Genomic DNA, 72,089 nt, shown 5'->3' on the forward strand with positions numbered 1-72,089 from the left:
GCCCATACTTTTGCACTGGTCAAATTTTGGTTTAATGCATATTGCACATTTTCTGTTAGTACAATAAACCTCATTTCAATCCTGAAATATTACTGTGTCCATCAGTTATTAGATATATCAAACTGAAATGGCTGTTGCAAACACCCAAATATTTACAACTAAAAATTAAGATTAATAGAGGTGCCCAAACTTTTTCATATGACTGTATACACACACCTTATGTGCATCCCAAGTCAAAATGTCTAGATTAGATGTGGAGATGATAACCTTATCTCCAAAAGGTTTGTTTCCCCCCCTCAAAGTAATTTTTGCATAACTAATGCATATATTTGTCATCAGAAAGAAACCTTTCCTGCGCCCTTACCAAAAATAGCTTTCAACAGGAAACTTATTGCACACTGTAAACAAGGAATAGAAAGACGGATGCAGCATTTCATGAAAAGAACACATCTGTTAAGCATGGGGGTGGATGATCATGCTTTTCGTGTGTGTTGTAGCCAAAGGCCCAGAGAAAATTTCACTGGCAGTAGGTAGAATATATACAATTAAATTTCTTTAACTACTTTACTTCAGAGGGCACACAAAAAAAAGAAAGAAAAAACATATGATAGCAATGAAATAACATTTCAGAAAACAATAATGGTTTATATCAAAAATATTTATTCAATTATTCACAGTAAATGTTTAAAAAACAGCAACTTTACGTCACTCAGGAATGAAAACTTTACCATTAAAACAAACTGACACCTTCTCTCAACCCATGCTCTCCACTATAAGCCGAGGTTCCAGCAAAGAGTCCCACCGCTCCGTCACCTGCAGAGACAGCACACACATACAGAAAGAGATTAATAAAACATACATGTTTATTATATTTTAATATACAATATACAATGAACATTACACTACATTCAAAGACCTTCAGCTAAACCTTCAGCCACTAAAAAGGGGCGCGTCCCAAAGCTGGTGTAATGGGTGTTAAAGCAGAAAGCAGATTGACAAAAGCGTGTTTGGAGCTTTGGGAACACAATGTTTGGGATTGTGAGCGTTAAGGGTAAGTGCTGAACACAGTGAAACACTACAACAACAGGGTGGTTTACAGGCTGTACGAGGCATCGCCCCCTCAATGCTCAGCTGTTCAATCTGGAGCTCAGTGTGATTCCCCAACTACTACTACTCTCTCAACAGCAGTAATAATAATAATAATAAAATCAACAATAATACATCACTATGATGACATAACATGATTCTGAATATTTTTATAATAATAATATTTTATTTATATAGCGCCTTTCCTGAAAACTCAAAGCGCTTAACAACACAGCCAAAGACAAAAAGCATAGTGAATAAAAACAAGCATGCAAGCACTTACACGTAACAGTGCAAGTATTTATACATAAAAAAAAAGAGACCATTAAAAAAAAAAACAGACAATAAAATAAAAAATAAAATAAAGTATGCAGGTAAAAATGTATTAACAGCAATAAGCTTTCCTAAAAAGATGAGTTTTAAGTAAAGATTTAAAAGAGTTTACTGGGGAGCTGATTCCACAATCATGGGGCAGCAGAGGAGAAAGTTTGATTGCCCAGAGTTCGCAGGCTGTATTTTGGTACAGTGAGTAAACCAGAGCTCGATGATCGCAGGCAGCGGGACGGGCAGTATGGGATTAAAAGTTCAGCAAGGTAAACCGGAGCAGTGTTCTGTTATTTTTATAGTAAAATTCAATTACTGAACTGAAAATAACAGAACTATATATATATATATATATATATATATATATATATATATATATAAACTCTGCATAGAGTCTATGTGTGTGTATATATATATAATAGTAATAGTGGCGCTCGGAGCTGAAGGTAGCATTATAGGAGGTAAACAAAGGTTTTTAATAAGCTTCTTGTGCACTTTTAAAGTTATTAATGCCTCGTTTTAAATGTCATCTCTCTTGATTCTAGCAAGAAGGTGTGGAGCTACTTTGAGCCTGGATAATGGTGAAAAAAAGTGATTTATCACAGTGATTTGCCAGCCAGTCTGAAGGGTGCTATTCATCAAAGGTAAGTACTTTTTATTATACAGCAAAACTACAGCAAAAGTCCATTTTACACCAGAGTTCTCCATTAAATTAAAGAATGTTAACCAGACAAAACATGAAATATATTCATAAAGGCTAAAGTAAAATATACCTCCCCATTTCCACACTGTGCATTCTCTCTGATTTGGGGTTTTACAACCTAATCTCTCAATGCTGTGAATTTACTTGCTGCAAAAAACGTCTAACAATTATTGTGTCGTCTATTATCATATTCTGTCTTTGGGAAACAAAGCAGGTTACTCTAGACTAGAGCTTAGTCCAAACACAAATGCGTGTTTTTAACACTGCTAAGCCTTAGCATGGTGTCAGTCGCAATTTTGCCAAACCCCAATGTCTTGTTTGAAATGTCCACTTCAAATAGTGAGACTATTTTGTGTGCGTGTAAGGTGTTGAAAATTGGGACACGTCCTGCATCCACATTCAGTGATTTTCCTGCTTACAGCACTACTGATCAACTAACCAGCTTATTAATAAGTCCTGTCAGAGTAACAGACGTTTAAATGGGGTAGAGCAAAGGTGTGTGAAATAAAGTTTGTGTGTGTTACCTGAGAGCCGAGTGTGACGGCATATTCCACGCTCTCTGAACCGTCTGGATTCTGATAAACCAAATCAAACTTCCCTGGCTCTGCACGTGCTGTAAAAACAGAGTAACACTGCTTTACAATGCAAAATAAATGAAAATTAAATTGTCTTTATTACATCTACTCCTTTCTCAAGGCCTGGTTACAATAATTGATGCCAATGCTTTATATTTCTTAATACAACTCTGAATAAGTCAGATATTTGCGTTCACTACAGCTGATGGGTTGTAAACATTGCTCACTTTAGCCAAATAAAAAAATAATTATTAATATGAAGCTGCTGCTCTAAAACAAAAGAACAAAAAGTAAAATATATTGTATATTATAATCTTTTACTGAATAAACTAAATACTACTTCTGAACAGTAGCTGGCCTCATTATGAGACTGTATTTTGGGAAGATGACAAAACGGATCAGGCTGAACATTTTTGTGATTACACATGTCCTGTTGTGTAATCAGGGCTTGTGAAATAAATGATAGAGCAGTGATTCACAGTTAGTAAACAGGTTTTGCAGGACTCACCTTGAGTCTGAGTGAGAATCTCTAGTTCAATCATGCCAGTAGTGTGATTAAAACCAACTATCTTCCCCTCCTGCAACAAGCAGATAAACATAATCAAGCATCTATAACAGCTGATGCCACTCTAACAGGGGCTGCTATTGTACAGTAAATAAATATAATGAGTTAGGGGTTATCAGTTAAAGTACACTGTCTTCCTCTTGAAAATAAATTAAGAAATATTTATTTGACGCTAAATATCCAAATATAAATGTACAGAGTATGATAACCAACATTTTTATACCATAATACATGATAAATACATATATTTAAGCACACACTTACCTTATAATCAGAAACTTCTGGGGTGTAGTTTTCCGTTAGCTCTAAAAGCTGTTAGAGGGAGGAGTGAAGATTTAGTAGAAGAACACATTCACAGATAAGAGACACGTTATCCTTCTGGACAACTAAACAGCTGATGTGTCACACTGTCAGTTTTAGGGCGAAATTGAGACTAAACCCGCTTTAACTTCTTTCCAGCAAAATACAGTGTTTATTTACTGTTACAGTCTAAACGCAGCTCGGAGGTAAACTGCTGTTTATGCATATGCATTTATTGATCATTTTCCAACTAAGCTGAAAACACAAATTAGCTTTCTAAACAAAGCAGTATGGGTCACCTAGTAATACTACAGTAAGGGTGAGCACAGCAGATATGGTTCACAAAACATCAAGACGTTCTAGAGTATTTCACTCTGCTTTTTAAAAAAAAAAAAAAGAAAAAAAAAAGAATGATGTGACCACTGGGGGTGGGCCATATGGCCCTGAAATAATATCACAATATTTCATGGTACGATATGACAAAACACTAAAATTATTTCAAGAATACACTACTGCAACAAAATGAAAATTAAATTTTGTTATTGCATACAAAATGATGACACACCCCTAACTGAGATAAAAAAAAATACAAGAATTTTATCAGATTTGTAACAGAAGTCAGTGATCCAGAATGTGATAGTAAGAACGCACACAGTGAACACTGAGAGAACAGTGTGTAGTTTTCTTTTGCTAAAAACAGTATATTTAAAAAAAAAAGATTATTAGGGGTGGGTGATATGGCACAATATTTCAGGGTATAATAATGTTCATGTTATTAAAAAAAATGTGGCGATATTATTGCACACGATATGATATGGCACACCTCTAGTGACCACAACAGTCAGAGACTCACTGGTTAAAGGCAAAAAGTTTGTATAATTCGATATAATAACACTGCAAAACCATAACAATTCCAATCATCAGCACTGATGTTCCCTCTCTATCTTACCTTAAAAGCAATCTTCTGCCCCGCTGCAGGAGGAGCCGCAAGGAGGGGCAGGGTACTGTAGTCCCGACTGGGCTTCGGCTCCGGAGGATTCTGAAACACAGAAATACAGACACAGGAGTTATGAAAAGTCATTTTAATAAACTTACACTAGACACTGCCATTATCTATCTATTTATATATGCTTTCAAAGATGCTGCTATACATTAGGATTATAGATGAATAGTCTAAATGCTGTTTACAATGTCACAAATCCATCAGAATACATTTTGAGAGTTTGAGAGTTCACAAGTAAACTTACCTTAACCACTATTATACCAATTAATAAACTGAGTTGTTGTTTCATTTAGTATAAAATAACCTTTAATAGTGAATCTGTGCTTAAGAACTGGAATGACGAAAATGCTCATTTTAAGAATCTAAACTAGTTCTAAACTACTTGTAGATTTGTAATAGTGATAATGTACACAATAACATGTACTCAGATGATCATATCCAGGTTTGGTCTCTAAAAGATCAGTTATTACAGTCATTTAACATAACTGATAGCCAATATAACCCAGATTCAGTCATATTAAACAGCCTAGGGGATGCTAACGAACACTGGACTAAATATTTAAGCATAATAACAGATTCCATGTGAACACGGCTTAAGCACAATATTTATTACTAGTGTTGGCCTAGCACTAACTAGCTCAAAAATAACTACAGTCTGGGGTCTGTGATCAATCATGCCCAAACTAGTTTATCATCTCAACTTAAGCAGTTCCTACCTCCAGAATCAGGCTCCTGTTGCTCTGGGAATCATCCTGCGTCTGCTGCTCCCCACTGTCATAGTTGTAGTGAAAGTTCTGTTTCCATGGCGTTCCTCTGGCCCTACCAAAGCCACCCCTGACCCCTGCACGACCTCTGACCCTACCACCCCCTCGAGGGGTCATTCCCAGGACCTGTGGGTTGGGGGTCTTGATCACGAGCTCCGTTTCACTGCTGCTGTCAGAATCTGAACTTTCTGGCTTCTTTTCATTCTTTTTGGCCACTGGAGTGGATAGAGCAGGTGGGGGTCCGTTCTGAACTGCAGAAGGAGGAGGAGGAGGTGGTATCTTCCTCGCTGGGGGTGATGGGGATGATGATGAGGGTGAGGAATCTGAGGAAGACTGTGTGGAGGGCTTTTTGACTGATGGTTTAGAGTTGGCATTAGAGGTGGGCTTTAGTGGAATGGGAGATGGTTTGACAGCAAGGTTGGGTTTGTTTGGCTGGGGAGGTGCAGCAGAATCATCCTCAGAAGAGGAACATTCTGAAGAGGAGGTTTCTTTAGCCTTAGCTGTGACAGCCTGCTTGAGTAGGGTTTGGGGTTTAGATTTAGGTGTGTGTTTTTTAGAAGATTCCACACTGCTGTCTGAAGAGTCGGAGTCTTTCTGTTTTCTACTGTTTTTTGATGTTCTGGGAGTCACTGTGGAACCTGGAGTCTTTCTGCTGTTCGCTCCTGACTGGTCCTTGGAGGACAGAGGTTCTTTAACTGGTTTTAAAGCAGCTTCAGCTTCAGTCTGTGGCTCTACCCTCTTGTTCTTCTTTCTTTTCTTCTTTTTGTTCTTCTTTTTAGTTTCCTCATGATGACTGAAACCATTTACAGGAGTTACCTCCTTTTTGCTCTTCTTTGATACAGCAACAGCACAGTCCTCCACTAGTTGCTCCTCATCCTCTTCTTTTCTACTCCTCTTCTTTCCCGAGATCACTTGCTCCACTGGCTCAGATGCACTTGAATATGAGAGGCTAGAAACCTTCACCCTGACAAACAAATAAAGAAAGACATAAAGAAGCAGATAATAAGCAGTGATTACCATGGTATTTCAAGTGCCTGCAATGGTGCTGCTGAGCAGTTTCTACAGTATGGTTCCCCAGGTGGCTGCTAGCTAGATCACTGTTATAATACTACAAGGTCTCAGGGGTTTTCCCAAATGTTGCTGTGGTACTTATACCATCACGTGGATGATACACTGACTGTACGGCACCCTGACACTGGGATACAATGTGCTTTAAATGATCCAAAATTTTCCTGTACAAAAAAACTCATCTAGTTTGCCTACTGCTGAGAAGATCTTACATCAGTCATGATGAAGTGTTTTTAAAACCTGCTCAGAGACTTGGATCTTCAACTGGATCTTCTCTTGATGAACAGACCAGCAGACAAGTGGTGCAGGTACACAAACATACCTCATACACCCTCACCCTCTGCCCGCTGGGTTGTGCCTCATAACGCTATTCCTCTAAGGTCCAGGAGAAAATCACATATTGTTGCAACCTTAAATGCATTCTGATATTCATAGACCAAGGCAAGAAAGACTGTAAAGAACATTAGCCATGCAAGCAATGGACTCTTTCCCAGTTCCTACGGTCTATAAATGTAGTTTACAATGTTGCTGTCCAATGAAAAGCAAATTTCGCCAAAACAACAACTTTATAAGGGAGAGATAAAACCTTAACTTTCAATAGAAAAAATGTATTTCAGCTAATTTTGGAGAATTTCTATTGGTCCATTCGTTAAGAAGTGTTAATACATTGGAAGGAACAGTTTGGGTGTTCAAATCACCAAAAATGGAGGTACTTGTTTTTCATTAGACAGGAAAGATATATAAATCCATTCAAATTTTTAGTTATTATCTTTGTACAAATTTATCTTTGTTTTATCTGATTTGCGACCAGACCCTTCACTGCTAGTTGGGCCTTGTAGGATAATGTACAGTACCACTGAAAAGTTCACTTCTCATTTATTTTTTTTCTTTCTTTTTACAATTTCTTACATTACAAGGAACACATGGGGAATTTGTTATAAATAAAGTGTTAAACCATACCAAATAATCTGTTTTATAATTTAGATACAGATTAGAGGACAGATCTGCACACTCTTGGTATTTGAATCTCAGTGTCTTCATGAGGGAAAGTCAACTGGAATAGTTTTCTCAGCATCTTGAAGGAGTTTCTGGAGATGCTAAACAATAGTTTCTGCTTTTCCTTTATGCTGTGAAGCTCCAGCTCATCCCAAATCACCATCTCAGTTGATTAGGTTTAGGTCAGGGGATTGTGGAGGTCTGTGGAAGTTTACTACGTAAACTTTTGTCTATATATCCCTTAATTGTGTTCATGTGTTTAATATTAAACTACAATGTAAAAAAAAAATCAAATAAGTAAATAACGAATAACACAATGAGGTGTGTTCGAACTTTTGACTGGTATTGAATATGACAAACGTTGCTTTTTGATTTGACGGCTGAATGTATAATGTGTGTATTTAAATGTGTATATGTGACAACTGAAAATAAATGTACTTTTTCGTTTCCATATATTGATTGAGAGTTTTTACTTATGTTATAAGAAAAGGTTTAAAGTTTAATTATGAAATAAAGACCCTTTAAAACAAGAACTAAAAGAACAAACAAAATGAACGGAAGTGTAAGATTGTCTGTAATTTGTGTTTGAAACTAGTACTGCGTTTTATGTTATATGCAGTTATGAAGGGTTTTTGGATTCATGGTTAATGTGTTTTATGCTCTGACACGTTTAAATGAATATTTATTAAGTGAAAGTGTAGTCTGAGTGAGGCTGAGCGGTAGTAGTTGTAGTAATGGATTATTTATCCAGGTGTTTACAGTGTGTTCAGTACTGGAGCACGTGCTGCTGCTGCTGTACCTGATGCTGTCGTTGTCGCGGATCAGGTAGATGCTCTCTGTGGGCGGGAGGTAGCTCTCCTCTATGAACAGGTCCAGCTCGGCCCTGCGGCTGTAGCCGAACCGCTCCCGGATCTCACTGCACAGATCCGCGATCACCCTGCAGCGGTTCAGGTCCAGCAGGATCCAGCTCATGCGGCACTGCGGCCCGGAGGGAGGCGGGTAGTCAAACCGGAGCCGCAGCCTCACCGCGCTGCTGCCCGCCATGCCTGCCGGAGGAGAGGAGCGGAGCCCGGGCAGCTAAATCACCACACCGCCCCCCTACCGGCCCGGAGGAGAACCGCGGCTGCAGAGAGAGCACCAGCACACAGGTAACACTTATATACAGTCTGTGGTCCAGTTGACCAGATTCACACAGATAATATAGAATGGAATCATTAAACTGAAAAAAGGGAAAATAAAGCTACATTTCCTTTTATGAGTGACTTTTACAATCAATGATTAATAAAAACGAGACCCACCGAGATAGTTTAACATTTTGGCGACCTCTAGCAGTAAATCTGATACTTTCTGTGAAAAGGGTAATTACCTTTAGATTTACTAAAGTTGAAAGTATTTATATCTAAATAACATTTAATTGAATTTATTATAGATGTATAACATATAAAACATTTACCATTTTAGTCACGATGTTCAACACATTTTAGAATTAGCTCTAAATTCAGGTCATTTTTTGAACTTAGTCTATCAGTCTATTTTATTAATATTCTATCATTTTAACAACACTCTATTTTCTCAGTCCCTTTCATTAATATATAATAGTTTTTTTATTTACTTTTATGATTTAAAACATAAAAAGAATGCAGCATTACATAAAGAGATATTACTAAAATTAAAGTACTTATACAGCCACTAGCTCTGAGTTTTGAGTTTTGAGTTTTAAAAAGAAATATTTTTTAGTTTTCTATGGTTCGTTTGGTATTTTTTACATTTATTAACCAAAACAGGACATTCCCAGAACGTTATAAGACGGTTTTCTTGTCACCGTAACAGTGGGTGAACGTTTAGTTTGTGCTTCAAAAGAAAAGTCCTATTTTATATAAAATAAACTCTGTAAAACATTTAGACGGAAATTAAAGCTAGTATATGGTGAATATAATAAACATTTATACTGTGATTTTTATTTTTTCAAATATATTCACCAAATAAAAACTGTTCCCAGCAGTTCTTCCTTTAATTTTTTTTGTATTATTGTTTCTGTCAGCTGACCGGTCATATGATGTAGTTTCAGCCGCGGTGTGGAGCTCAGTGTTCGGTGTGTGTTCAGGTCCACAGTCGGAGGCTGGCAGGATGGCACCGGGCAGGACGGGCTCATGGGCGGCGGTGCTGCTGTTCGCTGTTAGTGTGTGTAGAGGTGGGTAAATGTGAAAGTCTTAGTGTTTTAAAAGCGCTGTTCGCGCTGATTTGGAGACCTGCGGTAATGTTTTAGACGCAGTGCGTGTTTAAATCCGCACCCGTCAGTCTCATGTATGTTTGAACTACTTTATAAACATGTTTTATGTATTAAAACAGAGTTATATAGCTGTTAATTTCAGATATAAAGTGGAATTCATTAGTGAAAGTGAAAGGAAAAAACGAGAACTGATTTTGGGTTGTTTTCGAACTTTCCGTTCCACCTTAAAAATGGCTCGGACGACTGAGTGTAATTGCTGCGCCATTTAAGGTAGAACGGGTCTTTGGTAAAAATGTGTGAGTTTAAGCCCTTTAGTGCTCTATTTAAACCCGTTTTCATTCATGAGTGTAGAATAACTGTAAATTGCTGTAAACAGAGACGGTTGAAAATAAAAAAATGAGTCCATTATTTTAGAGTACTGCGGCAAATAAATATATATAAAAAAGTTAAAAAGTTATCTAAACGTCCCCAGATACAGGTTTTATCAGTTGTTCAACTGTTATTAACGCTCTCTTTTTGCATTGTTTTGGGCTACAGCCCCAAAGTGACTAAAACTCTTTAGAAGCTTAATGTTAAATGTTATTTAAATATGTGTAACATTTATAAACGGTACCAGGATACTTTAATATCCACAGGCTCAAAGTGAATTAAATGGTAAAATGTATTTTCCTTTCTAATTTTCTTGTGTTTTGGACAGGCTGGTCACTCCCGGTTCAGGAAAAGGAGGTCTGGGGTTATGTGGACGTTCGTGAAGGAGCACACATGTTCTGGTGGCTTTACTATGCTAACAGCCCCAGCTTTAAGGACCTGCCTCTGGTCATGTGGCTTCAGGTGAGAACATCATAAAAGTGACTCACCAGCTGATCTCCATGTGAACTCCCTTCAATAAACTCTTCTATTTAAATCAGGTTTGGGAAATGGAATTTACCATTGAGAGGGCCCTCAATGGGTCTTGCTTCCCCTATAACATAGCGATTGTGTGTAACACTGATCTGTCCTGCACTACATATGCACTCAGTGTGGTTTGTGTTTGTTTTTGGTATTTTAGGGAGGACCTGGTGGATCCAGTTGTGGATTCGGAAACTTTGGAGAGATCGGACCTCTGGACACAGACCTTAAGCCAAGGAAAACCTCCTGGGTAAATACATTACAATACTATTAATAATGTCATAATAAAGGAATACAGTAATATTTCTGTATAACTGTACTAATCATTCTGCAACAGCTGCTACTGATGATGATGATATTTATAAGATAATTCAACTTTTTTAAACCATATTCGTAAAAAAACAAAAAGATAAAAAAAGGACTTATATGCCAGTTAGTCCTCCTGCTAAAGATCACTATCGCTACCATCTCAGTTAAACTCAGTTAAATTCAATTTTGTTAGCCAATATTTATTTGAAAGGCAATCAAGTTTCATGCCAAACCAAGTTTCATGCCAAAAGGTGCTGCGATAAACAACAAAAATCTATTTCTCAGCAGCCACTTTGTGCCAATTAATAAGTGACATATTGTAGACATCTCAGTAATTGACTAATTTAAAACATGTTTATAATTATCAAGAATTACCAGTTATTTAACTCAGTTACAATAACTCAACAATGGTAAGTAGTTTATAAAATGATGATTGGATGATGATTGTTAATTCTGGCTATATTTGCTATTGTTAGTGTTATTATTGGTAGTAGTGGCAGTAGTAGTTGTAGTTCTGATGTTTATAAGTCTGTGTTTTGTAGGTGAATGCTGCCAGTGTCCTGTTTGTGGATAATCCTGTGGGTACAGGGTACAGTTACACAGACTCTGAGAAAGCCCTGGCGACGGATGTGTCCATGGTGGCAGCAGACATGATGGTTCTCCTGCAGAGCTTCTTCAGCCAGCGCACTGAATTTCAGGTACCTCATTCACACACAAACTGCTCCCCCTGTGGGTCCTGCTATCAGAGTGTAAAAATAAAGCAGCTGTGTTTTCCTCCCACAGACAGTTCCTTTCTACATTTTCTCTGAATCTTACGGAGGAAAAATGGCCTCGGCTATTTCACTGGAGCTCACGAAGGTAAACAAATACATTTATGATTTCTGATCTCACTCATGTGACAGGGCAGATCAATATAAGGGGAATTCAAACAAGGAACTTTGTTTTTTTTCTAATTGCCAAGCATTTTAGACAGTAGTGTAGACAGTGATGTTAAATATAAAATCATTTGTTGTTGAATGTTAATATGATTACTTTAATAAAATGTGTGAAAAGTGCTCAGATTACACACTGACATTCAGTCATGCACTCAGCTGATGTTTATTAATAGGAGCAGTGTGTTTCTAGTCATTGTCCACTTCCTCAAAGGCTTCTGCAAATAGGCATACAGCTCAGTGTGTGTGGAATGGTGTTTGAGTGTGTGTAATGGCCATTTATCGTCTGAAATGTTTCTGTATTCTAGCTTATTTGTTGGACAGGGACAATATACATAAACACAAATGCATCAAATTGCAGTTATTAGACCTTTTATAAGGCAAATAAGTTAATTACTGTGTAACACAACAGCATATATCCTGTATTTCCTATTTTGTTTCCTCAGGCTGTTCAGAAAGGTTCCATTAAGTGTAATTTTGCTGGAGTGGCGCTGGGAGACTCCTGGATTTCTCCTTTAGGTTTGTATTATAATCAAACATATATAACAAAAGTGTAAAATGTGAGGCGATTTTTTTTGTTGGGTATATTTCTTAATCATGTCTAGTGGATGTCTGTGTATTTTTTGTTTGCTAATTAAATCTGAACATCTCATCCCCCACTGTAGACTCTGTCCTGACCTGGGGGCCGTATCTGTACAGCACTGTGAGTACTTCTCAGCCGTAATGAGTGTATATTATATGTTTGGTATATTGGTGGGTGCTTATTAAGTTTTACATTGAAACAACAAAGCTAATGTATGCTATTTGTTAAAATGCATCCCATTGAAATGAATGCATTCACTTACTTAAATTTCACTCATTATTGGCACACATGTGCAAATGCACACACTGTCCTTCTAATTCCTGTAGAAAAGTACTGTCAATAAAATAGAAACCTCTAGAGCAGACAAAAACATGAATCTACTGGCAGCATGCCTAATACAAGGAGTGGGCTAGAGGGATATAAATCCCCCAGCATGGAGCAGACTGGATCTGTGTTCTATTGAAATTAAGTCAGGGAGTTAAAAGTAATCAGATCAACATAGAAACAGAGTAAACAATGAATGAGAATGAATGGTTTCTGACACTGCATGAATTATTATGATTTAAAACATGGACTGAAATACAGAAAATGCTCAGTTTATGTACAGGAGATATATATATATATACAGGAGCATAACCCTGTCTGTATGTGTGATTTAGATTCAAACCGTGTTGGTTTGATTAGGACTATAGCAGCAGTTAAAACTAAAGAAGTACTGAACTAGTGTGGAACTCTTAATTTATGTCATTTTTTTTCAACTTTATTTTTACATCTTGCTGTAAATTGTTACCAGTATGTTATAACTTATTTGTGTTTGATCTCCAGTCTCTGCTGGATGATTATGGTCTAAAGGAGGTGACCCAAGCAGCGAAAGATGTTCAGCAGGCAGTGCAGCAGGGTCAGTATCAGAAAGCCACTCAGCTGTGGTCAGTTACAGAAAACGTGGTGGAACAGGTCAGTACTTTTGTACTTTGTACTTTAATATACACAAGATTATAAAATATCTATAAAATATACATAGCATAATAACTGGTAACACTTTACAATTAACGGTACTTATGATAGATTGTTTCAAATAATTATGAATTCACTAGTTAAGACTAGTTTAGACATTATTAATCATAAAAATAAAAATAACAAATGGCTCAAGTCATTATTTTTATTATTAATAACAGGGTTCACAATATTTATTATTGTTTAATCAAGTCTCAACTAATGTCCATTAATAATTAGTTTCAATATTACTTAACCATTTATCAATGTTTTATGATGGCCCACAACTGAACAGGCCTGATTTTATGAAAACTTATGTTAATGTTTTTAAAGAGACAGCAGACTCACTTATTCTGTTGCAGAACACAAACGGAGTGAATTTCTACAACATCCTCACGCAACAAGATGATGATGACCTGGTGAAGTTCAGTGCTGATGACCAAGACTATCTGAGTAAGACACTAAAGAATGATTCACACACGAGCTGGTGTATTTTATCCTGTATTGATGTTGAGAAAATGACAAAACAAATGTCTCTGTCTCTCCCAGTTGCTCTGAAACGCCGCCATATTAAGCCTCTTCATGGCCAGTCACTCTCAGAGCTGATGAATGGACCAATCAGGAAAAAGCTAGGTGTCATCCCGAAGAACGTCACATGGGGAGGTGAACCAGTTTATCAAGCATTTCACTGTAAACATCCTGGCCACTTTATAAAAAAAACTTGGAGCTTTTTATCGATTAATTCGAATTTACAGTTAAGGTCGATGTGTTTTTATGAAAATCGATTTACTCTGAGTTTTAATTTTTACCGCTGACGCTCCCCTGAGCTCAGCCCCCCCCCCCCCCCCTTTGAAAATAAAGAAAACTAAAGAAAGCTAAAAAAAAAAAAAAAAGTTATTAAAATTACAGCTTCAAAAACATGTATTGTGCAAATTAGGCGATAATATCATTTAGAGACTTCTAGCGTCTTTTAGGAGATTTTAGTAGGGGGAAAAATTAAAAATTTTAAAAGTTTTAAATCGAAAATTGGATTTCTTAAAAATAATGGAAGATTTTTTTTTGGGCCATATCGCCCAGCTCTACAGAAACCCCTTTCTGGCTGTTACAAGGTAGGGGTTTCTAGTAAAGTGGCCAGTGAGTTTAGACTGTCTGTTATCTATACAGGTATTCTTTGTACAGTCCATTTCTATTGAGAACTGTGTGTGTGTGCATGTTTCAGGTCAGGCTGAAGACGTGTTTTCCAGCATGTCTGGAGACTTTATGAAGCCTGTGGTGGACATTGTGGATGAGCTTTTGTCTGCTGGGGTCAATGTGACTGTCTATAATGGCCAGCTGGACCTGATTGTGGACACGATGGGTAAGAGACACCTGGTCAAAAATAGTTTTTGACGATGTAGGACAATTTAGAAGCGATACTGTTTTGTTTGGAATGTAATATTATTATTGTATGTGCTGGTTCACAGGTCAGGAGCTGTGGGTGAAGAAGCTGAAATGGGAAGGACTCCAGAAGTTCAATCAGATGAAGTGGACGGCTCTGGAAGACCCAGAGTCTGCAGGACAGACGGGAGCTTTTTACAAGACCTACAAAAACTTTGCCTTCTACTGGATCCTGAAGGCTGGACACATGGTAAACTGCTGCTCTTAAACTAAACTGACCAATCAAGTTATATTATTATTATTATTATTATTATTATTATTATTATTATTAAAGACAGAATTCAACACATTTTTCTTTTACCCCACATTTTGTGAATCAGACCAGATGTATAACGTTTAAAAGGGTTAACTAACAGGCCAAGTTACATAGAAACATTCTTTGATATCACCTTCTTACAATTCTTGCATCAATATTGTTATCCATTTGAAGAGTTTCTGCTTGAAATTCGTTGAATGTCTTAAAAGCCTGCCAGAGCTGCTGTTCTGATGTAAACTGCCTCCACCCTCATAGATCTTTTGCTTGATGATAATCAAAAGATTCTCTATAGGGTTAAGGTCTGGGGAAGATGGTGGCCACACCATACGTTTCTCTCCTTTTATACCCATAGCAGCCAATGATACAGAGGTATTCTCTGCAGCATGAGATGGTACATTGTCCTGCATGAGTGTGATTTTGCTCCAGAAGACATGGTTCTTCTTTTTATACCATGGAAGAAAGTGATCAGTCAGAAACTGTATAAACTTTGCTGAGGTCATTTTCACACCTTCAGGGACCCTAAAGGGGACTACCAGCTCTCTCACCATGATTTCAGCTTAAAACACGACCAAAACATTCCAGCCCAAAACAACGTCGCAGCCCTGTTGGGACATGGTGGCCATCCACCAACCATCCACTACTCCATCCATCTGTACCATCCACGGTTATACACTCATCAGTAAACAAGACTGTTTGGAAATGAGTCTTCATGTATGTTTGGGTCCACTGCAACTGTATCTGCTTGTGAGTTCTGGTTAGGTTATCTTTATGACACTTAAATCCAATTTGCATAATAAATTGGAACTCTGTGTAATTCTTAAACATTAAAAAACTGTAAAAGCTTAAAATGCTCCATCAACCAATTTTTATTGAAAAATGGCAGAATCAGACAACATCCATGCTGACCTTACCAATGCTCTCTTGAGGTTGAATGCAATCAAATTCTCCTCATAGCAATGTTTTATAATATAGTTTTAAGTTTTCCTCAGTATTTCTCTGAAAAGCTCTGGAGCAGGTGTCGGGTAAAGGGTACAGCAGCAAATATCAATATTTAATATGATTCTGATATCATTACTGTTACTGTTCATAATATGCCTCAATATGCTTCAGATCACCACAACCTGATGTTTTATAAGACCACTATTTAGTTGTCTGTTGTCTTTGTGTTTACTGTAGATCCCCTCTGATCAGGGTGAGATGGCTCTGAGGATGCTGAAGATGGTCACTTTGCAAGAGTGATGAAGACACCCTGTCAGATTTAAGACAATCAATGCAGATTCACCAAAATCAATGCTTTTTAGCTTATACTTTGACCTCACACACCTCACTCCACTCGGTCTGATGATGATGATGATTCTGTGGCTAATCAAACTGAATCACTTGATTTTCTTTTTTTAACTGAAATGTGCTCAATAAATTGTCTTTTTTTCTATACTATTTTGTCCGATTAATTAATTTCCAGGAACGGGATGAAGATGCTTTACATCATGTGGTGGAGGGTCTTTAAAACCCAGCAACAGTTTAAATAAAGTGGTTCTTCTATGGCATCAATTAGAGAACCACCTATGGAACCTTTAATTTTAAATGCATAAATATATTTTTTTATAATTTATTCTAAACATTGCGTATTTTTATGTTTTTTGCATTTTTCTGTGCATTTTATATAATAAACAAAGTATGGAGACATAATTCAGCGTCACACAGGGGTAAATGTTAGCTGGACCAATCAGCTGGAGCTTGCATCGTGTTAATGACAGGGTGAGATCCAAATCTAACCTGGAGCTTATAAGACAGACTTATAGGACAGATATTACAGCACTGACATCCTAGTGGGATGTGATTACCTGTATTTATTCATTTCAGTTTGGTTCAAAACACAATTACACAAACACTATTTTTTATTTCAGCACAGTTGTATTTCAGTGCATACTGTATATCAGGGGTATTCAGTCTTGTACACAAAAGGGCAGAAGTGGCTCCAGATTTTTTATTCCCTCTGTGCAGGAGGCCACCTGATCTATTGTTTGGAGAGACAAACTGATAATAAAAGTGTATTCATGAAAACAAAATCTTGTTTAAAATAAAAACCTACAGTCACTTCAACTTCATGCAGATAAATATTAGCACCTTTAGATCAATACATCATTGCATTTAACACTCCGAGTCACTCTTCACTGTCAAAACAAAACCTTCATCATTTCAAAACACCCACTGCTCTTTCTGATGTGAACAAATTTTAAATCAGTCAAAAAAAAAAATAATATAAATGATCTCTGAGCCCAGATTTATTTAATCATCTACAACATGTTGGGTATCTTACATGCATCTTACACCTCTCCAAAATCATCATCGGCCCATCTCTCAGAACTCCAAATGTTTTTTAGTTTGGTAAATGAATGTGGTTTAGAACACAGTGTGTTTTACTTTAGTCCAAAAACACAAATATGAACTTCACTACAAAGCTGATTGATGGAGAAACTGTAACCACTGTAATTCACAGTGTGTGGTATTCATGTGCTCCAGTCTGAAGGTGGAACACTAATACAATGTGAGATGGTATTACAATGATAATTTACAGTTTCAGTTTCCCCACTGAGGGTGGGTTTCCAATACAATACTTTTTAGAAACCCAAAAACGCTTTACAATTTACACATTTAATGTACAACCATTCATACTCAGCACTCATCCACACACCAATAGCGTACAGCATACTCTCAACCGGAAACAACCGTCCACCTGGTGGACTGCATCAGGCACTACAGAATTTACCCAGCACAGAGTGCCAATCCTTATCTGAGCACAGTCATACTTACATTTTCTCTCACACACACACACACACACACACACACACACACACACACACAGACACACACACACAGACACACACACACAGACACACACACACACACACACACACACACACACACACACACACACACACACACACACACACACACACACACGATCAATTTTGGGTCAGTTTAGAGTATCCAATTTACCAGATCAATTTAGAGTATTTAATTTACCTGAGCCCCCGGAGGAAACCCACACAGACATGGAACATGGAGAACATGGAAACTCCACTCAGATAGGGACTTGAACCCAAGACCCCAGTGCTGGGAGGCGAACATGCTAACCATTAACCACTTCATTCATTCTTCTTTCAATAGCGAATCTAATCTAATGCTGTCTTGTCCAGAACTAGGCTTATTCCCTGTCTGGAAAACTGGTCCTAAATGTTTTAAAATAAAATTATCATTCTGTAGAAAACAGGTTGCTGAATTTTGAAGTAAATGAATGAAGATTTTGAGGTTGCTGCAAGAGTTGGTGGTGTGGTCAATGCCCAGTGTTTGTTAGCAACATTAGCCTAGCACCAGCCATTATAAACTAAATCAGTGCACATCAGATACAAACATGTCTTGACTAATTGACTGAATCTGGATTAAGAAATCAGTAATGTTACACTTAATTTTCACAAATCAATTGTTTAAGGCAAGCTAAAAGTAAACAATTTTCATGTCTCCTTTAAGATTATCATTTTATAAGAGATCTGTTTTATTGCAGTACCCTACCCTTGCCCCTATTAGTATATAATCAGAAAACATAATTGTTTATCTCCATTGGTGGACGAGATGGTGGTCTTGCATCTGCTAAGGTTTCTGCAGCACCTCAAAAAAAAAAAAAAAAAGACGAGACTAGCTTCACTTACAACAAGTCAGGATATTTGATGATCACTGCTGCACCTAATCCCCAACTCTCTGATAGATTTATCATTCCCAAGGACATACAGGGGGTGGACAATGAAACTGAAACACCTGTCATTTTAGTGTGGGAGGTTTCATGGTTAAATTGATGCAGCCTGGTGGCCAATCTTCATTAATTGCACATTGCACCAGTAAGAGCAGAGTGTGAAGGTTCAATTAGCAGAGTAAGAGCACAGTTCTGCTCAAAATATTGCAATGCACACAACATTGTGGGTGACATACCAGAGTTCAAAAGAGGACAAATTGTTGGTGCACGTCTTGCTGGCGCATCTGTGACCAAGACAGCAAGTCTTTGTGATGTATCAAGAGCCACAGTATCCAGAGTAATGTCAGCATAACCACCAAGAAGGACCAACCACATCCAACAGGATTAACTGTGGACGCAAGAGGAAGCTGTCTGAAATGGATATTCGGGTGCTAACCACGGCTGCCCAAATCACGGCAGAATTCAATGTGCACCTCAACTCTCCTGATTTCACCAGAACTGTCTGTCGAGACAATAAATGATTGTGGTCTAAAACCAGGTGTTTCAGTTTATTGTGCAACCCCTGTTGCTCAGTGATGTGGCAGGGAAGAGGGGTATAAACCCACCTCTGGTGTACGGCATGGGGCCAAAATGTTTATGTTTTCTGCTTTAAAAAAAGCAGAAAATATATTAGCAATACTTCTTAACAGGGACTAAACATGCTGTGTGTCTCTATTGCATATCTGTGTCATAACTGGACGCAAAATAAACTACCAGTAGCTTACTGCATTCATTAGAAGTTGCTGACAAACCTTTTTTTTGAGCATTTAGTGAACTAACAGAACATGATGAAATCTGAATAGGATCTGCCTGCTGATGCAAAGTGGAAACAAAAGAAAAGAAAAAGCGTTTTCTTCATAACTAGAATAGAATAAAAAAGGTGTGTGTTTATATGTTATCAGTGTTGTGTGTGTAGCTGAGTGTTATCCTCCCCCAGTAGCTCTGGTCCAGAGTGAAGCCCTCTCTGCTGACCGGCTCCACCAGCAGCTCCAGCAGCCCTGGAGCGTCTGGCACCTCCAACTCTGCCACACGGAACAGTGTGGAATACGAGCGGCCTATCAGAGTCAGCGACCCCGGAGGAACTCTGGGGTCCGGCCCCCGCAGCCTCCGCCAGTGCACCCGCCAGTGACGAACCAGCTGCGGTGGATAGGTCCAGCGCAATGTGGCATTAAGATGGACCTTCAAAGAACTTCCGTCCCCATCTCCAGCTCCTCTCTGCCAAACCACATCATACACACACACACTCCGCACAGGGAGAGTGGGCGTGAACAAACTCTCCGCATCCAAAACCTACACACACACACACACACACACACACACACACACACACACACACACACACACACACACACAGTAATCAATCAGTGCATTGCTAGATTTGTTCAGTAATTCTGGACTGATTAAACAAATTACCAACGTGTAACACTAATCAGTTAAAGCAGGGGTGTACAAACTACGGCCCGCGGGCCGAGGTATTTTAGAAATAGAATGAAAGTTGGCCCGCTGTTAAGCAGGTTTTTATAATGTAAGATTCAAAGTTTGAACGCTAGGTGTCAGAAACGAGCCAAAGAGTCGGAGAGAGTGCGCATTACTAGCGCAGAAAAACGGGGCAAATGAGTCTAAAAGCGGAGAGAGTGCGCATTTCTAGCCCAGAAAAACGGGGCAAATGAGTCTAAAAGCGGAGAGAGTGCGCATTTCTAGCCCAGAAAAACGGGGCAAATGAGTCTAAAAGCGGAGAGAGTGCGCATTTCTAGCCCAGAAAAACGGGGCAAATGAGTCTAAAAGCGGAGAGAGTGCGCATTTCTAGCCCAGAAAAACGGGGCAAATGAGTCTAAAAGCGGAGAGAGTGCGCATTACTAGCGCAGAAAAACTGGCCAAATGAGTCTAAAAGTTGCCGTAATTAAGGAGTTTAATATTAAGAGACATCATGAAATGAAACATCAATTTGAAAAATCTTAGTTTATACAACACTGTCAAAGATAAAGATAGTTAGTCAAGTAAAATGGTGTGTAGATTAAATAATCAGGAAAAAGTATTATTTAAAGAGGTATATTTCATTATTTGTTTTATTACAGAGTCTGTGGCCCGTGACTTCAAATATATTTCTCCTTCTGGCCCTCAACAAAAAAAAGTTTGGACACCCCTGAGTTAAGGTCTATGTTAGGAATATATAGTACAACTCATACATACCACACAACAAAAGTTTGGTTCCTCCTTTATGATTTTTTTTTTTACTTTGAAAATTTAATATAGAATACATTAAAGCTATACAGGAACACATGCAGAACTATCCTGTAAACAAAAACAATCCAGAATATGTTTTATACTTGAGATTCTTCTAAGTACCACATTTAGCTTTGAGGACAGATCTGAACTCTCTTAGTATTTTCCTAGTGTCTTTATGATTTAGTGTCACCTGTATTAGTTTTCTCAGCATCTTGAGGTTCCTGGAGGTGCTGAACAATAGTTGCTGCTTTTCCCTTACACTGTGCTCCAGCTCATTCCAAACCACAATCTCAGTTGGCTTTCAACTTATGACTGGTACTTTACTAATGTTATAATAATATAAATGGGTGTGGATGGGTGGGTATATATGGGCATGCAGGGGTACAGATGGTTTAGATTAGTATAGGTGGTATAAATGTATATAGATTGTATAGATGAGTATGGATGGTTAAATTGGTATCGATGAGATAAGTAAATACAAATAGATACATGTTGGTATAGATGGTATACACTAGTAAGGATAGGTATAGAAGGATACTTATTCTATAAATTGCTATGTATATGATACATATGATGTATTGATAAGTAGACATGAGTATACAGTTGCCAGAAAAAGTATGTGAACCCTGTGGGATTACTAATTTCTGCATAAACTGATCATTAAATAGAAAAACACAGTCTGCTTAAACTAATGCCATACAAAAATAATATGTTTGCATGGTTTTATTGAACCATGTGATGAGATTGGATGTGTTGGTTAAAGCTGCCCTGCCCTATAAAAAAACACACACACCAGTTTTGAGTTTGCTGTTCTTAAGAAGCATTGCTTGATGTGAATCTGCACAAAAGAGCTCTCAGAAGACCTACGTTCAAGAATTGTTGATCTGCATAAAGCTGGACAGGGTCACAAAAGTATCTCTAAAAGCCTTATGGTATACAAATGGGAAAAGTTCAGCCCTGTTGCTACTCTCTCTTGGCGTGGTCGTCCTGTAAAGATGACTGCAAGAGCACAGCTCAGGTGAGGAGGAATCCTAGAGTGTCAGCTGAAGACTTACAGAAATCTCTGGCATATGCTAATATTTTTGTTGATAAATCTACAATAAGGAAAACATTAAACAAGAATGGAATTTATGGGAGGAAACCACATGTTTTGCTGCAAGATTGCAAAAGAGTGTTCAATAAAATGTGTTAAATAAAATCATGCAAACATATCACTTTATGTGTGGTATTAGTTTAAGCAGACTGTGTCTATTGTTGTGACTTAGCTGAAGATCAGAACACATTTGATGATCAATTTATGCAGAAATCTAAGTAATCCCAAAGCATTTGTACACTATTTATTGCAACTATATATAGTTATGCGCTTGGTATAAGATGTGTAGATGGTTATTGTTTAATATAAATGTATATTTGGCTCTGTGGTACCATTATCTCCCCAATCCTGCAGTTAAAATCCAGATCTGCTTCTTCCCCTCCGTCTCGAGCCACATTAACACACACCTCCCTCAGTGCACAACCACTCAGCTCCAGCTGGAAACATCTGTACAAATACACACACACACTATTGAAATGACTTGTCATATTAATAACTGTTAGTTTTTCATTGTTGTTGAATAGACTGACATCACTGGAATCAGTATGAAATCAGTCTCTGAATATAAAACCACTCACCTGGTGGTCCAGCCATCCGCTCTCCACTGACCACAACTCTGAATAAACTGCTTTACCAATTGGTGATCTTCCCTCAACACAACAGGAAACACACTTCTGGCTGAAACACACACAACACCAATGCACTTATTACTGGAGCTTGGCATTTTAAACTTCTACAGTAAACCAATGTACGTTTTTCTGCATATTACATACAATTTTAATTTATTTACTACATTTAACAGAAAATATAAAAAATATTCATAATATTTATACAAGTTTTATTTTTTATTTAATAAAAGTAACTATGTATTCAAATGTGTATAGATCTGTCTCTGTTAGAACCAAAAGCTATTCTACTTTATAACTAATTATAAACACTTTTCTTAAACTGCATCTACATGACTTTAAATTGCAACACCAGTACAGGCTCAGACTCTACTGCAGGGAGAAATAAACTCACAGGGTATTTCCTCTCTTCCTGTATATGTGCACAGATCAGCATCTGTGGTCTTCAGCTCCAGAGACACACTCACTCCCACTGACGGCTTATAGATGAAAGAGATAAACGTCCTCATGGCCAAAGGAACATGAAGAGAAAATATCCTACAGGAGGAACAGAAAAGCAGAATTATACTATAGTTTAAAGAAACAGTTTACTCCTTTTGAACAATGTGTTTTTGGGTGCAGTTGGGTGATCACCTTGCACACACTTTAGACACATTTTGTGGTAATTTTCCTTCCAGAAGCAGACAGCTCCCCCCTGCCCAGGCGTCCTCGGAGCAGCCGCGAGCTCTCCACCAGCCCCCATCCTCCAAACCCTTCTTAAAGTACAGCGGCTGGAGTTCTTGAGCAGTCAGATTAAACCACCGTTTCTCTTGTGCCACCTCAAAACACAAACACAGACACATATAGCTAAATGGGTAAGGCTAAACTCTTGGTAATGTGGAAAGTGTGTGTGTAGTAAGATGTACCTGCCCTCTCCAGTGGAAACTCTTCCCAACGCCCTGACAGAAGGAGGAGACGAAAGGTAGGGAACAGACCGGGCGGTGAACGTACAGATGATCAGACAGCAGCAGCCAGAACCTGAACAAACAGACAGTTCAAGGTTTCTCTGATGCCACAAAAACCATCTCCACCTATTCAGCTTATCAAAGTTTAGCCTCCTCCATTCATACTACAGTTCTCCTGCCAATTAGAACATATTAGAACATATATTCTCACAGTCAATCAAAGAGACATAGTCATATCAGGACATAACTAATTTACATATACATGTTTTTAATTTTAAGGTATAAAGAGAGTTTGAAAAATGATTGTATAATAGGATATATTGTATAAAATGAATTGGACACACCTTCTCATTTAATTCTCATCATCTCATCATTTTTTTAATTTTTTAATTTAATTTTTTTTCTACATTGTAGGTTAATAATAAAGATATGAAAAAATTTTCCTCCACTATTCCCTGACCTAAACCCATCCGAGCTGGGTGATTTGAGGTGATTTGGGATGAGCTGGAGCTTCACAGTTTGAAGGAAAAGCAGCAACTATTTTTTAGCAGCTCCAGGAACTTCTTTAAGATGCTAAATAATCTCATGAAAACACTGAGATTAAAATACCAAGAGTGTGCAGAATCTAAAATCTAAAACATATTCTGCTTTGTTTAAGACATTTAGAGAGTGATGCGAAAGAAGCCATTTCTGCAAGCACGCCACAAACAGAGTCGCCTGAGGTGTGCTTTTGCATAATGAGAATATATATTTTGCATAATAATAAATGGCTTCTTTCGCGTCACTCTCCTATACAGCTTGTGCAAAGTGCGCTGTATTGTTGACCGATGCACAGTGACACCATCTGCAGCAAGATGATGCTGCAGCTCTTTGGAGGTGGTCTGTGGATTGAATTGACTGTTCTCACCATTCTTCTTCTCTGCCTTTCTGATATTTTTCTTGGCCTGCCACTTCTGGGCTTAACAAGAACTGTCCCTGTGGTCTTCCATTTCCTTACTATGTTCCTCACAGTGGAAACTGACAGGTTAAATCTCTGAGACAACTTTTTCTATCCTTCCCCTGAACAACTATGTTGAACAATCTTTGTTTTTAGATCATTTGAGAGTTGTTTTGATGAGCCCATGATGCCACTCTTCAGAGGAGATTCAAATAGGAGAACAACTTGCAATTGGCCACCTTAAATACCTTTTCTCATGATTGGATACACCTGGCTATGAAGTTCAAAGCTCAATGAGGTTACCAAACCAATTTTGTGCTTCAGTAAGTCAGTAAAAAGTAGTTAGGAGTATTCAAATCAATAAAATGATAAGGGTACCCATACTTTTGCACCGGTCAAATTTTGGTTTAATGCATATTGCACATTTTCTGTTAGTAATATTTCAGGATTGAAATGAGGTTTATTGTACTGTGTCCATCAGTTATTAGATATATCAAACTGAAATGGCTGTTGCAAACACCCAAATATTTAAAACTAAAAATGATTAAGATTAATAGGGGTGCCCAAACTTTTTCATATGACTGTAAATTTAAATATTTACACTGATATTTAAAGAATATTAAGATTTCTTTTTACAATATCGCCCAGCTCTAATAGACACTAGAGTAGTTTGAAGTTTCAAAAAGATTTCAATTAAAAAAAAACAAAAAACTGAAAAGTAGTTAGAATTCATTTTAGATTACAAATACATATAATCCCAAGTCTTCCTTGTGTTTCTGATGTGTGGTTGGGAGTTCTAAGACAAAGTGATATTTGGGTGAAATAAACCTTTAAAACGTGTAAGTAGTTAGCTGAATTGGTAATATTTGGGTGAAATAAGCCTTTAAATCTGTAAGTAGTTGGCTAAAGTGGTGGCATTATATTAAGGAGTAGTAAGTCATCAATTTCGCTAGGTGGCAGTGTCGCAAAAACATAGGGTCCTAGAACTGCGGTCCTGAAACTGCAGTCTCCGGATCTGCAGATATATACTATTGAGTCGTTCTGATGCACTTACTTATCCTGGTTTTCTTGAAAGTTTGCCTTATCGTGGCATTCAAAAACCCAACCAGGAGCAAAGATGGCTGTGGAAAATCCGTGTTTACGCACCAGCTGAAGAGCCTAATAGAGCAGGACACAAAACATAGCATCCTCTTACTCATTCTGATTCACCTCCTTCACACACTCAGGAACTATGTGGTTCTGCACTTACAGTCCCCACTAGAAATGTTTCCACTGGTCTCCTGACCTTATTTTAAAAACGGTTCATGGTGGTCACATGACCAGAAGCATTTATGTTAAGCAGAAAAACCTGTGTCAAAGCATATTAGCTATAATACAAATATATCTGTTACATTTTCTACACCTTATTGTCTTTAAATAACCCATGATTAACTATTATTATTAAAAGGGATGCAACAAATATTTGGCAACTGAAAATATTCAGTTGAAAATGAGACAAAAAGCACTTGGTGTTCGGGCCAAAAAAATGTATACTGAAATTTGATTCATATTGCAGCATTTAAAAGCAATTATTGTATTGGCCCCAAGGTAATCATAATCAGTCCCAATATAAGGATAAGAAAATAATCTAGATCTAGAATAAATTGAACCACATGTAACATAAGACACAGGTACTACATGTTTGTAAAAAACATATAGAACATAAGAGGTTTAATTCAGACTGAGCAGTAACCCAGAGTCACTCACCTTGTTGGTTTCAAACTTCCCTCCAACCACATCTCCTCTCGCAAACACATCGATCCCAATGTAAATATCCGCCAGACGACCCTGAGCTGCGGAGTGGGAGACCATTCCCTCCAGACTGCTCTCTGTCCAGTTATAGTTGGTAAAGAGCCCGTCACACGCCTCAAAAAACACTCTGACAGAGCGAGAAATAAACAAACACTGTAATAAAGTGTATTCAGCTAATTTTCTAAATAACAGAGAGTCACACAGTGTCAGAAACCACATAATCAGGTCTGTTAGAGATTACTGAACACCTCCACATAGTTTGCCATTTTTATTTTGTATTAATTACTAATATAAACTAAATACTAAACTAATTCAATAATAACATTTACATAGCAATGTAAATGGTGCACAAATAAATGTGCACACTCTGGCTTAAAAACTCTGATAACACTAAACAACAATAAAGGCAGCAGAAGTAATTTGTGAGAACCTGCAGCTCAAACACCTCACTGGGGGCTCATTATAATTTTTATTCTCTAAATAGGTCCTCAGTAAAAGGTTAGGTTTTAAAGGGTTAAACAGTTTAGTGCTGTTGTAGTAACAACTGAGAAAACAACTCTACCATTACTGTGACTTTTCCCACAGATGAGTTAAATCTATTACCAGATCTCCTGGCACTGGCAGGGTGTGGCAGTGAGTAATTCAAAAATACTTGACTGTGTGTGGAAAACAAAACACAATCAAAATTAATTGACTGTATTAGATAAATCGGGAGGAATGCACCAAATATTGGCATTATTTTCATAGTTTCCATAAATGTTTCTGTAGTATCCAGTGTTTATGGGGTATCCTGTAGCAAAACTATTAAGGGCTGCACATATATTTACAACATTTACAACAAGGACAATCCACAGACCACCTCCAAAGAGCTGCAGCATCGGGGGTGCATCGGTCAACAATACAGTGCACTTTGTACAGGGAGAAGCTGTATGGTAGAGTGATGCGAAAGAATCCATTTCTGCAAGCACGCCACAAACAGAGTCGCCGGAGGTGTGCAAAAGCACAAAAAGCACACCTCAGGCGACTCTGTTTGTGGCGTGCTTGCAGAAATGGATTCTTTCGCATCACTCAGCTTCTCCTTGTGCAAAGTGCGCTGTACTGTTGACCGATGCACAGTGACACCATCTGCAGCAAGATGATGCTGCAGCTCTTTGGAGGTGGAGGACTGTTCTCACCATTCTTCTTCTCTGCCTTTCTGATATCTTTCTTGGTCTGCCACTTCTGGGCTTAACAAGAACTGTCCCTGTGCTCTTCCATTTCCTTACTATGTTCCTCACAGTGGAAACTGACAGGTTAAATCTCTGAGACAACGTTTTGTATCCTTCCCCTGAACAACTATGTTGAACAATCTTTGTTTTTAGATCATTTGAGAGTTGTTTTGATGAGCCCATGATGTCACTCTTTAGAGGAGATTCAAATAGGAGAACAACTTGCAATTGGCCACCTTAAATACCTTTTCTCATGATTGGATACACCTGGCTATGAAGTTCAAAGCTCAATGAGGTTACCAAACCAATTTTGTGCTTCATTAAATCAGTAAAAATAGTTAGGAGTATTCAAATCAATAAAATGATAAGGGTGCCCATACTTTTGCACCGTTCAAATTTTGGTTTAATGCATATTGCACATTTTCTGTTAGTACAATAAACCTCATTTCAATCCTGAAATATTACTGTGTCCATCAGTTATTAGATATATCAAACTGAAATGTCTGTTGCAAACACCCAAATATTTAAAACTAAAAATGATTAAGATTAATAGGGGTGCCCAAACTTTTTCATATGACTGTATATGTTTAATATTTTAATATTGTACATATTTGCTTTATTTTTTATTCACTAAAAATACATATTAACTCTTAATTATGTCAGTATGCTTAGTTACAAAATAGTGTTGGGATGTATAATGAAAGCCAATAAACGCCACCAAATGTTCTGAAGCTGCCTCAGGTGTGTATATAAACTCACTTGTTACTGTCGTTCAGTTCGTTCTGCCATTTGAGCGTCCCATTCTCTAGAACACTGTCATACCAGATCACCAGACTCCCTGGAACACGCTCATGCATCTGATCAGTCAGGTACCGCAGGAACGGGCCCATATTCTTCACTGCAGTGGCCTAAACACATCAGAACAAACACAGACTGATATCAGAAAAGGTTGTCTTTTAAGCCCTATCCATACGGGATTAATTTTTTTTTAGGGGGGCATCTGTGAAAAATATTTCACACTTCTACTCAGTGATAAAACTCTTGCAGGACTGCAATCGACCAGCGAGTGTTTTGGCGTTCTCAGTAACATGACAATGTTCAGTAGCTCCTCCATTTCCACTCCCTGTTGTGTATACATGAATCTCTGTGGAAACGCACTCAACGTGTAATTACAGTGCGTGGCAGTGGATAACATGAGGTGAAGATACTTAGAGATGTGCTAAAATTACTTGATGACCATGGAGTTCCAAAATTTCACCTTAGGGATCAATAAAGTGTCTATCTATCTGGAGATAAGCGAAAAACACTAAGTTATTCTGCCTGTAATTTTCATCTGAGGACGTCTGAGAAAAAAAGCATACATGGTCGTTTTGGATAAAAATAAATTCACAAAGGACCCCCCACAAAAGAGAACTAATCCCATCCAGAAAGGGCTTTAAGCAAATAATCTCTGAACAAAAGGTTTTTGGCCATTATCAAATGGAAATCTGATTCCCCAGTTTAGTAATTATATAGACCCCCAGTATCTAGAGCCATTCCAATCCTAGAAAGATGAAAGCTAGCACTGTCTTCCTCTACAAAACATGAAGATTTCTGTTCATTGACGAACGGCTGTGACATCCCAATGACAAGAACAATTCTTATACAGTTGCACCACCAAAGAAATGGCCTTCAGTTTTACCCTTACTATGACCTGCAGTCATGTGCACTTACACCCAGCACGTTCTCGATGTTAACAAGCCAGCCGTCAAAGCCGTAGCAGTGAGCAATCTGCACCAGCTTATCTGCAGCAGACCGATACGCTTCCTCCTCCGCCAGGAACACCTCGCACATCTTCCTTCCATCCGTCCACTCAGTGATGAATGTCCCTGAGAGATTTAAAAACACTTAAACATTACAGAGCAATATAGAGCTCCCCCGACAGTTTCGGGAGTGTATTACAAAAATGAAAATGAGCGTGTGGATCATATGGACATTATTCAGCATTATAGAGCTCCCACTATACTTCCTGTAGTGTATTACAGTGCATACTATTCAGGTTTTGGATTTAAAAATAAGGGATATTTTCCGCCGTCGGCTTAAAGCTATCCCACCAGCCCAACCGAGGTTCAGTATCCTATACATTTTAAGACAGGTTTACAAAAAATCTAAAAAAACACCTGTGAACCTTTTACAAACTACAATTAGATAATCAAAATCTGGTAGGTCTATCTTTGTTGACACTGAAATGTTGTGGACATTCCTACATATGTCATTCTTTTAAAACAGCCAAATTAATAAAACCTTTTCTAGATATTTAGAAAAAAAAATGTATTTGGCAGGAATGCTCTTACATGATATATTTTTTTATTTATTTAATGGATTTAAAATTGAACAAACAGTGCACAAATTCTGCAAAATGACTGTTGGTGACCTAAAAATAGTATCATGAGGTTTTACTAAAAGGACAGCAAAAATCAGTCCTAAGGAGCCTACACAATTGATAATCTTTAATTGATACTTCCTTCTTTTGATCACTCCTGATCAGTTCAGTTTGGGTCTTTCCTACACTGACCATCCTCTGCGCTCTGCTGATTGGCTGTTTCTTCTGAAAGGCGGGACTTTCTCCTTGAACCGGCACCACGATTGGTTTAGAGGCACACAGCGGTCAGTGCCCTGTCTCCTCAATAATAACGTTTTTTACATTTTAAAATAATACGGGAAATTTACGGGAAAATACTAATACGGGAGGAGTAAAATACGGTAGTTTCCCGGCCAAAACGGGAGACTTGACAGGTATGACAGTGTGTCAGTGTGAGAATATGGAGTATTATACAGCTCCCCATTATGCTAACTGTAAGATCACGTGAGGTCTTACCTAATGAAAGAACACCGTGTTTATGAGCTGCATTTGTCCACACTGCAGGAGGGATAGTGACCATGTGGTGGCTGAAGTAGTTGAATATGTCAATATATTCCCAGTGATAGAAGACATACGGATCTTCCACATGAGTGCCTTGAATAAACCTCAGAAGAGAACAAACAAAACATGAACACACAGCCAGTGGATGTCAGAAGGATGGGACACTATTATTAAAATTCCTCCACAGAGTTTCATGTGTATACTGGAAAAACATTTCAGAAGACATTATTAGTCATTGTGGACAGTGCAATGGGAGGTAATAATCGTAACTGGCAGAGTCTGGCTAGAAATCACATCAACATAAAATGTAAGAGGCCTGCAGGTAAATGTAGCATTTTTTATTTTTTTAGCGGGGCAAAAGTCATTAGACTGAAAATAGTATTGTGTCTCATGACTTTTGGCATGTGCCGTGGCATGTCAGTGTGCTGAGTTTAGCATTCCAAAATCAATATTAGGTTTAAAATAATACTAATGTTAAAATACAAGTAATAAAATAGTTCCAAAGCTATTTAGATTCAGAGTAGTGCCGTTTCTGATGCAGAACTGCAGTCATTTTTGTGTACAATCCTATAATACAACCCCTGGCAAAAAGTATGGAATCACCAGTCTTGGATGAGCACTCCTTCAGACATTTCATTCTGTAAAACAAACTCTGATCAAAAACATGATACAATAATAAGGTCATTCCAAAGTGCAACTTGTTGGCTTTCAGGAACACTCAAAGAAATGAAGAAAAAACATTGTGGAAGTCATTGAATGTTACTTTTATTGACCAACCACAGGGAAAAAAATATGGAATCACTCAATTCTGAGGAAAAAAGTATGGAATCATGAAAAACAGATAAACAAAAGATGATTCAAAATACATCACTAGTATTTAGTTGCACCACCTTTGGCTTTTATAACGGCTTTCAGTCTCTGAGGCATGGACTTGATGAGTGACAAACAGTATTCTGCATCAATTTGGTGCCAACTCTCTTTGATAGCAGTTGCCAGATCAGCTTTGCAGGTCGGAGCCTTCTTGTGGACCATTTTCTTCAATTTCTACCACAGGTTTTCAATTGGGTTGAGATCTGGACTATTTGCAGGCCATGACATCGACTGAATGTGTCTTTCTCCAAGGAATGCCTTCACTGTTTTTGCCCTATGGCACGATGCATTGTCATCTTGGAAAATTATTTCATTATCTCCAAACATCTGTTCAATTGAAGGGATGAGAAAACTGTCCAAAATGTCAATGTAAACTTGTGCATTGATAGAAGAATTAACCACAGTCATCTCCCCAGTGCCTTTGCCTGACATGCAGCCCCATATCATCAAGGACTGTGGAAATTTGGTTGTTTTCTTCAGGCAGGCCTCTTCATAAATCTCACTGGAACGGCACCAAACAAAAGTTCCAGCATCATCACCTTGTCCAATGCAGATTCTTGACTCATCACTGAAGATAACTTTCATCCAGTCATCCACAGTCCATGATTGCCTCTCCTTAGCCCACTGCAGTCTTGTTCTTTTATGTTTAGGTGTCAATGATGGTTTTCTTTTAGCTTTCCTGTATTGAAATCCCATTTCCTTTAGGCGATTTCTTACGGTTCGGTCACATACATTGGCTCCAGCTTCTTCCCATTTATGCTTCATCTGTTTAGTTGTACTTTTTCGGTTTTCAAGACAAATGGCCTTAAGTTGCTTGTCTTGACGCTTTGATGTCTTTCTCGGTCTACCAGTACGCTTGGCTTTAACAACCATTCCATGCTGTTTGTATTTGGTCCATATCTTGGATACAGCTGACTGTGAACAGCCCACATCTTTAGCAACCATGCGTGAAGAGTTACCTTCTTCAAGAAGTTTCACAATCCTCTCTTTTGTTTCAAGAGACATTTCTCTTGTTGGAGCCATGGTTCTTGCCACTCTAATTCGTCCAGCAGCCCTCCAAGGTGTCATGACTGCAGGTGTTTTTAACTGCAGACTAACGAGCAGATCTAATCTGAGGCAGGTGTCCATTTAGGGAAAGGAAATTGACTGGGTGTGTCCTTATTTTCTACCTTCAATTTGAGTGATTCCATACTTTTTTCCTCAGAATTGAGTGATTCCATATTTTTTTCCCTGTGGTTGGTCAATAACAGTAACATTCACTGACTTCCACAATGTTTTTTATTCATTTCTTTGAGTGTTCCTGAAAGCCAACAAGTTGCACTTTGGAATGACCTTATTATTGTATCATGTTTTTGATCAGAGTTTGTTTTACAGAATGAAATGTCTGAAGGAGTGCTCATCCAAGACTGGTGATTCCATACTTTTTGCCAGGGGTTGTATTACTCTACTGCCTCAGTTCACATGCTTCTTTCATTTTAGATGCTAGTTCTGGATCTCTCAGATTTGTCAACAAATGCATGTGTACAGTTGTCCATGATAGGTGCTTAAAGCACAAATCACACTTCCTGACTGTAGGGAAGCCCAGGAGCAAGAAATGCCAATTCTGGCATAATTCTGCTTTAAATAAGTGAGTAAACATGTATTTGAATCCTGACAGTACCTGTCTTCCAGGTATCCTCCCATCATATCATGAGAGACCAGTGTCCTCATTGGACTGTTGGCCAGTGGTGGATGCCTGCTGGCCAGGGGCACTGTAGCAATGTTAAAAGGATTCGCCTCACTGCGTTTCCACGACAAAAGCTCATCCAGAGACTTCAGACCAGAGCTGATGGGCTCTGTGGTGTCAGGATCGTAGTGCTGTGCTGTGGGACAGACAGACTGAAAATTTTAGACCCTGGACAGAAGAACTAAGAATTAATTGACACAGAAGAAGAATTAATAAAGAAGAATTACTATACTTCATACTTATATACTATAAGATTTATTTTGCATACAGATTGTGTTACAGTGTGCAATTCTGCTGGAATTAAATTTAAATACAGTTTTATTCATTATTACTATTATTATGTAAACTATCAGTAATAATAATTGTTATTATGACTGACATATATTTTCTTTTTTTTTTCAGAAAAATACATTTTCAGAACCCAATTTTCTCCCCAATTTAGCTTAGTCAATTAATTATACTATTATTCTTTCTAGAATTAAGCACATCAAGTCTTTCACTGTCTCTTTCAAACAGTCAAACAGTAAGGTGCCAGACCCCCAGTTCTGATACATCAGCCAGCAGACACCTGTGCCAGCCAGCATCACATTGGTGATAATAAGAGCAGATACCATCATCTACCCACCCAGTAAGAGTGAGGCTAACTGTACTCTCTCAGACTCTGGCTGCTGATGGCAAAGCAGCAGGACCTGGGTTTTAAACTCACAATCCTCAGGCCAAATTAAATACTAGATTAACTGTGATTATGCCATAGTTTTATAAACTTTCATTATAATTGAGACAATTTAACTTACTTCCACATTTTTGCATAAGATATAGTTTATATTATAGTATTTACTTACTGTGAGGACAATACACATACCATTCTATGATTTTTACTAACCTTCAATAAAAGTGACATGACAATAAAACACAATCCTACAATCTTTTTGCACAGAGTGAAATGATGTGTGTTTTGACAGATGTTTGATACCTGGCAGTGTAGATGGCTCATAGGTTATGACTTCATGAACACTCCTCTGATCAGCAGACTCATCTAAACAAGACTCTGAACTGTAAAGAACAAAACAATCCTAACATATTAACTCTGAATTTGTATTCATTTCTTTAACTTCTTTACGTATTTGCGCACTACAGATTTGTTTCATTTTTTAGATTAACAAACACATTTTAATATCAGAAAAATAAAACCTAATCAAATAACTGTTTTTAAGAAATAATTTAATTTATTAGGAGAAAAAAAAATATTCAAACCAACCTAGCCCTATGTGAAAATTATTTGCCCCCTAAATCAAATAACTTGGTTATGCCACATTTGGTGGCAACAACTGCAATCAAACATTTGCAACAACTGACAATCAGTCTTTACCCTCTCTGTCAGCAGAAGTGTTTGCTTTGGAACTGTCTTGGGTGAGTCTCAAAGCTATAGAAATTACTTTGTTATCTTTTTCAGCCTAATAGATGACTGACTAACAATGAAAACTGACATCATTCAGCAGCATTAAAGACAGTAGCACTTTCCCCTATTGTCATGAAGTGCTTTAAGAAACTGGTCTGAATCTACATCATCTCCAGTCTCCCTCCCAGGTTAGATCCTCATCAGTTTGCCTACAAAGCTAACAGGAGACAGAGGATGCTAAAGCCACAGCTCTTCATGAAACACTGTCCCACCTGGAGCACAAGGGGAGCTATGTACAGCTACATTTTTGAGTCTTTAGCTCAGCCTTCAATATTATCCTCTCTGAAAGACAGGTGACTAAACTGTCTCACCTGGGAATATCCCACTCCCTCTGTCTCTGGATTAAGGACTTCTTGACGGACCACTCACCGAGGTTGAGGGAAGGCTCCCACATCTCCTCAGATATCAGCCTCAGTACCGGCTCTACCCAGGGATGTGTGTATTGAGCCCATTACTCTACACTCTTTATACCCAGGAATGTGGTCCCACACCCCCCAGCAACAGAATCATTATGTTTGCTGATGAGTCTGCATTTCAGGACGAGGGTGGTGTAATGAAAACAACATGATCCTGAACACTAACAAGACAAAAGACATGACAGTAGATTTTTCGGAGGCAATCGGCGATAGGCGACCAGAGGCCAGACGTGGCTCGCAGGCATGAAACATTTGGCCCATGAGGTTGTTTATACTATAATGAACGATAACGAAAAAAAAAACCTCCCCTGGCCAGCTTCTGTTTACATATCTCCCTTGTCTTTCTGTCACACTCGGCGTGACTTTGGTTTCCGCCCGTTCTCGTTTTTCTGCTCGTTCTTGGGCTCCCTATCTTATAAGGGCATTTTTTCCACACCATGCCCCAATTCACTAGCTGGGGCAGTGGTAGCATATTGGACCATGACCCTGACGACACAGGTTCTATCCCGCATGAGGAGCGGTGTGTTTATTTATTTATTTTTTCCTTTTTTCTTTGGTTTACCATCTGGGATGAAGAGCTCTGTAGCACTCCATCCCATTACACTTCATTTTCCAAAACAGACGTTATGGCTTGGAAAAAATCTGGCCTGCTGTCAAACTTAATTGTCTCCCTTATTGGAGGACTTGTATAGTTCTCACTGCCTAAATAAAGCACAGAACATCCTTAGGGACTCATCCCATCCTGGTCATTTACTTTTTGAGAAGCTACTCTCAGGTAGACAGTAGAGGACACTGAGAGCCAGAACAAACAGACTTAAACATAGTTTCTACACCAATACCATAATTGCACTCAACAATGCAATGTAAATGTAAACGTGTTTAATAACTGTTAGAATGGTTGTGTCCCAGATTTGTGTAAATTGTACTTGCACTTTGCACTTTAAAGAATGCAATTCAATGTTGTTGTTTTATACAACGTCAATAAAGACATTCAATTCAATTAAATTTAAACTTCAATAGTTGTCATTGACTTGTTTCTCATTGTTCTTGTGGGGCATAATCTGTTGCATTTTGAGATCTTTTAGCTGCTTAAGGTTCTATTCAAGTGATTTCTTGATTATACAGGTCTGGCAGTAATCAGGGCCGGTTGTGGTTGGTAAAACTGAACTTAATAGTTAAAAAGAAAGTTAATCACAGTTAAATGATGGCAGGGTAATTATTTTTTTTCACATAGAGCCAGGTTGGTTTGAATTCCTTTTTTTTACCTTGATGCATGAAATCATTATTCAAAAAATGGCTTTGTATTTATTTAGTTTGGTAATTTGAAAAATGTAAGTATGATAAAAAAGCAAAAATATAAGAAATCTGTAAGGGGTAAATACTTTTTCACAGCACTGTATGGCACATGACTCCGTTTGGATGGCCCTGTCCAAATGTGAGTAGAAAATGAACTGATCTCCAAAAGGCACAAAGATAAGATAAATGATTGTCAATATTTTTTCAAAGGTTTTGGGTACTCCAAGATATATAAGCTCTCAATTTTTTTTATCAAGACCTCAGAGCTCGTTTACAGCAGTGGCTTGTTCACAACCGTCAGTAGTAAAGTCTGTCAGGTGCTGCAAATTTAAACGCTTTATAAACATGTTTAAATCCTCAAACCTTTCCCAACAATCAGCTGCTGATCACCGCACATTAACAGAGGACTACTGTAAGACTGAAGAGCACATTTTCAGAAAGATATTTCAGCAGTGTAGAATAATGGCAGTAAACTGGAACAGTGGAGGTCAAGCTGAAAGGTCTGGAAGACCAAGAAACATTTCCAAAAATACTGTTTACAGGATTAACAACACAGGTAAAGCAAACTACTGTAACTGTAACTGTAGAACACAGTAATCAGGACTGAAGGAGAAGTTTAAAGAAAAATCACATTATCAGCTAAAACAGAGTTCATGTGGAGTAGAAACTGCAGGAATCCTGAGCTCCACATGAACTCTGTTTTAGCTGATAATGTGATTTTTCTGCTCGAAACTGAAACAGAGCAGCAGCAGCAGTTCTGATCTGAGTTTACTGATTTTACTCACTCGTTCTCTCTTCTCTGTGTTTTTCCTCCCGCTCCCTCCGAGCTCTCCTCTTTCCTTCTCCTCCTGTTCACTCCAACACTCCCTCCATCCATCTCAACCAACAACTACTAACTAAATAGCCTAGAAAATCAACACACAAAACATCTAGAAACACGATTGCCTGCATGCATTCACTTTCACCACAGAGTCTCTACAGAAGAGAACACACGCTAAACAACCGCTTCCGTGTTTATCAGGCCACCAGAGGGCGCTTACAACTTAGTCTAAAATGAATGGGTTCACACAGCAGTGTGTAAAACTGTAAATTGTGTTTAAAAACTGGGTTATTCTACCAATCACTGATTCTGAACTCTTCCTTAGATACAACTTTAGTATTGTTGTTGTTTCTAAATGAATATAAACTTGTTTTCATTTGCATTATATGAGGTCTGAAAGCACTGCATCTTTTTCGTTAATATGACCGTTTCTCATTTTCTGCAAATAAATGTTTTAAATTACAATATGATTATTTGGAATTTGGGAGAAATGTCGTCAGTAGTTTATAGAATAAGATCACAATGTTCATTTTACTCAAACATATACCTAGAAATAGTTAAATCAGAGAAACTGATTATTTTGAAGTGGTCTCTTATATTTTTCCAGAGCTGTATGTTTGATTCATTTTATACTGAACACATAACAAAATAAACTATTGTAGTTAATACATATTTTTAAAAACTTTTCAATTTAGTTATAAACATTTATAAACCTTTAAAATCTGCTCTGATTGTACCGTCAATATGAGCTCACCAGCCACCAGTCAGCTCACAGTGGCACTGTACTTTTTTTATGATAGAAAAAATAGTACAGGTTAATTTTATATTTATTTATTATTATTTATTTATATATATTATATTTATACTTGTGTAGTATATTATATATTTTTTAATTTAAGTTCTAAAATTAAATGAAAATCCTGAACATGTAGTTAGTTTCTATTTTTAATTTGTGTTTTAGCCATTTAGCTCTATTCACCCTCATTCATTAAGGACTCGCTCGCGGGCTCTTTCTATCGGTCTGCAGTAATTCTCTGATAAACCGGGGAGACAGGAAGTGGGCAGTCTCTCCATAAACTGGCTCTGCTCTCACACACAGCTCGCGCTCTTCCGCCTCGCCTCTGATTGGCTTAACATCAAGTTGAGGCTCTGCCGGTCGGATCGTCCGCCAGAGGGCGCTAAAGAGAAATAAAAAGCTACATTTATTCAGATTCACAACAGTCTTATCACCAGCAGTACATGTACACTGCCTGGCCAAAAAAAGTCGCCATCTGGATGTGTGTTGTCTGTCTATTTACATCTTTATCTGTATAAAGACTGACCATGAAAAGAAATGAAAAAATATGGATTGAGTACTTACACATTATTTCAGAAAAAACAAACAGAGAAAGATTAAAATGACCAAACACAGTCAGGCCTTCAGATGAAGCACCTAACAAACATCTCTGTTCTAAGGTGTAAAACCAGGGTCTACATAGTAGGTTATATCAGGAAAATAGTAAAATGTATTGTAAATCTTGAATTGTTCATAGTATTGAATAGTTATACTGATACATAATAGTTCTTAGATAATCATAAATTATGTAAAGGACAGCCCAAATAATTATTTATAGGTAGAGAATCAATCAAAGTATATCCTGATTCATAGAAGATCCTGAATTATTCTTAGTAAATCCTGTATCATTCACAGTATATACTGTATACTGTATACTGAATACTAGATTCTGAGTCAGTAACAGTAGATTGGGAATCATGCCTAGCAGATACCAAATCATTTCTAGTAAATACTGAATCATTAATAGTAGATATTGAATAATTTATAATAGATATTAAACCATTCATAGTAGATATATCATAATTCATAGCAGACTCTGTTTGACTCTTAATACACCCTGAATCATTATTAGTATGTACCAAATCATTCACAGTAGAAAATTGTAATTGTATTGTATTGTATTGTTAATCTTAAATGATTCATAAAACTGAATAATTATACTGACACTAAATAGATAACCCTGGACAATAGAGTACTATAAATGAGTAGTATTATTCTTCGTAGATACTGAATCAATTACAGTAGATACTAAATCATAGTAGATCCTGAATCATCCAAAATAAACCCTGAATCACTGTAAAGCACTGGCTGTTTAATTGGAATAATGGTCAGAGAGACGAGCCAAATGGACAGTTTTCATCTTGGGCTGAACATTCTGCTTTTAAAATATTACGCAGCGAACTCACTGACCTCCTAATACTCTAAACACGTCAGTTATGGTGTGTGTGTGTGTGTGTGTGTGAACCTGACCAGTCTTGTCTCAGAGCCGGGCAGAACCAGTTACAGTTGGGGCTAAATTAAGCTCTCCCCTGAGAATACACACGAGATGCTTGCATAAACACACACATCATCACCCTACACACACACACACACACACACACAAACACACACACACACACACACACACACACTACGGGAGAAAGGGAGGGGTGTGTTTGGATACTACTGTAATTGTAATGGTAGCAGCAGCAAAGCTGTGATTGGCTAACAAATTATGCTGAATCACTCTCATCATATGACATTCCTCTCTGCCTGTCTGCCTGTGATTTCTAGGGGATTTCATCAGCACACAGTCTATATTACTGTGATGCTACTGTTGTTCTGTAGGTACATTTCCCTTTAATCACAGATGCTGTGTGAATTCAGGTCAGTTAAGAAGAAATTGATCAATTAATCAATTAAAGAGTGACCTTCTTTCAGGCCTCATCTAAAAAACCTGCGTCACTTCCTTAAGGAAGCCCACCCTGAGCTGAGTCAGAGAGTGAGAGTCTGCTCTGGGTTCCCTGTTGGTGTTTACCTCACATTTAAAGAGCCAGCATCTGAGTGACTTTAACCAACAACGACTGATAAACTAATCTTTAGAATGTTCTAGCCCTCATATCATGTTCTCATACCTCATATCATTAGCATTATTTGTAATTAGCTTACATCATACCACTGTCACCGTTTCCTTTTTTGGAGCGGCCCGCAAGGTATTTTAGAAATAGAATGAAAGTTGGCCCGCTGTTAAGCAGGTTTTTATAATGTGAGATTCAAAGTTAGGTGTCAGAAACGGGCCAAAGAGTCGGAGGGGCTGCGCATTTCTAGCGCAGAAAAACGGGCCAAAGAGTCTAAAAGTTGCCGTAATTAATATGTTTTATATTAAGAGACATCATGAAAAATCAATTTGAAAAATCTTAGTGAACACAACACTGTCAAAGATAAAGAGAGTAAGTCAAGTAAAATAGTGTGTAAATGAAAAATTAGGAAAAAAGTATAATTTAAAGTGGTATATTTCATTTTTTGTTTTATTACAGAGTGTGGCCCGTGACTTAAAATATATTTCTCCTTCTGGCCCCCAACAAAAAAAGTTTGGACACCCCTGCCTTAGAGAGTAGCAACTTCTCAAGCAAAAATGTATAAGTTGTGATTTTGAAGAGATAAAGTTACTGTACATTTTTAAATTCTTTCAAAACTAAAATTGAGAACCTCATTTTAAAGAAACAATTGTTTGTTTTTTAGCAGCAAGGAACTAAATATCTGGAAAAAACATCACCTGTTCCTTGTTGCCATAAAATGTGAAGTTTGCAATAATTTTAAAAGATAGTTCTCAGCTGACCACATCCCCACAACTGAAGATTCACTGAACAGCCCAGGATGTACAATAGGATTCAGACTTCAGTGGACCAAACTGAATTGTTAAATCTCCTGAGGATTTAAGAATCAGCCAGATAATACACTTCATCTATTAATAATAACCCTTAACAGACCAGTGTCAATAGTCTACTTGACATTACACTACTAAATCGTATTTTTACTACTAATATTTAAGTAAGTCTAAATATAATGAATAAAATCGTAAAATTGGCTCTTTCCTGAAGTTCATTTTGAAATCAGTATTTTCCAGACCTTTAGTTTCATTATGGTTGTCTAGTTATTATGTATATTTTTAAACCTGCAGAATTTGGGTTGATTCCTGATCTGATCTGAAATTCTTAAATAAAGTAGAGAGAAAACAGGCAGCTTCTCCAAGTGTCCTGTAGGAGATTTCGTATCCCTCAATTTATCAAAATATAAATAAGTTATTTTCTGTAGAGAAAAAGGGTTTTGTATCACCTACACAAGTAGCCTGTATACAGGGCAAGACATTTTAAGGGGTTAATCAGCTGAGGTGAGACCGGAAAACTTTAGTGTAGAAAATATTTAGATTAAAATGGTAAAATCAGAGGGTTTTTTTCTAAGAGGCTGAATTTCAGGAGAAAACACAGCAAAATTATGAGAATAAGAGGAGATCTTAACGTTACTAATATTAAATATTTAAATGTCTTATCTAAACTTAATATTAATTTCCTCTCTGTACTCCTACACACCATGAACACTGAGGCTTTAGGACCCAGCAGAAGGACCTTCTTCACAGCCTCTCAATGACGTCTAGACACGCAGATGTGCCTAGAAAACCGTGTGAGTGCGCGCGTGGAGGAGCATCTGCAGCATCAGAAGCAGGTAAGGAGAACTTTATTATTACACAATGCCTCTGTCACACACATACACACACACACTGCAGGACAGAGAGGGAAACGTGCTGACTAATATGTTAATTATATCTCTATTAGTATATATTTATACATCCTTTCCTAGAAAAAGGGTCTTATCTCGCCTGACAGTCTAGGAATATGTGTAAATGTATGGGGATATATGGGAATGCTGATAGACAGTTCTGTAGGACTGTGATTAGTGTTTAGGAGTGATGCTATGTTGCCCTTCAGTGTCCTTGTTTTTGATCATGTAATAAATTCAACGTTTCAGCAGATCTTCTTCAGTTTTACTCTATTATAGTATAAACTGTATACTAAACGGTGTTTAATTAATATAGTTAATAACCCCCCTGTTCAGGCTGTGAATACCTGTGGAGCTAATGTAAGATGAAGGCCACCTGTCACACCTGTGTGTGTGTGTGTGTGTGTGTGTGTGTGTGACACAGTACATCATCATAAAGTCAAAGCAGTTGAGGGGCAAAACTAATGTTAACAAAGTTACTCATCTTCAATGACTCTTCACTGTTCTTTACAGTGGTTTTCCTTAGAAGAACACGGTTCTATTATTTAGATGTTCCTTTGTGGATTTTGTGTTGAGGATGCTGCAAAGGTTTTCTTCTGATAACTCTTTATATTTCTGCAGAGGTTTCTGCCTAGAACTATTAACAGTTCCCTACTAAAACTATCTTGATTTGCTTGACCTTAACTTGACCTCCAGTGTTCTTCTTAGTTGCCATATGTGAATTACAAGAAACTAAGGAAACAAGAAACTATATGAAAACACTTTGCTACCTTCAATTGCTATTAACAAATAAAATAACAGAATAATTAAAAGGAAAGGAGCAGATTCATTCCGGTAGAAAAAGCCTGAAGAGCTGGCAAGCATAAGAACACAGGCCGTAAAGTCGACCCAGTCCTAAAGATATATTTTCTTTTGTGAGAGATGAAGGTAAACCAGACTTTCTATATTGTTTTAGTGGATCTGAGCTACTGGCTTACCTGTGTCAGTTAAACCAACAATCTTTAACTAATAAAAGATGAAAAAACACCTGTATATAAGGAAACAGTGGATAGCACCGCCTGCCATCACAGTTCTTATTTTAATTAGTAACTCATTTTAATAAGTGCTCATCATGGTTATGAAAGGCAGCCCGGGGTGTGTGTGTGTGTGTGTGTGCGCGCATGTTGGTGCTGAGTTTGCTAACTACAGGCATAAAGACAATCAGTTTACTGTAAATAGCAGAGAGCATGACTGCGATGAACAAGATTAATGAGCACAAGATTAGTTACAGTCCATCAGAATTTAGCAAACACTGTTAAAATGTTTCAATCCTAAACATACTATATATTCTAACGAATACAGTAGTTCTTACACTTTCTTAAACATTCTTAATCTTTTCAAATAGTCCACTTATTTAAAAGATTCCACATGCATTCAAACATTCTTCGTTATTATTTTAAACTTTCATAAATATCATCAAAATCTTCCTAAACATTCCAGATCTTAACAAAATATCAAATCCTTCAAAGCCCTTCTAAGTATTCCAAATTCTCAATTTTAATATGTTTCATTATTTTCTCTGATATTCTGACACTATTCATTAACCTTTTAAAGTTTGTAAAACTTTTAAGGCATTCCAGATCAGAATTCTTAACCATTCTAAATCCTTACAAACATAAATATTTCAAGCATTCCTAAACATTCCAAATCCCTACAAATTTTAGTGAAAGCTCCAGATCTTCCCAAAGGTTTCTTAACATTCAAAATCCTTCCAAACATTGTGAAATATTTACGTTTTCCATCTCCTCCCACATACAAAATCATTCATATGCAATCCAGGACTTTTGAAGAGTTCCTAAACATTCTCAGTTCATCCGAAGTTTTCCTAGCATTCCAACTCCTTTAAATGGTCTGAGGCATTCCAAGTCTTTCTAACATCCATAACATTTATTACACTCCAGCTCCTTCCAAACCCTTCCCATTCTAAACAGTCTCAAATGCTTATATACGTATAAATCTTCATTTAGATCATCTTTAAACATACAGAATGGTTCTAATGATGGTTCTAAGAACAGCAGCTGTCGGACGGGTGGTAAAGGATAATAGGTGCTATGAAGGGCTGTAAGGACAGCAGAGTGTGTGGTGGTTGCTGGGTAACGGTGAGGACGACATCATCAGTGCCCACAACCAGCCTCTTCAACTCCCATCTGTATTCTGACAAGCCCCGCCCTCATCATCCGGCCTGCTGTTTACCCTCCAGGTCTCCAGGAAGTCGGGCGTTTATGAGACCTGCACCTCTATATTTTGCTACTGCATGATTTTATATTTGCCTTATTGCTCTGCTTTATTACACATTAATATAAAGTACACAGAGAGTAAAACTACTCCTGTCTGAGTGTGTGGAGCACTTACTGAGAGCAGTCTATGCACAGGCTTTATGCTCTGTATCATAATAATCATGGTACAATTATAAAACTGCAAATAATAATAAAATTAAACATTTCATACGTAGTAAATATTTGTGTGCTAAAAAAGCCAGATAATGCTGCAAAAACTTTAAATACATATTAGACCCAATTCATAAAAAATGAGTTAAATGAGGTACATTGCTGAACACGCAAACCTGTTTTATTCAAGTTCTCAAGAACCAGTGAATGACAATGCACAACTCAAAACAAATAATACACGGTATGTTCAAAAGTATCTGGACAATCCTCCATAAGAGATCTTCTTTAAAGGTGGCTACTAAAGAAAAATTGAGCTGTGGAACTGTGTTCTCTGAAATCATGCTCTGTCCAATACCTTTGGGATAATTTGGAGTGACAAAACATTAACTCCAATCAACATCAATGTAAAAAGGTTTCCTGTAAATTTGACAGTAAGTTATTGACAAAAAAAAGTTGCCAATGAAGGATTGTTAAACTACAGTAATTTACTCTGGAGAAATATTATAGTAGAGTATTACTGTATAATTAGTACTGTAAACAAATTACAGAGTGTTAAATCTTTTTAGAGTACATTTTGAAATAAACAAAAACATTACTGTAATTATTATTTACAATAATCTTATGTACTTTAAATGTTCGTTAGTTGCCAGTTGTAAACGTATAACTAATAAATTCCTGTAAAATTAAAGCTGACAATACGCTATACTGTAGGGGTTGGGCTCGCTCTTGTAAGTGAGCCCTCTGAACCAGATAGTAAACAGACCCAACACAGGTGCATTGTGTTGAGCTTGATAAGGTGCCGGTGTTGCTCGAGGCCCCCCTCTGGTGGCCGGAGGGGGCCATGACCGGGTGCCAACCCTTACATACACAGAATTTCACTGTAAATAAACAGTACAGTACTGGTAGCAGAACAACTGCATTGCAGTTCTCAGCCAGCATAAAGTTATGCTTTTCAGTAAAGAAATTGCAACTTGCTCTTATGGCCTACAACACTGTGGCCAGGCAGTCAACCCTTAAATAAAATGGAACTGAATACCTAAACAAAGCTAGCCCCGGTAGGCAAGACTCCACACTGATGGTGAATTTAGAGGTGGAGGGACATGCCCATTATGCAATTATAGGATGGCAGGGGTTAATAGGAAATATGTAACATTTGTGCAACATACTAAGAAATGTTAGATTTTGTAGTAGGTCTTTATAATTTAGATCATATTTACCCAGGTTATGGGGTGAACTCTTAATTGAGTATATTCTCTATGTTATGTCTGTAGATAGGTGTTGGTTTGTGGGTCTTACCCGTTCTGAATAATCAAAGACAGTTATTAGCATGCTGTTGACATTTGGGCCTTTTTCTGCAGGGATAAGCAGTGCATCATGGGAGGTGTAGTTGTGGATGACGGCGTAGGCGGAGTGAAAGCCCCTGATGGGGGGTGGGGATGGGCGGTGCTGTTCGGCTGCTTCGTCATCACCGGATTCTCCTACGCCTTCCCCAAGGCCGTCAGCGTCTTCTTCAAAGAGCTGATCCGAGAGTTCAGCGTCGGATACAGCGACACCGCCTGGATCTCCTCCATCCTGCTCGCCATGCTCTACGGCACAGGTGTGTCCAGATGTTAAAACGATAGTAAATGGTGGTGAAAAAAAAATGACATTTTCTATTACTATGATTATTTCATTTTTAAGCATTAAAGAAGCTAAGGCATTACAGAAACATCAGCAGCCTTAGTTGAGCCCTTTTTTCTAGATTCATAGTCATACACTTCTATTAATTGTTAGCTATATTAGATTTATAGCTTCAGTGTTAATTAGTAGGCTAAAAGCTTCTATTACCATTTTTCACTCTATAAGACGCACTGTATTATAAGGCGCACTATCCATGAATGTCTATTTTCTGGTCTATTTTCATACATCAGGTGCACCGGATTATGAGGTGCATTTTAATCAACACTAGTGAGAAACATGGGTGTCGCCTGAAAAAATGAACAAGGGGACAATAGTACGAAAAGGGGGAGTTAAAGAAAACTCTAATTCTTAAAAAAAGCTGGATATAAATCTAAACAGATGTCTCTAGACACAGTTAGCAGTGATTAGTGCTAGTAAATGCTGCCCATCAGAGCTACACTGAGGAACCCTAAGTGTTCTGGTAAACCAGGGCGATATTAACTAGCGGTTTGTCGCACATAGCTTGTGGCTACAGACTACAGTCTGATAAACTTACCTCTGATTATATTGAATAAGGCATCCCGGACAAGCCTCCAATTTGTATATTACAGCCAGTTTATTCACTCAAACCCCAACATGAAAAGAGGAGAGACAATAAAGGTTTATATTACAAATACAGTTTATTTAACCTATTAATTCCAGGGAAAACAAATAAACAAAAAATAACACAAGGATCAAGGTCAGTGAACTGTCGATACATAGGCTCATAACCACATTTTTAGTTTGTTCATTATAATGTAATATACGTAATATGAGTGTGTGTGTGTGTGTGTGTGTTACAGGTCCTTTATGCAGTGTGCTGGTGAACCGCTTTGGGTGCCGTCCAGTGATGATGGTTGGGGGTCTTTTTGCAGCTTCTGGAATGGTTTTAGCATCGTTTGCTAGGAGCATTATCCATATCTACTTATGCATCGGAGTGTTAACTGGTCAGTGCTTTAAAAGATATTATATTGACAAATGTTTTTGGAAACACCCCTTAATAGTTAAAGGGTTAAAGGGTGTGATTAGTAAAATGTACAAGTGAAAGCATTTCTTGCAAATCAGTCATGGAGCAGCTGAGAGACATGTCAGTGCATAAATCTCCAACTTTCCAGATTTTCTGTTAGAGCTGCAAATGGAGCTTAACTCTATATTAATGCCAACAAATTTTAGAATAGGATGTCAAAACAGCTCCTGTTGGTGCAATGTGGTGGTGTCCAAATGCATTTAGTATTTGGACACATATGGACACGTATAGTGGGTCTAGCAACAAAGCTTGATCGCCTGTGATGCCACAGCAGCTTGAGTAAATGTAGATGTAGAACAGCTTCAGGTGTCTTATAGGAAGAACTTGCTAGCCTTCATCCTTTCAGTAGTGCTAGCATCATGTGATAGAAAGGGTTAGTTCTAGATAGTGGGGAATCTGAAATGACTTAGCAGTTGTTCTAGCCGTGTCCATTTAATCCTGAGCTGAGGTCTTCTGGTTGCAGGTCTCGGACTGGCCCTGAATTTCCAGCCGTCTCTTATAATGCTGAACCGATACTTCAGTGAAAAACGTCCTCTGGCAAACGGCCTGGCCGCTGCAGGAAGCCCTGTAGCCCTATGCTGCTTGTCTCCACTTGGACAGGTTCTGCAGTACCGCTACGGCTGGCGAGGGGGCTTCCTCATCCTGGGGGGCATGCTGCTCAACTGCTGTGCCTGCGGGGCCCTGATGAGACCTCTGACGGCCCCAAAGAAAGCAGAGAATTCTGGGATTGAGGAAGTTTATGAGCATGAAGAGAAACCCAAAGCCAAGGCCAAAGCCAAGCTCCTGGACTTCTCTGTGTTTAAAGACAGAGGGTTTCTGATCTACACTATTGCTGCTTCCATCATGGTTCTGGGTCTGTTCGTTCCCCCAGTGTTTGTGGTGAGCTACGCCAAGGAACTGGGAAATGAAGACACTAAATCAGCTCTTCTGCTCACCATCCTAGGCTTCATAGACATCTTCGCCCGGCCCACGTGCGGAATAATCGCTGGTCTGAAGTGGGTGCGTCCACGCTGCGTCTACCTATTTAGCTTCGCACTCATCTTTAATGGCACAACTGACCTCATTGGTTCCCAATCCAAAGACTACGCCTCGCTGGTGGTCTTCTGCATCTTCTTCGGCATCTCCTACGGCATGGTAGGAGCCCTTCAGTTTGAGGTTCTCATGGCCATTGTGGGCACACAAAAATTCTCCAGTGCTATTGGACTGGTGCTTCTTGTGGAAGCCATAGCTGTGTTAGTGGGACCTCCCTCTGCAGGTAAGCTCAAGGCTTCATCTTTCAATATCCTTAAGAGGTATGTCTAACAACGTGTTTCTCAATTTCTCCTTTTCTCCTTTTCATTAGGTCGTCTTCTGGACTACACCAAAAATTACATGTTTGTGTTTCTACTGGCTGGTACAGAAGTGGTGCTCTCCGCTCTGGTGTTAGCCATTAGCAACTTCCTCTTCATTAAGAAGAAGCCCCAGGAGGCAGATGCTGCAGTTGAGGCTGGAGAAGTGGTTGGAGAACTGGAGCAGCTCAGCAACAACCACACAGAGGATCTAAAGGAACCTAATGGAGATACAGAGAAAGAGAAAGACCTGAATGAGCAGGAGGCCAAAGCAGAGATTGTGGAAACGACACCAGAAGAAACAGCCGTTCACGATGAACATGTCCATAATGGTGGCGTCAGTCCAAATCCTGAGACCAGCCTGTGAGGAGGAGGGAGGGTTATGGTGGCACCAGACCAAAACACTCGCCAAGAATATTGAACATGATTTAAGGAAAGATTAAAAGTGTCTGAATTAGAGGTAAAGATCGTTCTCAGTATTAGCAAGAGCTGTCTACATGTTACTCTGGTCTGTAATCTATCTGAAGACTCTCAACAGTGAACATTACTTGAACTTGTGTGGACCAGATCACCTTTTCACTGTGCACTTCTACACAGAAGACAAACACAACAGGCCTGTAATGAACACAGATATGGAGATGCAGAAGTTAAAGGTCAATGCAAACACCAGTCAGGTGCCAGCTAGGGCCAAACTGGTACGAAAATGTTGTGCAAGATTAGAATTTTTAATCTTTGAGGTGCTGTGACCAATACGCTGACTAATATCAGCTATAATTTCACCAGTTTTACAACATAAATATCACTACTGTTGATATTACATTGTTGGCTGGTATATCGGCCATGCTCTAGTGCCAGTACAGCTGTAAACCCAGTTCAAGTGCATTAGTGTCCCACTGCCTTCAGACATAATCCTTGTTTGGCCTTAGTGTTCGGTCAAATGTGTAAATGTGCTGCTATCAGTTAATACTGTCATTGTTTTTCTATTAGCTTTAGCTGTGGTCTGTGTACAGACTCATGTGCTGTTTTCCAGAACATCAATCAAGCCTCACCTGGACTGGAAATCCAAACATTGAGCCATCACTGAACTTTGTTATTAAAATGGATATTTATCGTTTTAAAACTTGATGGAAAGTACTTAATATATATTCACATCAGGTGTCTTATCCATCCATACCTGTGTTTAATAGCTTTTTTATGCGGTTTAACAATGATGATAAATTCCTCAGAGAGACTGTAGCTCTAACTAAGTGTAAATCATAATATCTACATTAAGTATGTTATTAATATTCACCCTAATGACAGATGCGCAGTACTGTTAAAAAGTTTTGCTCAGCTACACATTTCTATAGTTTTTGCTCATACTCACATTTTTAAGATTAACATACATCACACAATTATAACAAAAATTAGTTTTTAAATGATAATTAAATTTCTTAAGGGACACAATCTATCTATCCAAACCAGCCTGGCCCTATGTGATAAAGTATTTGCCCCTAAATCTAATAACTTAGTTGTGCCACCCTTGGCGGCAATAACTGTAATCAAGCGTTTTTGATAACTGACAGTAAGTCGTTAATTTTGTTTTTTGAGCCAGGTGGACTTCCTGGTTTAATTCAGATTATTTACATTGATCATTGAATTATTGTCAATGACCTTAACTGCAGGGGGTTTAGGTTCTTTAAAATGTTGTTATTTCTGACCTCCTGGATGAGTTGTCCATGCTCTTTTGGAGTAATTTCATTAGGCCGGTCACTCCTGGGAAGGTTTACCAGGGTTCCATGGTTTCAAGTCAATGTGTTCTAATCTGTTCTTGAGTTTCTTCCAATGGGAGCATAAAGTGTTGCTTTTTGATACATTTTATCCTGCTTCATGTTGTCAGACAGGTTATGTTTAAATGATTAATTGATTTTACAGGTCTGGCAGCAATCAGATTGTGGCAAGAGAAATTTAACTCAGCTTTCCAAAAATGTTGTTAACCACAGTAAATTCATGGGTGGCGGGGCAATTGCTTTTTTACATAGAGCCAGTTTGCTTGGATAGCTTTTTTCCCTTAATAAATGAAATCATAATTTTAAAACAGCTGTTTTTCTCAGGTTATCTTTGTCTGAAGTTTTTTTGATAATCTGAAGAAGTATGACAAAAAAAAAGCAAAAACACAAGAAATCTATATGGGGACAAATACTAGGTTAAATATTAACAAAACTCTAAATGTAGGTATTGTGATAAACACTAAGGCAGAGGTACAGTCACTCATTAGGGTTGAATGAGCAATGGTAGCTACAGAAGAACACAATAATGGGTGGAGTCTGGAGGGCATCTTTTTTTAGAACAGCAACATCCTGTAAACAAACTCTATTTTTTAGTGTGACAGTTGTTTATTGTGGCTATTTTTATTATTAGTGCAATACGTTATTTATTGAACACTATTGAAAATGTGTCATATTTGTGTGTAACAATTTTCGTAGCCTCCTGTCACTTTATGCTGGTCTAAGTTTTGCCTAATGAGTGAAAATTCTGTATTCTTGTTCGGACCGAGTGTCATTAAAGGACCGTCTGAGAGACATTTTGTTTTTTTTTACGTACCTAATCTGCCTAATGTTCACTGGCACTGATACACTATATGGACAAAAGTGTTGGGACATCTGTTTATTCATTGTTTCTTCTGATTTTTTTTAATCAAGAGTATTAAAAAGAGTTGATCCTGCTTTTGTTGGTGCTTTTAACTGTTTTTACTGGAAAGAAATTCAACTAAATTTTGGAACACTGGTGTGAGGATCTTCTTGCATTAAATGACAAGAGCATTACAGAGGTAAGGATGTTGGATGCTGGATCATCACAAAAGTATTGGATAGCGAGCCACACTTGTCATTAGGCATGGTGCCCATTGGTTCATGCTTATTTACTCCTGAGAGTCTTAATCTACTGCCAGTAATTCACTGCTGGGAGTAGACAAGCTGAGTTTGTGAAATCTGAGTCAGCAGTGGAAGCTACAGTAACTTGCAAAAGTATTCGGCCCCCTTGAACTTTTCAACCTTTTGCCACATTTCAGGCTTCAAACATAAAGATATGATTTTTTTTTTTAGTGAAGAATCAACAACAAGTGGGACATGATCGTGAAGTGGAACAAAATCTATTGGATATTTTAAACTTTTGTTAGAAATAAAAAATTGAAAAGTGCAACATGCAATATTATTCGGCCCCTTTACTTATAGATTTCAGCAATCTATAAGTCGTGCACTCCACAAATCTGGCCTTTATGGAAGAGTGGCAAGAAGAAAGCTACTGTTGAAAGAAAGACATAAGAGTGGAAGTGGAAGAAGGTTCTGTGGTCAGATCAGGCCAAAGTTGAACCTTTTGGTCTAAACACAACGTGCTTTGTGTGGCTGAAAAGTAACACTGCTCATCACTCATAACACACCATTCCCAATATGAAACATGCTTTTTGTTCAGCAGGGACAGGGAAGATGGTTAAAACTGATGGGAAGATGGATGGAGCCAAATACAGGATCATTCTGGAAGAAAACCTGCAAAAGAGTCTGCAAAAGACCTGAGACTGGGATGGAGATTTATCTTCCAACAAGACAATGATCCAAAACATAAAGCAAAATCTACAATGGAATGGTTCACAAATAAACATATCCAGGTGTTAGAATGACCAAGTCAAAGTCCAGACCTGAATCCAATAGAGAATCTGTGAAAAGAGCTAAAAACTGCTGTTCGCAAACGCTCTCCATCCAACCTCACTGAGCTCCAGCTGTTTTGCGAGGAAAAATGGGCAAAAATTTCAGTCTCTCGATGTTTAAAACTGATAGAGACATACATCCAAGCGACTTGCAGCTGTAATCACAGCAGAAGGTGGCACTACAAAGTATTAACACAATAGGCCGAATAATATTGCACGCCCCAATTTTCAGTTTTTTATTTCTAAAAAAAAAGGTTTAAATATCCAATAAATTCCATTCCACTTCACGATTGTGTCCCACTTGTTGATTCTTCACAAAAAATAAAAATTTCATATATTTATTGTTTGAAGCCTGAAATGTGGCTAAATACTTTTGCAAGGCACTGTATATAAAGTACCTGAGAGCATTTATTAAAAGTCATGTCCACAAACATTTGGATATATAGTGTAGGTCACGTGCCTTCTCTTATGTTTACTTTTTTAGGGTTGTTTGTTTTGATTTATGGTGTTACACATGAACTCATTAATTCCAGCTTTTGTTTTAACATGAGGTGTTAAGATATCTGTACGTGTCAGGGATAAGATTGTTTACTTCTGTCTGTATCTGGCTGTTTTTTCCTCATGTAACAGTGTTCAGCTGATTTATCGGTTAATGGCTTATACACTGCATTAATATGTATTTGGGCAGAATTGACCCTCATAGCAAATGAAATCTGGTCTTAATCTGGCTCAGACCAGTGACAACAAATTTGGCCCAGCTTATTTTTGCACAACAGGCCCAAACTAGCACAGATATGTTTTATGCATCTAATTCAAATTTGGGCTGGAACTGGCACAACTCTACACTAAAATTAATTCTACTTGGCTCAGATTTTGCTCAGATTTCATTTTTATATCTGGACCAAATATTGCACAGACTCATTAGGCTACATGTACTGGTTTTGTTACCTTCCTAAACCCATAAAAAATACAGTTACAAACAGTGGTATGAAAAAGGTTGAACACCTCTAATAATTTTCAGGATTTTATTTTACAAATTGTTGGTTGTTTGGATCAGCAACTTTAGTTAAATGTATCATATATCAAATGAACACAGTGATATTTGAGAAGTGAAATGTAGTTTATAGGATTTACAGAAAGTGTACAACAATTCTTTAAATAAAATTTGGGCACCCCAACAGAAAAATTATTTCCTTTAGTAGATCCTTCTTTTGCAGAACAAAACAGCCTCTAAACTCTTCCTATAGCTTTCAATGAGAGTCTGGCTTCTAATTGAAGGTATTTTGGATCATTCTTCTTTACAAAACATCTCCAGTTCAGTCAGGTTTGATGGTTTCTGAGCTAGAACAGGTCGCTTTAAATTACATGACAGATTTTCTATAATAATATTCAGGACCCTCAACTTTAACAAGATTCCCAGTACCTGCACAGACCACACAGCCCCACAGCATGATGAACCACCACCAAATTTTACTGTGGGGAGCAAGAGTTTGTCTTGGAATTTTATGTTCTTTTCCTCCATGCATACCGCCCTTCAAATAACTCAATTTTAGTTTAATCAGTCCACAGCATTCTTCCAAAATTAAGCAAAGCTGGCTTGTTCAAATGTGCTTCAGCTTTAGCATACCTTAGGCGACTCTGTTTGTGGCGTGTGCTCAGAAAAGACTTCTTCTGCATTACTCTCCCATACAGCTTCTCCTTGTGCAAAGTGCTCTGAATAGTTGAATGATGCACAGTGACTCCATCTGCAGCAAGATGATGTTGTAGGTATTTGGTGCTCTGGAGGTCTGTGGGTTGACTATGACTGTTCTCACTATCCTTCTCCTCTGATTATCTGAGATTTTTCTTGATCTGCCACTTCAGGTCTTAACTAGAACTGTGCCTGTAGTCTTCTATTTCCTCACTATGTTCCTCACAGTGGAAACTGCAGCTGAAATCTCTGAGATGTGAGCTTTTTGTATCCTTCCCCTAAACCAAGATGTTAAACAGTTTTTTAGGTCATTTGAGAGTTGTGTGTTTTGAAGCTTACATGTTGCCTCTTTTCAGAGAAGATGCAAAAAGGAAAAAAACTTGTAATTGACCACCTTAATGCTTTTTCATAAATGGATTCACCTGTGTATTTTGTGTTCCAATATTTACTGCCAAAGGTATTCATATCAATAAAACGATAAGGGTGCCCAAATCTATGCAGCTGCCTAATTTGGTTTAAAGAATTATTGCACACTTTTTGTAAATTCTACAAACTTCATTTTACTTCTCAAATATCTGTTCAAAGCCATTTAAGTTATATTTTGTAACCTGTGAAAAGATGCAAGTTTTAACAGTACTTTGTCAGGAATAACACATCACAACTTTAAAATATTACATTTATGTGCATGTATTTAAAGAGACAATTAAAATGTGTGTGTGAGTCTTAAACTCGTTTTAGTATAGTTATGCAATTGCTTTAGATAAAACATTATTTGCCAATCAATTATTTAAATCAAATGGAAGGTGGTGAATCAAATGGGTAAATAATAAAAAAACACAAACAACTTTAAAAACTGTTTTAAACAGTACATTACACATAAAACAACTCAAAACAAGTGTTTCTGTGTCTCTTCTGTGCTTTTCTCTTGCCGGCTGTAGCCAATTAGCTACAACAAGCTAATTAGTTACCAACAGAGACTGTAAAAAGATGGACGCCGTGTCACTATTCCCATTCATTCAAAGAAAATGAAGCCAAAATCTTCCACAGCTTTCTGAAACCGAACAGCAGGGGGCGCCCGACCTGTGGTGGCTTCACTTTTGAGAGGCGATGCTCTGTGCAGCTATACACAGTCTATGGTTAGCACTAACACTCGCTAAGTGTTAGCTCAGATATTTAGCGAACTAACAATTTCTCAATGTAAAAATTGTGCAGCTACCTATTATGTGCTGTTATTTTTTAAAATTTACCATTGATAATAATTACACTTTAAAATACAACTTACCTGAACAACAGCTTCTTCTTTTTAAGGCTTTTTGGTGAACTCTTCACTTTTCCCCCCCTCAGTTTCTCCTTCCAGCAAAATCAGTGTATAAATGATTCCAGACAAACCAAGTCTCCCTGAAGCTGCGGGAGTCTCCCGCATTTCGGCAGTGGCTCCTGGATGCCCGCGAGTCACATATAATCTCCGGAATTCAGAACGAGCGCCCCAAACGCGCACTGCACGCAAACGCGCACTCAGGCGACAGATTTTTTTTTCTAATCACGTGTGGGAAGGAGAGAGAGAAAACAGAGAGGGTTCTGATTGGCCTGTTCTCTGCAAAGAGTCTGCGAGACAGCCAATCAGTTTTTAGTGTTGGCGGGCAGTGTTTTCCCTCCTCCCGGACCGGATTTGATCAGAGAGTGAGAGAAAGCAGATCTTGGCAGAGGCAATATTAATAATTATTGTAATATGATATGAAATGTTTTTGATTTTGTGCAATTTCTTGTGATATTGTTACTGTCAATTTTTGTGCTCCCTGAAATCAACTTTTGCAACTTGGGATGTCTGTGATTCACATGCTGCGACCAAACTTATTTGATTAATCATTTATGTTTATAATCAGAAATTATTATTCACTTAAACATAACTCTAACAACTAGTTTCATGTTTATTTATTAGCATAACATTTGTCCCACAGCAAAAACTAGGCTTCATAGCTTCGTTCATTTATATTATTCAAATGTACCTTAATTTAGAATTGCTTCAGACCCAAATGTGCAGATCAGATTCAATTTGCTGACTAGCAGACAGATGCATTACAGACTTAGCTATCAATTCAATCCCGAATCTGGGCCAAATTGGAAAAAGGAGGTGACTGTAATGAAGGTTTGCTGGAGAAAAATCTGATCTGGATCAGAGTTTAAAAAGGTCAGAGCATGTTTTGATATAGTGAGATTATTCAAGTTTATCTCAGGGGCTATCAGAAGAGCTAGCCCTGTGACCTCTGAGTGATCCAGCAGACTAAGGAGCTCCCACAAAAATCTGAGAATCGCCGCTATGAATGTTCCATGTTGTCCAGATCATGTTGCTTCCCCTCAGCAGCCAGAGTCCGAGAGCACAACGCTCCAATGGCAAGTTAAAACTCCCTCCAGGCAAAAGAATGAGGCCAGGAGGAAACAAGAATAAAAAGGGGAAGCCATCCTTCTCTGGTTTACACCGGATAGCACAAAAATAGCAGAACAACAAGAATAACTGAACAGGAAGAGAGACATAATTAAGATTATGGCTAATGTGAGGGCAAGTCATGAAGTTAGAGTAAGACACATGCTCAGTGTTTTTGCAGGTTAAACAAATAAACAGCTGTGGAGTGTGGTGTGAATGAATCAAATCATAGACCGTGTATAGCTGGACAGTGCACCGTCTCTCAAAACTGAGAGCGGGCGCCCCCTGCTGTTCGGTTGGAGAAAGCTGTGTAACCCCACCCATCCCCATAGGTTTCAATGGCAAACAGACAACTTTCAATCAGTTTTTTTCCAATATACTGTAAATTTACCTCCATTATTTAAATGCAGCAGCTAATGTAACCTCTGCTTATATTGTAATTTTCAGGATCGCCAACATGGCGGAAGATTTTGGCTTCATTTTCATTGAATGAATGGGAACGGCAACATGGTGTCCATCTAGGTAGTGGAGAGCCATGCCAGTGCAGCAGTGTTATATTACAGCAGGTACAGAGCATCTCAATACGTAAGAAAGAGATATACAGTTGCGAGAAAAAGTATGTGAACCCTTTGGGTTTACTTGGATTTCTGCATAAATTGGTCATTAAATGTGTTCTAATCTTCATCTAAATCACAACAATAGACACTGGGAACACCCCCTCACTGTGAACATTAACATGTTGTGTTAACAAAAAATTAATGCAAACATATCATTTTTTGTGTGATATTAGGAATTAGTTTAAGCAGACTGCGTTTGTCTATTGTCTATTGTTAAGAACACATTTAATGATTAATTTATGCAGAAATCCAAGTAATCCCAAAGGGTTCACATACATTTTCTTGCAACTTTAGATAAAACAGAAATGAAGGACAAACCAAAAGGTTTATGAGGATTGCTTCAAACTGGGAAGACCCTGATCTGACTGAACTGGATTGAATTCTGCAACACTCTGGGTGAGACAAAAGATTAATTAAGAGTTTTTTTTTTACTTAATATACATATAAAGAAATACTGTTGAAAAGGGAGAAGACAAACAGCAGGGAAATGATTCAGCACTAGAGAGGCCTGAGTCACGGCAGGCCATGCAGCTGAGATAAATCTGATACAAACTGGGCCTCTGAATTATCATACAACAATTCAGAAACACAGGACGTGATGCAGCAGCTCTGTTCCTTCCGCACTGATAAACACACACACACAAACAGACACAAAATGGTCCAGTTTAGTGTAGATGCGTCGTCAGGGTCCTGTCATTGAATTCCGGGAGATTATATGTGACTCGCGGGCATCAGGGAGCTGCTACCGAAATGCGGGAGACTCCCGCGGCTTCAGGGAGACTTGGTTTGTCTGGTGTATGTGTGTGAGAGAGAGATGCTGGTACAAGTATCAGGCATTTCAGTGTTGCGATTTTGTTTCTTTTTACACAAATAGATGGCATACAGTCACAATCTGTACACTAGAACAGTGGAGCTTCAAATGAGGGGTGTACCATTATGTACCCAATAAAATGTCCAATAATTGTGTGGATAATGTGTGAGGGCGTACACTGCTAACATATTGTATACATACTGAGTTCAGAGTTTTCAAAAGCCAAGCATTCAGTTTTGAGAATATCTAATACAAATGCTGATATATATATATATTGATTTAGTGAGCTCAGTTACATTTTTTGCAGTTAATTATTGCTTAATCATTCTTTTGTAGTTTAATGAAGTACTGACCACACTTGGCAGTGTTTTCTGTATGAAGAGAAATAGTCTGTAAATAGTTACTGAGTTGCATCAGTACCCTCTATTGGCCACTGTGGGAAAGACAGTTAGTTATACTCTTATGATTTTGAAGAATTGAAGGATTTTCAGAACACATTCACATTTACTTCAGTCTATCAGAGAGAACCTTCTGCTATGGTCATTATTACATATATCCTGATTCTCTGTTATGGGTTTGAGTTAATTGTGTAGCTAAATTATTGCTAAGATAATGTTTAGGTAGGCAATACGAAATTTCAGGTTGGTGCTAGGATGTTGTTAGGTGGTCAACATGCTACTTTATGGGTTATCTAATGACAGACTGTTCCACATAGTTGCTATGGTGTTGTTAGATGGTCAACATTCTACACTATGTTGCCAAAGGTATCCACTCGCCTGCATTGCGCTTGGTGATGTAAGGTTGGATGGAGCCTCTCAGCCAAGAAAACCCTTTCCATGAATCCATCTGCACGGCCAAAAATGCATTGTATGGCCAAAAATGCATATAAATGGCGGTTCCACTGTATATCACGGTATTTTTTTTTTTTTGCATGACTGGACTTTAATGTAGGTTAGTGAGTTACTGCACTGTTAGAAGAACAACACTAAGGCTTTAAATTAAGGCTTTGATTAGTATTGGGTTTACTTTGTACCACAAAAATTAAACAGTATATGAAGAAATCAGACTTAGCAGAAAAACAGCGGAAGAATATAAACAATAGACCTTAAAAAGAGATACGCCAACAACTTTAACACTTCCTAAATATTTTAATTAGTTCCATAAACACGGACATAAAATACTCATTGTTTAAGTATTCAAATAGATATTTATCAGAAGCTCTGTTGCACAAGTTAGATACAAGTTTAATATTAACTTACTAAGTTATATGTTATTCCTGAAGCCATTAGAGGAATTCCACTATTTAAATCAGCCACAATTCCCCCTTTCTCCAGTTAACAAATACATTCAAATCATCCTTCAAGCTACAGTATTAATAGTATTAAAAGGGCTGTAGTTACTGCTCCATTTTACTGAGGTAAAAAATACTTATACAGTAGAAACAGCAGAAAGAGGTGTTTAGTGAAAGAATTTACCAGCGTGTTTTAACCTTGTTTTAACGTGTTTTAGCAGCAAATGCTATTGGCTGATATCTCCAGGGTTTGTATCGGACCGCCTACCCAAACAACCCGCTCTCCCGTGCTGTTAGTCCGGTTTTCCAGGCACTAAACCTGGGCAGACAGAGCGGGTTGTTTGGATGTTAGCATAGCCAGTTAGCTAACTCTCCTTCTGTCTTATTTCTCCGCCCTCCTCCGGCTCGTGGAGGTAGGCGGTTCGTCACAAACCCTGGAGATATCAGCCAATAGCACTCGCTGAGGGAGGCGACCCTGACCCCTGTCAAAACTCGAGCGCAAAAAACTCACTCGAGCAAAAACTGCTGGAGAACTGAATTCGGGAGGAAAATAAACACTAAACACTAATGTAATGTTAATAAATTGACAGTGGAGACTATAGATTTCAACCCTCAATATTTTAATGCAAGCAGAATCTTTTTCTGAGGTCATCTACTGTACCACCTTGAGATACTTTAAGTACCACCAGAGGTACTCGTACCAGTTTAAAAAACACTTGTCTAACACACTACAGTTACATCACATGAGACACTGAAGGTTAAAAGTGTCCCTCCAAATGTACTACAAAGTTTTAGACTGCCTGGCCAAAAATAAATATGCCACACACACAAAAAAAATATTTTGTTGGACCACCTTTAGCTTTGAGCGCAGCTTGCATTCGCTGTGGCATTGCTTCAATACGCTTCTGCAATGTTACAAGATGTATTTAAATCCAGTGTTCCATTAATTGTCTGACAGCTGTGCAAAGTCTTCTCCAGCACATTCCAAATATTTTCAATAGGGTTAAGGTCTGGACTCTGAACAATCCATGTGTAAAAATGATGATCTCATGCTCCCTGAACCACTCTTTCACAATTCCAGCCCCATGAATCCTGATCTTGTCATCTTGGACTACGCCCGTGCCATCAGGGACGAAAAAACTGCAACCCCAGATCATTTGCTTAGTTAAATACGGGTAGTGTATAAACCTGATAAAGCTGCTGATCAACTGCATTTAAACAGATACACAATGTCAAATACAAAATTCAGCATATTCCCATCAGTCAGGTGTAATACGTTTGTAAGAGCACTTTGAAAGGTTCAGATATCTGCTTTCATTCACTTTAACTATACTGACTGTATATATATATATTTTAATTTCAATCCCAGTCTGACTGAACAACATTTTACAGTCTAAAATGCTGTTCTTTCTTTACCTGCATAGTCATTACATCAGTATAGCACATATCATTTATATTGTTTCAGTTGCTCATATTTAGGCAGATATCAAATAAAAAATGTTGAATTTTCCATATTGGTGCCAAAAAGTCCTTAAAAACGACAAAAAAAAACTAAGACGTTCAGAAACACAAAGAAAGAGGACATGAAACCTACAAGTACTTATTAATTTATTTACACAATTTAAAATACACAAATACAGTGGCAATACAAATGAGGAGAAAAACCTTCCAGGACAGGAAGATTTCCCATAAATCCATCTGATACAGCACAGTGCGGTGATTGGGTGATGCAGAAGGACTGGCTCAAACAAACCAGTAAATAAAGAAACAAAAAAGAAACCCATAAAATCGGCTGATTCTGATCAGTGTGTACTGGTGAGGATGCTGAGGAGCCCACCGGTACAGGAGCCGTTTACTCTTCTTTTTTGTTTGTGAGACCACCGGAGAGGAAAAACTCTAACTGAACAAATCTAGACTGGAACAAAGTCCCTCTCATCCCTCTACACACTACCATCTTCCCCCACACACTACACACACACGCAGACAGACAGACAGACAGACAGAGGCTATGTAAAAATGGTACCTCGCCATCACTAGAAACATCCTATTTACACAACAGAACTGAATAAGTTCAATTTCACCACTACCCCCCATCCCTGACTACAGAAACGCCTAAATGCTCTACTAACGATGAAGGTGGACAGGCTGAGAGTGCCTCACAGCTTCTTCTACAGACTGAAGCTCCTGAAGTATCCAAAAATAATGAAGACTTGGCGAGGGACCGAGGGGATGGTGCTAAAAGCCTGGATAATAATCAGTAAATAAAAGAATTGAAAAGAAATCTCAATCAATAAAATAAAACATCATAAAAAGGGGAAAAAACTTGTCGCATATGCACATCTTAAAGGGTACTGAGGACTGGTTTCCACCTTAAAAGACAAAATGAAGCTTAAGTCACTCAAGAAAGATCTGGTCCTGAACAAAATGCTGCTTCTATGTCCAGAATAAGATGCCAGTCTAAACTTTGATGCTATAAACAAACCTGCCCCCCCACAAAAAGAAAAAGCATCCAACAAACCTGCACTCCTCTACACACGTGCCTGTGTTACAGATCCCATCACCCACCTGCCACTGTCCGTTTAAAACAAAGTGACATTAATATGAATTCCACAGTACAGGCATTTCACAGCTTTCAGCAGCTTCAGGGAATGCAAACACAAAAAACTAATAATAAAAATCTCACCCAAAATGTGTGATGATAAAGTGGCATTGGTGTGTTCACAATTCACTTTCCAGACCACATCATCCCTAGGCTGGCCATCCATACACAAACACCTAAACTACACCAAAACCTAAAGAACAAATAGCCAAGGGAAAACAGTCAGCGCTTCATTCAGACATGCTGACTGAATGATTAGATGTCAGATTAGAATAAATCAGATCTTTTGTTTAATGTGTGTATAAAAAGAAAAAAAAGGCTGTAAAACTTTTAATTAATCAAAGCCCAATGATACAATGATGTTTCTAAAAGAATTTAAATTGCAGTTTATCATTATTTGATCAGGGGAAGAAGAAAAGATTAATAATTATAAAAAAAGTGAAAAAAGTAAAAGCACAATGTCAATGGCTATCAGTGCAGTTCCTCTCTGAGCTGCTGCAGTTAATTTTCCATTTTTTCGTTCTTTTTTTCGCAAGAGGTGAGTGTAAGCACAAGGACAGTACTTGTTTACTGGCGCTGGGCTGTGGAAAGTACAGCACTGTGTAAGACAGACGGACAGACGGACAGACAGACAGACAGACAGAGACCGACAGAGGCTGGAAAGGCCAAGTGTGCCCAGCATCTCTTTTCTCGCTCTGAATGAGCACGGAGGTGTAAGAGTGCTCTGACTGCTTTTGTTTATTTATTTGTTTGTGTTGGAGAGTGTGCGCACAGGTGTGGCTGAGAGAGAAGGTGCGCGTTTTTCATGTGTAAGGGAGAAAGTGTGGGTGTCCGTCCCTCCCTCTGGTGTGTGACATTGGATTCAGTTGCATTGGAGAAATTAAAAAAAGAAATGTCTGTCTGGCTTTGATTTGCTCAGGTTGACTGCAGATGCTGGAGAAGTCCTGGTGCTGAAAAAGAGGGCTGCTAGTGCCCCCTGGTGGCCTGTGCGGGTCTCACCGAGGGACGGCAGACTGCAGGCCGCTGGGGGTGACGCGGGAAAGGGCCTATGAAAAGAGAGAATGAAAAAATATACAATTAATATTGTTAATGACACTCACGCTAATACACTTACAGAGAGAGATTAGCTTTGAGGTTAACTTTATGGATTATCTAGTGTGCACCTGCAATGTGTAGTTTAACAATGTAATTATATTTGTGGATAACTGGACAAAAAATATATTTCACAAGCATTACTGTCTAAATTTAAACTACATATTGCAGATTCATGCTGGCTTTAATTTCCTCTGCAAGTGTAATCAGCAAAACTGACATTAATGACTAAACTGCAGGATTCAAATTAAATTCACACTTGTTACTGTCAACCTACAAACTACACACTGCACATTCACACTGGATTAATTTTATTAGAACTGGATGGATCTTTCCCTAGATTCCCTAGATTTGTGTTTGCATTCAGATACCAAACACCTTGACTCTGGGGTCACCAAATCATGATTTATTCAAAAATAAATTGAATGAATCATGCGTTTTTAGTTTAGCTTTACCATCTAGTACAGCTAACTGCCACCCTGAAACCTTAATCACTAAAATACACATTTTGATCACTGCAATCCACTACTAGCAATGCCACATGTGAAGCACCAACAGCTATTTGGTATCAATATCACACCTTAGGAACCCTAGTACCTGCTAATTCTGAGCATATTTTTTCAACAAGTTCTAACACATCTTAATAACTATTAAAAACAATTATGCTTAAAACTGGTTATAACTAACTGGATTTAGCGTGTGATGCTCAAATAAGAAATCATACAGGGTTAGAGATTCTGATCAATAATCTGATCAGTGTTTCACAATACACACAGGAAATGCTCACATGTACCAAAAAGGTGTTTTATAAAACATGAGCCAGGACAAGCAGAGAAAACTCCCCCTCAGGGCATGTGAGCTCTGGTCTGATTTTAAGAGGGCCTGTTCATAAGCAGTGTAATTAATCATGCATGCATAATAAATGGCTTTAGCTTAATTGGATATTTGGGGGCTGCCCTCAGATTTCTTGCCTCACAGCCTGTATCAAATATTATGCATTCTGATAAAGGAGGAGCAGTGTTCATTTGAACATATATTTAGATTAAAATTGCATTTTTTTCCAGAGCAGTAACCTGAAACAAAGAAAATGGTCTCGACTGAAAGCCATAAAATGTGTTTTTATCTGCTGTTGAACAGACCGAGAAGACAGAATGCTGGAAGGAGTATGGAAGAATACATTTTTCATGATGCCCCATCAAAGCAAAACAGAAGAGAACATAAGGCCCCCCCAGAGGACTAGGCCTCAGCCAATCACACGCCTCCTGTCCTCTAGAGGGCGGCAACAATTCATCTCTGCCATTAGAGAGGAAACAAAAGAGCTTCTCAAAGGGGACACTCAATTTTTTTTATATTAAACTAAGGGGATTAATAGCTGTGCTGAAAATGTTATAAAATGAAACAGGTTCTCTACTGTGATTAATAAATTAAGTGTTATCATAACCATTTCTGTGAGGAAGCATTTAGAGGTTTACACATTGTACACATGAGGGATGTCAAAAGCAGAAATGTGGTAGTTTGGCAGAAATAAGGCTAATCAAATATTCTATGATCTAAATTCAATAGGTGTCAAAAATTAAACCAAATAAATTAAACGTATTTTAACATTACACAACACTTTCCACAGTAATTTCCCCAAGTCACTCCTGACGTCATTCTGAGTGTTTTGGTTACCTTTATTTATATCTTCTTATTGTTCTGTTACTATTACAACACTGCATATATAGACTGATGAAAAATATAAACAACACTTTTGGATTTGCTTATGTTTTTAATGAGCTTAAGTACAAAAAAGACCTTTTTCTCTTATTTTTTGGTTACAACTGGGTCTAAATCTGTGATACTGAGCACTTCTCCTTTGCTGAGATAAACCATCCACCAGTCACAGGTATGGCATATCTAGATGCTGATTAGATGCAGTGATTATTACACAGGTGTATCTTGAACTGAGTGCAATTAGCCTCCAAAGGCATTCGAGAGAATTTGGCAGTAAATCTAAAGAGCCTCACAATTGCAGACCACATGTAACTACACCAGCCCAGGATCTACAGATCCAGCATCTTCTCCTTCCAAGATCATCTGAGACCGACCACCCGGACAGCTGCTGTAACAATCGCTTTGCATAACCAAAGTTCTGCACAAACTTTCAGGAAACGTCTCAGGGAAGCTCATCCTCATGCTGGTTGTCTTCATCGGGAGCTCTACTGACTGCAGTTCCGACTTGAGTGGGTAAATGCTCACTTTTGATGGCGTCTATCACAACAGAGAAGTGTCCTCCCATTTTTTCACTGTACAGGGCTGACTGCATTGTGTGGGTGAGCAGTTTGCTTATGTTGATGTTGTGAACACAGTGGCCCATTGTGGGGTTATGGTATAGGTAGGTGAATGTTATGGACAACGAGCACATTTGCATTTTGGATGAAAATTTAAATGCACAGAGATACAGTGATGAGATCATGGGGCTCATTGTTGTTCCACTCATCCATGATATCTTCATAACCTCATGTTGCAGCATGATGATGATTCAGGGCCCCATGTTGCAAGGATCTGTACCCAGTTCCTGGAAGCTAAAAACATCCCAGTTCTTGTGTGGCCAGAATTCTCAAGACACGTCACCCACTGAGCACATACGTGATTGCTCTGGTTCGAGGTATACGACAGCTGGTTCCAGTTCCTGTTAACATCCAACAACTTCACACAGCCAGCCATTGAAGAGGTGTGGACCAACATTTCACAGCATACAATCAACAACCTGATCAACTCTAGTATTACACTCTAGTCTCTAATCAGCATTTGATATACCAAACATTGTCTGGATGGTTTATCTCTCAGCAAACACAGATTTAGACCCAATTGAGAGAAAAAGGCCTTTTATGTACAAAGGAAAAGTCTTGGATCTTTAAGGTCAGCTCATTAAAAACGAAAGCAAAACCAAAAATGTTGCTTTTTTTTTTGTTCAGCGTATTTTGGCTGAAGTAGTTTCACTTTCAGAATCAAAGAAAAAAAAAAAGTTTGTCAATTTGGTACCAAAGTACTGGTTTTCACACCATCTCTACATTTGCACAGAGTAAACAACCCTCAACATGTTTAAAACTCTACAGTTTCACTTAGAAATAGATAAAATATATATCTACACATGCACAGTTTCTCTTACACAATGGAAGCAAGCACACACACTGCATGCTAAAAGACAACTTGCTGGATCAAACCCAAGCTCTGAGAGAAAGCAAAGAAGAAAGGCCGTGTTCAACCCTTTTTCTTCTGTGCTCAGAGCAAGATGTTAGAAAAATGTGCACTTCAAAAAGTGCACTTCAAGTGCAGAAGTGGAGACTGGAAGAAAGCTGGAGAGGGGAATACAGTCCCAAGCAAAACACAAAGAGGGTCACACCACCACACACAGGCAGGGGGCGCTTCAGAGCAAAACTGCACAGCAGTGCCATTCATATTACACGAATATTCTCACACTCAGGGTGGATTTCAGATTACAACATTAAAACCTAGTTCCTGTGTAAGTGACGTCCACTGCAATTCTGAACAGCTCACCAGTTATAAACCCCACACTGTTGCTTCACTCTTCAATTTACATGACTTATTATTAGTATTTATATAGTTATAACCCTGGATCACTTTTAAGGACCTTTGCTTGTTTGATTACATTGTTTGGTACATTTTAGTTTAGTAATTACTTATCTATTTGGTATATCATTTTTTATTTCCATTATCTCCATATGGCAATTATGATTGTATATAAAGTTTGTTAATACATTTACATTTATTTTTTTTTTCTGACATAAACTTTATATTTATCTTTTCTGGCCTACTATTTTTAATATTCTTCTGAAGTGCATGCAGATTGGAATCTGTGCAAAAAATATGTTAAAGAAGAAAAGTGCAGGTAAAAAAACCCCAAAAAAACAGTTCATGTCAGCTTGTTTTTCCCCATAACGCTTCCCCAATCACAGCTTCTGAAAAAACAAGCATGTGTTCTTAATATTCAATAATTAATAATTCATATTTAAAACAGAAATATAGAGGGCTACTACTAAAGAGCTGACTATATATGAATTTGTAGCCATTACACATTAATATCTGCCACTTAACTAGTCCTTAAATTAAACAACCAATGTTCTTTTACTTTATTTAAAGCATCTTATATCGAAACAAAGTAATTTACTTAATAAATCCTGCTATTTCCCAACTACAGAACAAGCAGTTTTATTATTTACACTATTATTATTACTATTATTATTATTAGTTATATGATGTTCATACATGAAAAGGCCAGTCAGTTTGTGGTGAAAGCTACAGATGGACAGTTTTCTGGCCATTTCAGCAGGGTATTACTGGATTGCTGAAGATCCAGCAGATGGGCCAGTGGGAATGCTTGTCCATGTACAGGGATAACGCACCCAGTTCATCGTTTAGTCCTCTTTCCCACGCAAGTGCTGTGCTGTAAACTCAACAAACCTCTGTTTAGTCACTGTGTGAATCAGAGTACTGAGCGTAGAACTAATGGGTTTAATTAAGTATCTCCGCACAGGACAGTCCACTAATGCTCCATCTACAGCGTCAGCCTGAAGAACACAGCCTCTCACTAATCCGGCTACGCAAAGGAAGCTGACCCACTTCCAGTGGATCCAAAACTGCCTGTGGAGTGGGCATATGGTCAGCTCACTGTGGGCTCCTGCCTGCGTAAAGACACATTTACACCAGTATCTACAATCTGAAATTCTACTAATTCCCTAACAGTGAACTCTCCATCTAACTACAACAGCGGGCCGAATTCAACCACTACACACGGCTCTGCCCATATGCTACATTTATGTAAATCTGTAGTGACAACTTTATTTTAGAAATATATTGTTCCACAAATACCAAAAACAAGTCATTTTAGGACAATTTAATGCCACAGATAAATGTAGAAAAATAATGCAATAAACATTTTTGAAAAGTGCTTATTTTTGATACTTGAAACGTTCCAGAGTAAACATGTCACAGTGGTCTGAGGTCTGACTCTACTTAACTTAAGATTATGATTATAATTATTTTTTAATTGATTGACACCGCTAACAAACCTAATTTAATTTTAATTTAATATCTAATGCTGATATTTCTTAACAAGCCCCCTCAAAAACAGAACTGCATCAAGCAATATGCTGGCGAAAAAAAATATATAGTTTTAAACACAAGTAATGCTGTTTTTTTTTTTTAATAAAGCACAACAAACATGCTCTATTAACTTGTTCCAACAAGATTAAAAAATGGATTTTTAAAACAACAGCCAGCCCTACATTTAATAATTAAGAATACACAGGGATTTAAACAACATATACTGGACCAATAATTGACTTAAATGAACCAGCAGATTATTTTACAATTTAACACTTATTTTACTACGTCACGATTTGCTCTATTATTTTAAGTTCTCTATGTTGCTTTCATCTTGCAGACTGGACAGGGAACATTAATTTTCCCACATATGCATCTCACACACAGTAAAAAAAAAAAAAAGTATTAATAGGAAAAAAGAATTTCAGCAAAAGGATATACATTTCTGTTATGATTTATGTTTACTTTATTGGTGCAGCATTTCAAATAACATGTCCATAACTGCATGTCCACATGATCAAACACTTTTCTTTCAGCGTGTGGAGGTGCTTATTAATCTCTATTTATTATATTTATTGATTGGGGTGTCTGATGTATGACACCAGATATTTACTCCCTTTTTGACTAATTTTGGGGTCAAAAGGGAAAATGTAAACGGGTAAAATTCCTTTCATTTTGAAAGCTGGGTTATGTTCCCAGTTCCCAGTGTTAAACTGAAGCTTGATCACAGCCTGCAGCGTTCCTGTTTGGCTTGACAGCATTCAGCTCTACAGTGCTAAAACAGTGAGGTTGAAATTGAGCTTTAATGCAGTTAATGCTGGAGCAGGGTAATCCAGCAGTGCTTTACCCGGGGCCCATCTGTGAGGAGTAACAGGAGGCATCTGGTGCAGAGAATTTATTTTGCTCACACGGTTTAATTTTTTCCATCTGAGTCATTAGCGTAGGCAACGTACCCACAAAGCAAAACTGGCACGAAGCAGAACGCTAAAACCATCCGACATATGGGAGAGACTGCACGCCGGCTTCATACAAATCCTAACTAAAACCAAAAACTCAATCTCTAACCCCCTTTTCCCTGACCAAGAGCCAGTGCTTCTGGAGTTTAATTCTATCCTTAGTCCTGAACAGCTGGTCTGTACTATATTAGTTAGAAGCTTGATAACTGTTTACAGCTGCTTTTCTTTACTTTGCATACAATCTGGTAGCTATCAGGATTCATACACTGGTCAAATAATGCCAAGAACATGAGCTTTCTTGGTTGAGCACGTAATCATTGTAAACGAATGAAGAGCAGAACACTGACGAAAAAGAAGAAAAAGAAAAATAAGGGTGGTAAAGAAGGAAAAGGAGAAGTTGGAGTCAAGAAAAGGTCAAAGAACCAAATAAGAGAAAAAGAGGAAAAGTCAAGGTGACGGGCAAAAAAAAAAAAAAAAACAAGAGTCATGTAAAGAAGGAGAAAAGGAAAAGTCAGGAAAAGGAATGCAGGTAAAAGGAGGAAGAGGTTAAATGAAGGAAAGGTAAAGGATAGGTAAAATAAGAAAGTAAAATAATTATTTTTTTTACATGCTTTGTTATTGGTTAATTTTGCATACAATTCTAAATTCAATCAAATATTATTATTTTTAATATCATTATTATTATTATTATTATTATAAAATTAATTGCATGCACAAATGTGCATATTCACATACCAGTTGGGATTTTGTTTAATATCTAGTCCTAGAACGTTTCTTAAAACCAAAGTGTGGTAAACTTAATTGTGTAATTGGTCGTAATATTCTGAACCAGTTCTTCCACCTCTAGCTATGACGTATCCCTGAAGCCTCTGCTGGAGGAGGAGCTATGTAGGGTGGTAGTGGTAAAACAGTGAGAAAGGGCAGGGAGGGCTTTACTGAGTGCAGGGAGGTGCAGACACACCAGACAAGATGGCACCCAACCGTCACTCACCCGGGGCTGCCCCTGCCTCTCACAGCAGAATGTGGCGAGCAGCTACTTGCCGTGATGATCGAAGGGAATGCTATTCTGAGGTGGGTGGGGTGAAGGAGGATGAAAAAGATTTATATGTAAAATAGACAACAGCAGCGTGACAAGCACATTATAAACAGTGCTCTGACCAGAACTGCTCTAAACGAAGCTGCACTGCTCATTTCATTTATCGTACAAATGTTTACCAAACAAATGTTCAGGCACACTAATACTGTGTTAAATTGTAATATAATCAATCAAAACAAACCTGTCAAAATTAATGACAGCTGTGCTTTCTCTCATTAGTCTAATGATCAAATCTGTATACTTTTACTTTATTTTTACTTTATGTAATGTACCCCTAATGTAATGTACACAATACTGCATTTGTTTAAAAAAGTTGCTCTGTACACTTGCCCTGACTTGATGCTGAAATTATTATTAGAAAAGATCCAAAATTACATGCATTGTTTATAACTGAACAACCTGAAAGTTTTGCGCTGGAAAATTTGCTCGGAGAAAATCAACAATAACATGGTTCTGGATTTTTTTATCATTTTTTTTTCCTCCTTTTCTTTTCTAATGTGTATGACATTTATTTATTTAGTTCTTTAAACATACTTTTGTACAGATTTTAACTAAAATAAGGATTTCTTAATTTTGAAGTCTTGCAGAAATGCAGAACTTGAGCCATATAACCACTGTAATAACTGCACTAATCTGTGCAATGAAATCAGGGCACACACTGTTTAATACAATGAGACTGGATAAAGGTTAGAGAAAGGGGTATTTAACCTGTAAACATCTTAATAGGTCTTTAAATCCATACAAATAAAGAACTAAGCATTTAAAAAATGTTTGAGGAATTTAACCCACCACAATGTTTTAACTTTGCTTGCTAGCAGAATTTAAAGCCAGGAGGCAGCCCGAGCATTTCCATGTCAAACGCAGCATTCAAATAATGCTCCTAGATGGCTCCCTGGCATTGCTACGTGCCACAAGTCTAAACTAACAGCATTCAGTGAGAAAGTGTTTCAATGATGGGGAGCCATGGACGAGCACCAAGCTCAGACACTAGCACTAGCACTGCCATATGGTGGGTGAAGTGCTCCACAGAGCTATAATAAAAATATGAGCAATGCTAATGCTTTACATCAGCAAAAAAGATCACGTGCGGGGCTTTTACCTGTGACGTTGACATCCGTGAAGTGTCCTGTCGGCCAGTCAGGTCAGACGAGGAGATGTTAACTGGAGCGCCGCGATGTAATCTCATGCTGACCTTCCTCTCGCGCTCCATTCCTGACACACAAAATGACAGGAAACGCATCAGCACGGAGTGGTGCACAGACAGCAGCAGGCTGTTTCACAAAGCAGGATTTCCTCAATAAGCTGGACAACTTAAGTATAACCTGGACCATAGTTACTACACTACTGAACAGGGTTGACAAAACAGGATGTGTTTGTATAGGGACAGCTGTTATTCACAGCTTTTTCTAAAAACTGGTATTACGAAAATTCATCAAATTAACTGTCTCTACATTACAGGGAAGGAGAATTTGATTGAGGGGGTCAGAATATAGGATAATCACCACTATTGCACTACAGAACCGTTGTCCTGCCTCACAGCTTACAGTGCGGCCATATTATAAATATATTCCAGAGTTCTATACGTCTTTAAAAAGACCGGACAAGTAGGGCTGCAACGATTAGTCAATATAATCGACAATGTCGATTATTTAAATTTGTCGACTACAAATTTTATTGTCGACTAATCGTTAAATTGTAACAGTACCACATTACACACAGTGCTGGGGACAAAAGCGCAATAGGAGACTTAGTTTGTGTCTCCAACAGCTGTGTCTGCATGCCTTTGCACATCTGTGTCAACAATGGATGCAAAATAAAGTTAATGAATATTCATTAGTAGGGCAGACTACAATACAAATATGGACATAGTGTAGCCCTATTAAGCCAGATCATCTTTATAAAGCATTTCAGGGCTGACAGTGGAAAAAACTTCTGAGCCTGAACTTTCTTCTATGTCCAGGAAGTGAACAAAAGGTGGAGATTTTATGTATACAACACACTTTTCAAATAGATATACAAAACAAATCATAGATTCTGGGGAATTTGAAAAACAGACAACATTCAGACATGAGATTAACAAACACAATATAAGCCTATATTACAGTAGTATCTTTACTTTGGGATCTTGAGAGCTGTAGAGCTGTTCAGTAATCCATCACTGCTTTTAACCAGTCTCTTATGCAAAGCTCAGACTTTACGACATTTTTGTCCCTCACGATGTTCACCATGTCAGATTTAGCAGTTGTCTTCGTTTTGTCTCGTTCTCGGGGAACACATTCCTGGGTGACACAAATGGACATTACATGCTTTGTGTACTCCAGAGAGAACTTAAGGTATGGTAAAGATGTAGCTACTTAGGTTTTAGTGAATGTAAACAGAATTTCTCATTGATGAAGTAAATTTTTAGATGATTATTAGATTATTCGTCTGTTTCTCTGATACAGTGAACTGAAGGAGCACCATCCCACTTTCTTTTTCTATGTTTATATCTGTGTGCCACAGAACGCTCCGTCTTCCTATTGGTCAGCGTCAGGGAGCATG

General features: G+C 38.0%; 5 protein-coding genes and 1 long non-coding RNA gene across 7 annotated transcripts in view; 2 read left to right on the plus strand and 4 right to left on the minus strand.

Annotated features, from left to right (window-relative positions):
* Positions 1–640: 640 nt before the first annotated feature.
* coil (coilin p80) lies at positions 641–8,487 on the minus strand. Its single transcript, XM_007233747.4, has 7 exons — positions 8,184–8,487; positions 5,273–6,284; positions 4,503–4,592; positions 3,518–3,565; positions 3,197–3,266; positions 2,638–2,726; positions 641–813 (listed from the first exon to the last, which is right to left on the minus strand). The coding sequence occupies exons 1-7, from the start codon at positions 8,426–8,428 to the stop codon at positions 754–756; spliced, it is 1,614 nt and encodes a 537-aa protein (XP_007233809.3). The 5' UTR covers positions 8,429–8,487; the 3' UTR covers positions 641–753.
* Positions 8,488–9,428: 941 nt separating this feature from the next.
* Positions 9,429–16,446, plus strand: scpep1 (serine carboxypeptidase 1). Its single transcript, XM_007233748.4, has 13 exons — positions 9,429–9,575; positions 10,312–10,445; positions 10,663–10,752; positions 11,354–11,509; positions 11,595–11,669; positions 12,190–12,262; positions 12,409–12,446; positions 13,152–13,280; positions 13,682–13,772; positions 13,869–13,982; positions 14,539–14,676; positions 14,783–14,946; positions 16,189–16,446. The coding sequence occupies exons 1-13, from the start codon at positions 9,512–9,514 to the stop codon at positions 16,249–16,251; spliced, it is 1,329 nt and encodes a 442-aa protein (XP_007233810.1). The 5' UTR covers positions 9,429–9,511; the 3' UTR covers positions 16,252–16,446.
* Positions 16,447–16,842: 396 nt separating this feature from the next.
* engase (endo-beta-N-acetylglucosaminidase) lies at positions 16,843–37,255 on the minus strand. Its single transcript, XM_007233749.4, has 14 exons — positions 37,082–37,255; positions 34,099–34,178; positions 33,060–33,261; positions 30,485–30,633; positions 29,341–29,495; positions 28,387–28,535; positions 26,375–26,546; positions 25,683–25,786; positions 23,653–23,764; positions 23,381–23,565; positions 23,142–23,284; positions 22,700–22,799; positions 22,454–22,568; positions 16,843–20,092 (listed from the first exon to the last, which is right to left on the minus strand). The coding sequence occupies exons 1-14, from the start codon at positions 37,171–37,173 to the stop codon at positions 19,691–19,693; spliced, it is 2,160 nt and encodes a 719-aa protein (XP_007233811.1). The 5' UTR covers positions 37,174–37,255; the 3' UTR covers positions 16,843–19,690.
* A 7,037-nt stretch (positions 37,256–44,292) lies between these two features.
* LOC125784467 (uncharacterized) lies at positions 44,293–46,653 on the minus strand. Its single transcript, XR_007427280.1, has 2 exons — positions 46,349–46,653; positions 44,293–45,719 (listed from the first exon to the last, which is right to left on the minus strand). It is a non-coding gene; the product is annotated as an uncharacterized LOC125784467 (long non-coding RNA).
* On the plus strand, positions 45,508–50,891 carry slc16a3a (solute carrier family 16 member 3a). Its single transcript, XM_007233753.4, has 4 exons — positions 45,508–45,730; positions 46,635–46,778; positions 47,322–48,113; positions 48,201–50,891. The coding sequence occupies exons 1-4, from the start codon at positions 45,508–45,510 to the stop codon at positions 48,551–48,553; spliced, it is 1,512 nt and encodes a 503-aa protein (XP_007233815.2). The 3' UTR covers positions 48,554–50,891.
* A 9,399-nt stretch (positions 50,892–60,290) lies between these two features.
* The window catches only part of csnk1da (casein kinase 1, delta a), a 32,696-nt gene continuing 20,897 nt past the window's right edge, over positions 60,291–72,089 (minus strand). Inside the window, exons 8-10 of one of the 2 annotated variants that reach the window (XM_007233756.4) lie at positions 70,648–70,760; positions 69,444–69,518; positions 60,291–62,344 (exon numbers count right to left, since the gene is read on the minus strand). In XM_007233756.4, the coding sequence (XP_007233818.1) occupies positions 69,486–69,518; positions 70,648–70,760 (146 nt within the window). In that variant the 3' untranslated portion in view covers positions 60,291–62,344; positions 69,444–69,485. The remainder of the gene's footprint in view (positions 62,345–69,443; positions 69,519–70,647; positions 70,761–72,089) is intronic. The other variant, XM_007233755.4, reaches the window with a different exon arrangement.

This window comes from Astyanax mexicanus, chromosome 19 (genome assembly GCF_023375975.1).
Source record: "Astyanax mexicanus isolate ESR-SI-001 chromosome 19, AstMex3_surface, whole genome shotgun sequence".
NCBI classification, from domain to species: Eukaryota; Metazoa; Chordata; class Actinopteri; order Characiformes; family Acestrorhamphidae; genus Astyanax; species Astyanax mexicanus.

Bases quoted from the DNA above. Each gene is read 5' to 3' on its own strand.
- scpep1 (XM_007233748.4), top strand. From the start codon at position 9,512: ATGGCACCGGGCAGGACGGGCTCATGGGCGGCGGTGCTGCTGTTCGCT. The intron at 13,983-14,538 runs GTGAACCAGTTT...TGCATGTTTCAG, and splicing joins GAAGAACGTCACATGGGGAG to GTCAGGCTGAAGACGTGTTT. The intron at 14,677-14,782 runs GTAAGAGACACC...GCTGGTTCACAG, and splicing joins CCTGATTGTGGACACGATGG to GTCAGGAGCTGTGGGTGAAG.
- slc16a3a (XM_007233753.4), top strand. From the start codon at position 45,508: ATGGGAGGTGTAGTTGTGGATGACGGCGTAGGCGGAGTGAAAGCCCCT. The intron at 45,731-46,634 runs GTGTGTCCAGAT...TGTGTGTTACAG, and splicing joins CGCCATGCTCTACGGCACAG to GTCCTTTATGCAGTGTGCTG. The intron at 48,114-48,200 runs GTAAGCTCAAGG...CCTTTTCATTAG, and splicing joins AGTGGGACCTCCCTCTGCAG to GTCGTCTTCTGGACTACACC.
- coil (XM_007233747.4), bottom strand. From the start codon at position 8,428: ATGGCGGGCAGCAGCGCGGTGAGGCTGCGGCTCCGGTTTGACTACCCG. The intron at 3,566-4,502 runs GTAAGATAGAGA...TCCCTCTAACAG, and splicing joins GGCAGAAGATTGCTTTTAAG to CTTTTAGAGCTAACGGAAAA. The intron at 814-2,637 runs GTAACACACACA...CTGTCTCTGCAG, and splicing joins CCGTCACACTCGGCTCTCAG to GTGACGGAGCGGTGGGACTC.
- engase (XM_007233749.4), bottom strand. From the start codon at position 37,173: ATGGATGGAGGGAGTGTTGGAGTGAACAGGAGGAGAAGGAAAGAGGAG. The intron at 30,634-33,059 runs GTACTGTCAGGA...TTCTCTTCTGAG, and splicing joins GGAGGATACCTGGAAGACAG to GTTTATTCAAGGCACTCATG. The intron at 28,536-29,340 runs GTAAGTGCACAT...TGATGTGTTTAG, and splicing joins ACATCGAGAACGTGCTGGGT to GCCACTGCAGTGAAGAATAT.